This window comes from Taudactylus pleione, unplaced genomic scaffold, assembly GCF_031769625.1.
Source record: "Taudactylus pleione unplaced genomic scaffold, aTauple2 ptg000120l, whole genome shotgun sequence".
Lineage (NCBI taxonomy): Eukaryota > Metazoa > Chordata > Amphibia > Anura > Myobatrachidae > Taudactylus > Taudactylus pleione.
Window position 1 is genome coordinate 4,709,052 of NW_028284522.1, and position 72,089 is coordinate 4,781,140.

The window sequence follows — 72,089 nt, forward strand, 5'->3', positions numbered from 1 at the left end:
GCAGGCAGCACAACACGTGAGGCTGCTGCCGTATGGGGCACTCTTCCCTCACCAACTTTCTCCAACACATCAATTCCATGCTCGCAACTCCCAGCCAATCAGCACCGGGTTTGTGCCTTGAAATCAACACCTCTTTTCTCTACTTTCCATGAGAGCTGCCGGCAGCCGTTGATTGGTTGGAAGCTGGGAGATGGTGAGGCAGAGTAATAGTGCATTTTTATTTGCATCTATAGGTGCTCAGCTTGCAATACCCCCTGGAAATGGTCCATTTGCTTCAGAGTCAATGGCCAAATATATAATCACACTTACATGTTGGCCAAATGTTAAAATAAAAAATCCCCAGAAACCATAATAGTGCGTGGCTTAACCGGTTATATTTCACACATATTTTTTATTATCCAATTCTGTCATATTAACATATAATCTAGCCATTATCTAGCGAAGCATTTTCCGTATGTATGTTCTAGGTTCAAATTGACATAATGTTTGCCACGGGCTTACTAGTCTGTATCTAGTGTGCATATCAGACACTATCATGCCCAGCTATCATGAGTAATATGAGGGAATGTAATACTCACCAAGGATTGTAAAAAGATACAGCCAAGTGAACCACTTGCTGTCTGCCCCTGTAAAGGGACAAAATGAAGAACCTACCCACAGCAACTATATGAGTTGGCTATTCTTTATTGTGTGTTCCACCAACACTAATCCAGCTTAACAAAATCAGTACATGTTAATATTACACACTAACTTGAACTCTGGACAAAAACAAAAGCTATTCCATTGGGTGCAATGTGCTACACTATCAGAGCTATCTATTTAATCCCCCTGCAATATATGGTGACAATAAATCACAGTTATATAATAAAAAAAGTTCCTACAGCACATAATACAATAGGAAGGAAAAATAATAGAATACAATGGGAAGGAACACCATTAAGCTGCTTTTTAAAGGGACCTGTATTGTGGTGCAAGTGTGTCTACTGTGGTATAAGAAGCCAAAAATTATATGGGGTTTGATAAGTTTGAATCTTTTCAGATATAACCCTTACAATACTGGGACACAGAAGATGGCTCCAGTGGTGATAAATCCATCCTCAGCAGGCACTCCAATAATATTTTCCTTTTCCAGATAATTTTGTTTTTCTTCCAGCATCGGGTGTAGTACTCCTTCAGCACTGGGGCGTAGTATGGTGAACAGAATGTGCTGAGGGAAATTTTGTAAAGTACTATAGAATGTGACCAAAAGATACATTATTTCAGTTTTAAACTTTGAAGCTGAATAATTAACATGCAATCTGTTGTAAAACAAGTGCATTTAAAAACTGTCTCTCCTGGTGTTCTCGAAACCCTCTCAGTTGAATGAAGCTAATTGCCAAGTTAAGTTTCCAAACTCTTACATCTTCCTGGAAATGGGCCCATCTCCCCTTGTCCTACATTGGATGTTGTCATTTCATAAAAATTATCAGTTTTCTAAAGGTATACAACATACATATGCTGACACATTTGTGCAGTGGAGACTTGGATCTCTTGAAAAAGCCTTACAAAAATATATATGGGCAAACAAACGACCTCCTCAGATTGGTGAAAATAACTTACCCTGTATTAAAAATGATGTCTTTGCATCAAGTTATCGCTTCACCATGACCTGGATAGGTTGTGACAAAGTTTTTACCACTTTCTCTATGGAGCAGATGCTAAATCTTGATTACAATCTGGTGATGCTATCCAGATGCTATCTCACTCATTCAGCTACTTTCCCTCCCTTAGTTAAGGAAAATGTATCAATAGCTACAAGCTGAACGGTGTGGTGTTTGATCTGATCTAGTTGAAAAACGATCTAAATTCCACTCCTTGACTTTCTGGGGTAATCCTGATTTTCAATGTGAAAGATCTGCTCCATGTTTCCATTCCTGGCACCTTCAGGTTTTAATATATTTATATCAATTTCTATATGAAGACACTTTATAGCCACTTTCTCAGCTACAAGAGAAATACTCAGGACAGGTAATACCTTATTTAAAGGCCTATAGTTATATACTGAAAGCCTTATGCACTTGTAATGAGTAGGACAGATGGTGTAAACTGGATACTAAGGGCATAACTACCATAGGTACAGTGGGTGCAGCTGCTATGGGGACCACATCTTATGGGGGCTTGTCTGCCTGTCTATCCCATGTTTCTATGTGAGTTTTTGCCATTGGGCAGTACAGGGGGCCCTTATAAATGTTGCTATGCTATGTGGCCCACAAATGACTAGTTAAATCCCTGCTGGATATTGTCTTATGCTGCTTCCCTACAGGGCCATTTTCTACAAGTATTATATATTCTTTTTCTCACCTGACCTAACAGAACGTATAGACAGATCTTAAATGATTACAAAAGAGACAAGGGGCACCACAATTAGTGCATTATATGTGACAAATCTTAATTACCTCTTCTAAAGTGACTTATGCATATATATGTGTACCAGTGTGACTAAATATGTGCTCTTCACAAAAGATAATGGGTGATCCTTCTGTATGGCTCCTTGTAATAGACAGGCAGAACAAATAAACAATATACAGTAGTGTAGTATACTGGTGAAAACATAAACAAATGTATAATCAGTGTACCAAAAAGATGAATATGTGACCTTCACAATAAATGGTTTATTCTCCTAAATGATTCCTTGTGTTCCACATGTCTGAAATAAAAGGAAGAATGCAATATGGTGTAGTTTGTTTTCACTAGGGATGTGCAGGCTCGGATAGGTTTGAGTTTGCACGTTGAGTTCGGATTTTTCCCTCCAAAAAACGGAACTCAGATAGAGGCAAAACTTTTCTGTTTACTCACAGGCCAGGGGTTTACAGGAGGAGCCCAATAATACTTTGATTTGGGCCAAGCATCTCTGGTTACAGATTGGAATAACTCTCAAGAGGCTTATGCTGGGTAAACACTGACAGATATATTGGCCCCATCAATTGATCGGCCAATATATCTGCTGCCCGTCGGCCAGTGTGTACCTGCGATATGTCGGTGAACGTCGTCATTCACAGACATTTCGCATTGGCTGTGCTGCACAGCCGATAGACAGATATGTCTGCAGACATATCTGTCCATCGGCAGGTGTGTACGGGTGGTCTGCAGACTGCCCATACACACACAGCAGCAGCCGCGGGGAGGGGGGTGAGACACGCCCCCGCTCACCGGGACATGCCCCCAACACGCCTCCTGGCCGCCGGGACAAGCAGCCAGACACAGATGATGGCCGTTCAGTGTGTATGTACAATCATCATCTGCAGATATATCTTTATAGCGTGTACCCACCTTAAGTAGCATGGCCCATTATTTGTTTGTATACACATGCTGACTGAAAAGATAGCTCATGTTGCTGCAGTCTGAGCTATTGGGCCTCTTGCAACCACATCTGCTTTCTGACAGCAATGTGTAATGTGACTTTAGTTCTTTACTAGATTTAGGGGCCTATTTATCAAGCGTTTTTTCCATATTTTGGAAACTGCAGTTACGGCATAATTTTATGAATTGTTGCTATGTACTAATAGCCTAATACAGGAGATTTCACAAAAATTTCCTGCAGAAGAGTAATTATCACAGCAGATCGCAGTCCCCATTATTATCAATGGGGGCTAAGATCTGACCCCTATGTACCAGACTCCATAAAGCAAATCTTTTTGGAGTTTGGCCCTGTTAGTGTACACTATTTTCGGATGGTGTAAACCGCTTTTAGCTTATGGAGGCTTTACTCGCAGGAGAGAGCTCTACCAATCCCTCTCCTGTAACTTCCAGCTGGTTCCGGAAACTGACATTGTGTACTTGTGCAGTCCTAGATTCCCCCCGAGGAATTTTTGACAAATGTCTTTCACAGCTACCACTGACCTTGTGGGTTCAATTTAGTACATAGCAGGGATATTTTAATTCAAAGTGAAAATATCCACAGCAATACAGATTGCTAACAATCGCAGCAGTGCCACGATTATTAATACTTAGGAGTCTAAGGGCTCTATATACTACAATCTGCATTTTGTATGCAGATTGTAGTGTGATATTACCGACTAAATTTGCATTGCGAATTCAGCCAATATCACAGGAATGTACTAAAAATCCCTTGCAGGGACAGAGCTTGCGATAAATCTCTGTCCCTGTGAATCCCCTCTGCACACTTATCACGGTATTTTTGCCAAAAAAATCGTGGCAACTGCCCGCGCATGCACCGACCGGCCGACGCTAAGTCCCCCCCGGGTATTGCTAAGCCTTGCCCCTGCAATTTCGACCCCCCCCACGACCCTCCTCACTCACCTGCAGTGATCGGGGCTCCAGTGATGTTCTCCATGGCTCCAGTCAGCTGACATCCCATTCTGCACTGGGACCCGGTCACCTGATGACCGGGTCCCAGTGCAGGATGGGAGACCAGCTGACCAGAGGGAGGACATCTCCGGTCCCTGAACTTTTTTTTTTTTTTACTTTAGCAGTGTATCAGCATGTTGTCTGTTTAGACCAGACAGCTGATCACTGGGGTCGGCTCCAGGCTCTGCTCTGCATGTTAGAGCAGAGCAGGAGTCCGGTAACCAGGGGAGACCCTGGATAACACCACCTCCAGGTAACGTTATTATCACAGGGCTCCCCCCGGTATTTTTTTCACAATTTAATCTGATTTCTAAAAATAAGTGATAATTATAGCTTGGAGTAGAATTTTATGAATTTTATGAATTCTGCTCCAATTTTAACTAAAATAATGTGAAAAGGGTACGAAAACACCCCTTTTCACTTTATTTTAGTAAAAAAAATGCTAATAAATAGAGCCCTTAGTCAGTAATAATTTACAATATATCGTTCAGTTTCATTTTGTGCTGATCTAATTTAATTGTTACATGTTACTATGTATATCTGAAATGAGCTTTCAGACACTTCTAGTTATAACATTCCAAATGCTTTTTTTCCTCCATATTATTCCTTATACTTTTTCATAACTTCTTATTTAACCACAATTACTGTTATTTTTATTTTCCTGGAAATTGGGTTGCTGTACAGTATGTGCTTGAAACAATATATATTTACATTTCTTTAACATATTTCCCATATTTCCCATTTCTCAGTTTTTTTATTTAAGAGTTCAACTTTCCAGTCTCCAAGCTTCAAAGCTTCTCTGAGCTGAATTTAGACTGCAAGCTCCAATGGGGCAGGGACAGATGTGGATAATTAAATATTCTCTGGAACATTTTCTGAGTGATAAGGAATATGGTGGCAGTTGATCATTAAACAATAATAACAATAAACTTCACCCTATTAAAATTTATAGTCTCATTTAGAGTTTGGACCAAAGCAAATAAAAAGTCCAAATTTGCACCTGGCCAAAATACAATTGTGATGCAAGAGATTCAAAGCTATTTCTTAAAAAAAATTGCATGCAGGGATAACACACAAATGGCCTGATTTAAAGTTACTTCTTATTTTTAGCAAACTACGCATGCTGCAGATCCTGCATACGCACCTTAGAATAGTTACTGATGATTCAGAGTTGTAAGGATCTACGTCATAGCTCCATTTGCAGCTGAGTGGTTGTACCTGGGTGGTAACTGGCCCAAAATTGGGCATTTGAATAAGTGTGCAGCCATGGGCATGTAGATTGAATTGTGGAATATACAGAGAAGCGCGTATGCAGATATAGGGTCTGATTCAGAGACGGACGCTCTGAACAAGCGCTCGCTCTGAATCAGGGCATTTTTTTTTTGATCGGCCTCCTGGCCGCTCGCATAGCTGTGGGTGACCACCCACAGCTATTGCGAGCGGCCAGGTTGATGGTCGCGATGGTCAAGACCCTCGCGACCATCATGCTTGCAACGAGACCCTTGTGGTAGGGTCTTGTGGCCGCAAGCCCCAGAGAGCTTCTGGCTCTAATTGAGCTGGAAGCTGTCCAACTGACATCACTGGTGATGTCAGTGGGGCTGCCCCCAAACGGCAGCCCCCCCCCTGCCCGCCTACCAAATGGTAGCACCCGTCGCTAACCGGGTCTCACGCATGCGCACAACGGAGCCGGCTCCGTCGTGCGCATGCCCAGTGGGCAAGCATTGACCCGGTTGCGAGCGCTCAGTGCTTGTGACCGGGTCTGAATCAGACCCACAGTTCTTTGTAGCTCCATTACAAAACATTTAATTGAAACCGAAATCAAATGTTACCATGTTATGTACATAGTTATCTAAATATAACCTTACCTGTATATTAGATATAAAATATATTTAATTAACTGGTACCTAGCCCAACAGTGTGTAAAAAATCACTTCCTTCTGCTTAACTATCTTCCTCTCCAGCACAGCTGTACCTACCTCTTTGTATTTTAGACCATCCTTGCTTTACAGCCCATACCCGAGAGAAAAATTGCTCTAGGTCTCCAAACCCCCTGTAAAACTCTTTCCTACGCCAACTTCTCAGAAACTTATTGAGTTCCCTAAGCTCATACTGTCTTCTGGTAGAAGCATGTGGTACATGTGCTATTGCTTTATGGTTACAGCCTATTTGTATTATTATCACTGGGTCCTCCCCAGCTACTGCCTTATCCATGATGTGCTGAACATGAACACCTTGGAAGGAACAAAGGGCCTGATTCAGAGCCGCTCGTAAGCGGCCGCTCGTTCGCTCCGAGTGATGTTTGCCCAACTGCGCATGCATACGGATTGTTATACGCATGCGCGAACCAGTCAGTGTGGTCGAAATTCATGTGCGCGCAAAATAGCGAATGCCTGATACTTTGAGTGACAGAATGAGGCGTATGTGGGTGGTAACAGGGGAAGGTGCTTGAAAACGGGGAGTGGAGATCTGAATGCAGGCGTGCTTAAAGGTCAAAACGGACGTTTTATGGGTGTGCATAATTAAAACAGCAGCGTCATTGACCACGTCACTGGGTTATTTGATAGCCAGAACTGCTCGCAAGATTGTGGTATCAAAAACCAACCACAAGCGATGTACTCGATTAATCTAATAAATAGCGGACATGACGTAGGATGCGAGCGGCCAAGGGGTGTATTTATCCAAAAAACGACCGCAAGTTTTGTTTGCTCATTCAGACCTAGAGGCGTGAACAGACCGCAAAGGGGGAATGGTTCATTTGAATAGCCACCCCTATTTTCTGGACGAGCGAGCGCTAATTGCGTCCGGCTCTGAATCAGGCCCAAAGTGTTGTGCATTCACGATCTTGGTGCAAAATTACCTTCATTTCCAATAATTGAATAAACTACCACCAGCACCTGTCTACTCTACACAAGACTCCCGTCTCTATTTACACTGAAGCAGTACTTTCCTTGGAAGTGGAAGTATCCAGCTGCAGAGACTCTATTCCTGAAAACACATGCCTACTATCTGCCAATTTGGTATCATTTAATGTTGTGTCAGATCAGGACCATCCTTCCTGGTACTTGACCCTCTATCCATTCTTCAAACTGTGCAGCTACCTAATTCAGGATGCAGTTCTTCCATGTGTCCACCATAGCTGTACCTTTCCTCCTTAATCTACACTGCCACCTACTTGTACTTACTTCGTAAGCAGCAAACTCCACTACATGTTAACAATAGGGTATCCACTCAGAATGTCGACAGTCAGAATATCGACACCAGAATGTTAACAAGTTCCAAATGTCGACAGTCAGAACATCAACATGGATGTTATGTCGACATGTTAATGTCAACTTCCAGAAATGCCAACCTAATCATAATGTTGACATTGTGCATGTTGGTAGTCAAAATGTTGACATAGCATTTTAGTGCTTAATTGGTTAAGGGTTACGATTAGGTTTAGGGTTAGGACTAGGTTTAGGGTTAAGGTGCCCACACACATGGCGATCTGCACATGATGAGCCGATGTGTACGATTTCCCTTGAAACTCTCCCCGACAGCTCTGCACACGATCTCCACATGATTTGCCCACATTTAGGTGTCCAATCTTCAAACGATCTCTCCTGCATCCAGACTATCACAGTGCATCATGTCCTAGATTGTCTGATCTGCCCTACTGCACGGTAGATCTGACGATGCAATGTGCGACCAGCGGGCATGCGCATCGCATCGTGATCGTGAGTGGGGACTGACGATTTACTCAGGATTTGGCCATATTTAACACGATCTGTCGTCCCAATGTGTCGGAATCAGCCAGATCGGGTAATATATCGCTATGTGTGTCGCCAGCTTTAGTGTTAGGCTAAAATAGTGAAAAATGCTTTGTCAACCTTTTGACTGTTGACATGCACAAGGTTGACATAATGAACATGTCACTATTATGACCGTTTCCACTATTTCTGTAGGTGCATGTTACATGTCGCCATAACATCCATGTCAACATTCTGTCTGTTGACATTAAAAACACAAGCCAACACTCTGGTGTTGCCATTATGAATGATGACATACCATACCACACCCATCAATGGATGGTAGCATTGCCGATTGCTTCTAAGATCCAGAATCTGGGCTTCTATAGGAGTAATTTGCCAACATTTTACACAGCAGTATTCACCCATGAATGGATATCTATGTACTGTAACATACATTTTTCATTGGATGACATTTCCATTCATGTAAGGCATACTGACCATGACAGGGACACTCTAAATAATCTTCTGCACATTAGTCAACTAGAACATAGTGCAATGTATAGTACTACCACTGCAGTGTTAGAGTACCAACAGACTTCTTAAAACCACAAAGTATTATTTTTTAAAAACAGAAAACACTAAATAAAAGCCTAGAGATTCCACATTTTCCTGCTTCCCTATGTTGAACTATGTCATTTTGTTAAACTATGCACTTACAAGAACAGATGCATCTTTAAGACATCTGTCAGTAAACTGAGAATCCTTGTCCAGCTTTAATGCCGCACTGGTATTTTCCATTTCTATTTTACTCTTATATTTTATTCCTGATTGTAAATGTGTTCGGTGGTCACTGAAAGGCAAATGTGCTTTTTCTTCTTTTATCAATAATAGTACAATAAATAGTACAATAAGAGTACAGGTCTATAGCTCTTGCACTTTTCTCCTGTATACATCGAGAATGGCAGATAGAGCAGTAATGGTTTCCTAAAGTTATTTCATAGTATCTAACACCTTTAAGGAAGCAATGTGCAAAGGGCCTGATTCAGAGCCGCTCGTAAGCGGCCGCTCGTTCGCACTTCTGCGCATGCGTATGGGTCATAATGCACATGCGCCAACCAGTCATTGCGATCGGAAATCGAGCGCTCGCAAAATAGCGAGTGCCTGCTAATTTGAGTGACAGGATGAGGCGTTTGTGGGTGGTAACAGGGGAAGGTGCTTGAAAACGGGGAGTGGTGATCCGAACGCAGACGTGCCAAACGGTCAAAACTGGTGTTTTTAGGGTGTGCATAATTAACAAAGCAGCGCCATCGACCTCGTCACTTTGTTGTTTCTTAGCCTGAACTGTTCGCATGATTGCGGTAGGATAAACCTACCACAAGCACTGCGAGCAGTTCAGATGCCTTTCGATGTACTCGATTAATCAAATAAATAGCGGAGATGATGTAGGATGCGAGCGGCCAGGGGGCGTCTTTACAAAATAGCGAGCGCATGTTTCATTCGCTCGCTCAGACATAGAGGCGTCAACAGACCGCAAAGAGCGAGCGCTCAATTTAAATATCCGGCCCCTTTTTCTGAACGAGCGTCCGCAAATAGCGTCCGGCTCTGAATCAGGCCCAAAGTCCATGTCTTGTGTGCATCACAGTTTCCTGTTAAATAAATGGGTTCCATATAAAATATAATATCCAAGGTTTTTCGTTATCACTTCTGATTATTCTACTTATAGTTCTTTCATTTTATAAAGTGCCTTACACTGGCTAATCATTTCCATCATGTTTATTTTTCTTATTAAAGCAACATGTTTGGACACATTAGATCACATGACTGTGCATTATTTCCCAATAACCGCACACCTCCCAGCACAACCGCATGCCTGATCTACTTCCCACTGTCATCAAAACCTCATCACAAAGCTACAGCTGTATCACTCCACAAGTGTAAACAATAACATCTCTCAGATAAACTGCTAACAAAAAGCAGCACATCACTGATACACATTTTCTAATAGAAACAAATTCAACTGTTTTATTCACTTACACTGTTATCTAGTTAAATGTTTATTCATTTAAAATAAATCAAATTAAACAGCATATTCTGAACTATTTTTTCCTTCCTATTCTGTATCTGTTTCACCCTACATCATCTCCACATAGAACCACTTTATTACAACATAAGCCATTTTGTAAAATAAACATACCACTCTTGGGTGTGCAGTCGCATTCTGATATACACACACCTTGGGTGGTTGAACGCACTTGGCCTTCAGCCTCATGCATCACAACGCAAAGCAAAACTTGCATATATCAGAGCATGACCGCACACACACACAAACAAACATAAATATATATGTATGAGTGTGTAATATATACATAAATATATATATTACATAGTGCACACCCATACAGTATCTATTTTCTACAGATCAACCTTCACCTGTGCAGCCCTGCACAGTTGGCCACATGCCTGCTAGTGTTGCATGCCTGACAATAATAGGTGTTGTGATACTTAGAGGTGAATATACTAGTCTGATCGAGTTTGTTTTCTTTTTAAACTTGAATCTACTCAATTTGCATCGCCAACACTCAGGTGATTTTCCGGGTTTAAATGCGCAAATTTACTAAGAAGTGAGTTTAGCTGAAAGTGAGATGGCTGATGGTGAAGCAGATTGAGATTCCTCCCCCAGAGTATCAGGTTTTGCAGGAGATTACTCACCCGAGATTGCAGTGATTTCTCTCTGCAAAACTCTTCCGAGCAAGCAGCCTGCACATATCAGTGAGATATGTGAAGGCTGCTTGTGTGGTCTACCTGTTAAACAAGGGTTACATTTTTAAACAAAATGATGTAGGGTCCGCCTCCAAAAGCATAACCAGCCCCAGACTGCTCAGCCAGTCCTAGTTCCTAAAATAATGGGGAACAAAATGAGTAGGGGTCCCCTGTAATTTAGGAACCAGCACCTGGCTGCAGGGCCTGTGCTGGTTTTAAATATAGGGGTAAAACTTGCATAGGGGTCCCCCTATATTTAAAACCAGCACCGGACCCAAACCAACCGGGGTGTAATACCACAGCCAGGAGACCCTATCACCGGGACTCCAGGGCCAAAGCATTAACACCCTAAGTCTGTCAGCAGCCAATAAGCAGTTGCTAACGGTAGTGTGCCCGCTGATTGGCTCTGGCTCCTGACAGTTCCCAAGTGGGCTGGTCAGTGAGTCAGGAGCCAGAGCCAATCAGTGGGCACTCTACAGTTAGTGGACGCTGATTGGTTGCCGGCTCCTCACAGTTCACACTGATCAGTCTGGAGCCGGGTAGTGGTGTATGTGGTCACACACATACACCGTTCCAGTAAGTATATGGATAGGGTTCAATTTTTTTCTATTGCCAAGACCCCTGGATGCTACGGAGACCAGTGCAAGGATGGAGGTGAGTATAGGATCTTTATTCCAGGTACTCCAAATGGATTCTACTATAGAAGGGGACCGACCAGCTGGCTGCAGGTAAGTATGTGTGAGTGAGGTAGGTGTGTAATAAAGTTTTACTTTAGATGTTGTGTGTGTACTGTGTTTTTTAACTATTCATTTTACAGTGGAGGTATGGGTGCCGGCCACTTGCTGGCACTTGTAGTTCCACAAGTGTCAAAGGTCAGGCATGCTGGCACCTGTAGTTTCACTGTAAATTAGAATAGTTAAGAACTGTTTAACACATTATTACCCCCTGTACCCACTGCTCTGGGGGTGTGGGGAAGAGTCCTGGGCTTCACCGTAAGCCTGGGGTTTTGGGAGAGGGGGACCACTTTTTGGGGGATCCCCACCTGCCCTGAGATCCCTGGCTTGGGCAGACTGACTAGGGGTGTTAATGCTTTGGCCCTGGAGTCCTGGTGATAGGGTCTCCTGGCTGTGGCATTACATCCTGGCCAGTTTGAGTCTGGTGCTGGTTTTAAATATAGGGGGAACCCTATGCATTACCCCCCCCCCCCTATATTTAAAACCAGCACTGGCCCTTCAACCTGGTGCTGGTTCCTAAATTACAGGGGAACCCTACTTGTTTTGTTCCCTATAATTTTAAGTACCAGGACTGGCTGAGCAGTCCGGGGCTGGTTATGCTTTTGGGGGGGACCTACATCAAATTTTTTTTTTTATAAAAACACTTTAAATTAAGTACACAAATCTCAGTTCAGGAGGTGGAGTGAAACTTAAATTTATCAGGGAGTTTGCTACAATCTTACCCAAGATTGTAATCTCAATTCTTGGTAAATTCCTGAGTTGCATCTTTTTCATGAAAAGTACTTCAAAGTTTGCCCGATGGTGAGTTGTTTCGAGTTTGCAATCTTACCCGAGTTTTACGAGTGAGAAGAGAGAAATCTCTTCCAAACTCACAAGAATTTGTTGTTAGTAAATTTGCGAGATTAAAAACATGGCTAAACTCGCCCGAGATTGTCATCTCGACCAAACTCCAATTTTTGTAAATTTACCCCTTAGGCTGCACTGTGCATCAGTGCGACAGCCCGTGCACCAGTGTCCCGGTGTCTGGATACACATGGGGCTGTTTGTTTACATCATTAACTACGCCCACCAGTTATGGAACTAGAAAGTGGTGGGCGCAAGTGCAAGAATGTGCTTTGGGCTTCCCTATGCAGTGCACCCAGTAGTGGTCCCTCCTTTGCATTGTCCCCAGTAATAGTCCCCCATGTGCATTCCTCCCAGTAGTAGTCCCCCCTATGCAGTGCCCCCAGTAGTAGCCCCTACCTATGCATTACGCCCAGTTTTAGTCCCCCCCATTGCAGTTCCCCCAGTAGCAGTTCACCCCTATGCATTGCCCCCCAGTAGTAATCCCCCTATGCATTGCCCCCATAGTAGTCACCCATATGCATTGCCCCCAGTAGTAGTCCCTATACAGTGCCCCCAGTAGCAGCAAACCCCCCATACTGTGCCCCCCCTAGCGGTCCCCCCTATACAGTGCCCCTAATAGTGGCAACCCCCCTTTACAGCATCCCCAGTAGCACCCCCTTATGCTGTGCCAGTGTCAGTACTCATGCCCCCTTATACACACACACACACAAACACAAAAACAAAAAAACACAAATTACCTGAATCACTGCTCCTGCTGCAACTGCTACTGTGCTCTCCTCCTGGCCCGCTCTTCTGCACTATGGGAGAGACATCAGGATGTCTCACCCATCACCTGGAGCTCAAGAGTGAGCTCCAGCCAGCTCCCTCCATGGACAAAGCAGCCAATGAGAGTCTGTCTGACTCTCATTGGCTGCTATAACAAACACACAGCTGCTTCTGGCGGCTGTGTGTTTATTACTGTGTTTTGATAACCACACTCCTGCATGCTTCACTACACTTGTGGGGCTTGGGGGATACTAGTGGTGGGTGAAGCAGCGGCTATGGGCCCCTGCACCTTCACATTAAATCTGCTAAACTTGAGTGCTGTCTCTTGTTCCAAAAAAAGAGAGTGCCTATATTTATATTGTATGAACCAGGTACCACATCTTTGAAAAAAATATTCATAAGTGCTGTCTTGTCTCAAGTGTTTTATATATATATATATATATATATATATATACTGTATAATATATATATATATATATATATATATATATATTATGCTAAAAGGCATGAAAACAATATCCTGTATTTGACATGGGAATCTATAAACACCACTCAATTCAACATTTACATTAAGAGAGAGTGAAAGCATACACCCCATATGTACATACAGTTATCTGCCTGCCAAGATAGATAGATAGATAGATAGATAGATAGATAGATAGATAGATAGATAGATAGATAGATAGATAGATTGATAGATAGATTATAGCCGGGCCCATGAAAAGAAACCAGCTGAAATCTATCAGTAATTAGAAACCAATCCTGCCCCTTGTCAGTGCAAATTAATATAAGTTGGTTCAGTCCCAACTGATGGCTTATAAAAATGTGTCTCATTACCAAGGTGTCACACAAAAAACATCTCATGGGTAAAAGCAAAGAGCTCTATCAAGACCTTTGCAACCTTATTGTTGCAAAACATACTGCTGGCATTGGTTATAGAAGAATTTCTAAACTTCAGAATGTTCCCGTGAGCACTGTTTGGGCCATAATCCAGAAGTGGAAAGAACATAATTTCACCATAAACTGGCCAAGACCAGGTGCTCCTCGCAAGATTGCTGACAAAGGAGTGAAAATAATTATCAGAAGAGTTATCCAAGAGCCACAGACAACTTGTGGAGAGCTTCAGAAAGACTTGGAATTAGCAGGTACAGTTGTTTCAAAGAAGTAGTGGACTCAACCAGCATGGCCTGTATGCATGCTCACTACGCAAGACTCCATTGCTGAAGAAAAAGCATGTTGAAGCTCGTTTAAATTTTACTGCACAACATTTGGACGAGCCTGTGAAAGACTTGTAGAATATAGTCTGGTCAGATGAGATTAAAATTGAACTCTTTGGATTCCAGAATACACACCATGTTTGGAGGAGAAATGGCACTGCACATTACCCCAAAAGCACCATACCAACAGTGAAGTTTGGAGGTGGGAACATCATGGTGAGGGGCTGTTTTTCAGCATACGGTACTGACATACTTCATGTGATTAAAGGAAGGATGAATGGAAATATGTACCGAGACATTCTTGATAAAATCTCCTGCCATCTACCAGGATGCTGAAGATGAAACAAGGGTGGACATTTCAGCAAGACAATGATTCCAAACACACAGCCAAGGACACTCTCAATTGGTTTCAGAGAAAGAAAATAAAGCTGCTAGAGTGGCCCAGACAATCACCAGACTTGAATTCAATTGGAAATCTATGGAAAGAACTAAAGTTTAGAGTTCATAGAAGAGGCCCATGGAACCTTCAAGATTTAAAGACTGTGTGGAAGAATGGGCCAAAATCACACCAGAGCAATGTATGTGACTAGTTTCTCCATACAGGATGAACCTTGAAGCTGCCATTACAAACAAAGGCTATTGTACGAAGTATTAAATAAATTTCAGTAAGTGTGTTCAATATATTGTCCCTGTGTAATTCCACATTATTACACATAACTTAATTTATGGACATCTATGGTCTGATTTCTTTCCATGTGTGGATTGCATGGGTTGTTGCTGACATTTGGTGAAAATTTCATTACAATAGCCCCATTACAATTATATTTACTGAGAAAAATGTTGATGTGTTCAATACTTATTTTACCCGCTGTATACATGTATATACAGTATATATATATATATATATATATATATATATATATACAGTATATATATATATATATATATATAAATTCCATAGACAAAAAAACGAACAGTTTCACATGTCACATGATCTGAAATTTCACAAACCCTACTCAAAATTAAAACAGCAATGAAATTCCAATTTTTAAGGCTGATGCTTTAATGGACGTGTTCCTTGCGCAATACAGATATGGTAGGCCATCACACCCTATGGTTAACTGAAGATTCAGCACTCTTACAGAATGAGATTGCTGTCACTCACAAAATGGTGGAGCTGCTAATTCACAGAATTGTGTGCTCATTGAAATACACACATGCAGTGTATTTCAGATCATGTCTACGAAGCCTTAATGGGACATGTGAAACCATCAGGTACAAGAGCAGCAAACCGGGCCACCTGCAGGAGAGAAGACCAACAAAAATTGTATACTAGCGCTGGTGGCGGAGGAGACAGCACTGAACCCTGTGCCTCAGTTTTATTTATGACCCAAGCCTGCATCTGTCTGCCGTTAACGGCCGCTACATCTCCCAGGTCCTGCAGCCCACACCGCCGCTAATGGCCACACCGCCGCTGCTAACTCCTGCTACCTCCCCTGGTTCCTGAAGCCCGAACCGCCCCAGCTAATGCCCTCTAATTTGCCCGCGTCACGGCGGCAGCTAACGCCAGCTTCCTTCCCCTGAGTCCCACTGCCGCTACCACCCGCAAAGGACAGCCATCTTGGTGCTCCCAAGTGAAGCCACTTTGAGTACACCCCTCTGCTGGAGGCACCTACTGAGACTGCACAACAAGTTGAAGCTTCCTATCTGTATGATGGTGCATTTGTGAGCTAATAAAATGGTATACTAGCGCTGGTGGTGGAGGAGACAGCACTGAACCCTGTGCCTCAGTTTTATTTATGATCCAAGCATGCATCTGTCTGCCGTTAACGGCCGCTACATCTCCCAGGTCCTGCAGCCCACCCCGCCGCTAATGGCCACACCGCCGCTGCTCACTCCTGCTACCTCCCCTGGTTCCTGAAGCCCACACTGCCCCAGCTAATGCCCTCTAATTTGCCCGCGTCATGGCCGCAGCTAACGCCAGCTTCCTTCCCCCGAGTCCCACTGCCGCTACCACCCGCAAAGGACAGCCATCTTGGTGCTCCCAAGTGAAGCCACTTTGAGTACACCCCTCTGCTGGAGGCACCTACTGAGACTGCACAACAAGTTGAAGCTTCCTATCTGTATGATGGTGCATTTGTGAGCTAATAAAAAAAACAAAGTCTAAATTTGCCCTGTACCCTGACTTATGCCTTCCCAAAAATCGCCTATAGAGTAAGCAGAAAAGTGGTCCTAACTGAGAGTGTCAGAAAAAAACTGACAGTTGGAACTTAGGGCCTCATTCAGACCCACTCGCAAGCGGCTGTCCGCTCGCAAGTGGGTCGATGGTGTGCACTGCGCATGCGCACGACGGAGGGAGCTCCGTCGTGCGCATGCGCCAGACGCGACGAGCGAAGGACTTTCCTTCGCTCGTTGTGTCTGATCAAAGGGGGCATGCTGTATATGTTGATTGACAGCACGCCCCCTTTGGTGGGCATGCCGGGGGCGTGCCTGCCAGACGGAGGCATTCCCAAGGGAACCTAATTATCCTTGTAGTGGACAAAGTGGGACAAGAACTAAAGAAAGTTAAGAGTGAACTAGGGGCCTGATTCAGACCCACTCGCGAGCAGCTGTCCGCTCGCAAGTGGGTTGATGGTGTGCACTGAGCATGCGCACAACGGAGGGAGCTCCGTCGTGCGCATGCGCCAGACGCGATGAGCAAAGGACTTTCCTTCGCTCGTTGTGTCTGATCAAAGGGGGCGTGCTGTCGATGTTGATTGACAGCACGCCCCCTTTGGTGGGCGTGCCGGGGGCGTGCCTCCCAGATGGGGGCATTCCCAAGGGAACGCCTACCATCAGAAGCCGGCCCCACTGACATCACTAGTGATGTCAGTGGGAGTGATTTTGGCTCTGATAGAGCCAAAATCACTCCAGGGCTTGTGGTCGAAAAACCCGACCACAGGCTTCTGGTCGCACTGGTGATGGTCGCGATGGTCTTGGCCCACAGCTATACGAGCGTCCAGGAGGACGCTCCATTTTTATGGAGGACGGTCCTCATTCAGAGCGAGCGCTCTGCTCAGAGCGTCCGGTTCTGAATGAGGGCCTTAGATTACTCCCAAATCCTCAATTGTTTGCTCTGAAATTTGGCATACAGCACAGAGCGACAGTTCTACCCGACCATGCCAAATTTCAGCTTGGTACCTCCAATAGGTTTTGAGGTGTAGCCCCTTAAACACTATGCCTCTCTATATTGCATACAAACCCATCACTTTCACGTCCAAATTAAATAATTACATGACAGCTGATTTTCTTTATAAAAGAAGGTAACTTTCTTCCTATAGTGATGTCAGATAGGAATTGTCATTTCAGCCTTCTTGTGAAAATATTTACTAGAGACACAGGGCCTGATTCAGCAAGGAACACAAAGTAGAGAACGCACGCATTTTGGCCGATGTTTTTGCACTGTGCATGCACGAACCAGCCAGGGCGTTTTGGTTAGGGTATGCAGACTACACGCAGTGTGTACACAGACCCTTCTGATATTGATTGACAGGAAGTGCCATTTGTGGGTGGTGACGGGTGGTGGTCATGCGAACGCAGGTGTTACAACGCCGTTATAGGGGCGTGCATAATTAATGCAGTGCGGCAGCATACACAGCCAAACCATAAGCTCTATAAGCAAGTGGTTAATATCCTGCGGCTGGTCAGGTCGTGTGGGTCCGATGGTTCTCGATGTTACCGATGTTTACGCTATCTTGCATGCTGATCAGGCTGTGAGTAAAGGGAGATGGGCGGCTTAGTATAGGGCTGGGCATCTTCATCTTTGTGGTGCAGTCTCCGTGTGTATACATTGATTAGCATATTCTCATAGCTAATGGGTGCGTGCGTCTGCTAGCGTGCGTTCCTTGCTGAATCAGGCCCACAGACACATGCAGAGACACATAGAAATGAATGGATCACAGTTTAGAATTTCATAAAACTGAAACAAATCTTTTCTTCCTACCGCTAGTGTATTTAAACAGCAAAATATGCTCTATTACATTTATCTTCACTGCAACTTTAAGATTATGCATCCACATTACTTCATGTTTGACTAACGGATTTTGTTTCAGCTCAGCTAAAAATACTACGACTATCCAGCGATACAGATCTTTAAGAACGTTAAGTGTGGATGCTCAGTGGGGTGTTGTCTTCAAAAGCAAGTGGAAAATCCTGGAAGAACCGTGTTACTACAACAACTGTGAATAGTTAGGAATCAGTGGTTAAAAGACATAGTACAGGCCATGGGTGCCCTGCAGAGGCATCATTGCATTGTAGACACTGACTTACTATGTAATCACATACACATTCATAAGCTTCAGCCATAAGAATATTTAGCAAACCTTTAATACCTTTCAACAGCTAAATCCTTCACTATATACAGCTACCAGCAAAGGTAGCAAACACTAGCACTTAAGAGTAAGTTGCATTTGTTTTACCCTTTATTACGACTGTCTATCACAATAGTTTTTCTCTATCAGTCTAGAGATGTAATCCCCATGAAGTGCTGCTGCGATGCTTGGCTATGCACCTCACATCATACTTGTTGATTTTTCAAACAGAAGGTCTCTATGGGAGTTGGGCACATTGGATCATTAGGCCCCGCCCCCTAAAGCACAATGCTGCAAATCGCAGGAACATGAAGAGAGGGCAGGGCCAAGATGATGTGATTCTCTAAGAATCGTGTCATTGCACCCTACATCCTGCCCATTTCACTAGAAAGTTGGCAGTATGGGGTAGTGTAGCCTACATCTCCAGGAGTCTGTTGGGAGTCCCCAAATCTCATGAGTCCCCTGCATGTTCTGGGAGAATAGTCTGTGTCCCAGCACAATACACTACAGTAACATCTATCATTTCCTGCTCACCTCTACTGCCTGCAAGGTACTACCTCCCGATCGTTCCAGAGACTCTTTTTCTGCCATTGCTAATAATTATATCACTACCATGCAGTGTTTTGTAGAGAAGTCATTGGGGGTAGTTAGTTGAACAACAGCAACATATGCACATATAAACCACATGTATCAGTATAGCCTTGTGATTTTTGTTGCACTTAGTGGGAGAAATGATAATCTGAAGAATGGTCCTGACTCCTAACTGACACTGCTGTCTCTGGCAAACCAGAGCTGTAACTAGACATTTTGGTGCCCTGTGCCAGAAAGAGATTTGGTGCCCCCCCATCATACACAGGGACAGTGCGTGCTGCAAGTGAAGTGCACAGGACAATAAAAGGGTATGGTCTCATAGGGAAAGGGTGTGGCCACATTATAGTACCCCCAATTCACTTTACACCACACAGTAGTGCCCTTTATTTAAATTAAACTACATACCTGTAGTAGTGTCCCTTATATACTAAATTCTAAATTGTAGTAGTGCCCCTACACAGTAGTAATGCCCCTTACACATTATGCATATGGTACAAATTTCCCCCCATTACACCACACAATACAAATTTCCCCCCTCTCCATTATACATTATGCCCTACAGAACAACTCCCACCTTACACATTATGCCACACAGTACAACCAACCCCATCCCCATTACACATTATGCCACACAGTACAACCCCCCTCCCCCATTACACGTTATGCCACACAGTACAACCCCCTCCCCATTACAAATGACACACAGTACAACCCCCATTACACATTATGCCACACAATACAACCCCCATTACACATTATGCCACACAGTACAACCCCCCTCCCCACATTATGCCACACAGTACAACCCCCCTCCCCACATTATGCCACACAGTACAACCCCCTCTCCCCACATTATGCCACACAGTATAACTCCCCCTCCCCATTACACATTATGCCACACAATACAATTCCCCCCCTCTCCCTTACACATTATGCCAACAGTACATAGTTTCCCCTCCCCCAGTCTCTCAGCACTTACCTGCATCACTGTGGGAGCCAAGGAAAGCATCAGTCTCCGCCCACACCTGTGCCTCCTTCTTTGTCTGCACTGACTGGGCTCCTCAATGCTGGGCACTCTGGGGCTGGACTGGGAGAGACGTCACGTCATGATGTCTCTCCCAGTCCTTAAAGCCACTATTGCAGACTGGCGAGGGGCAGAGCTCAGGGGGCAGATGGGCAGCTGCAGTGCTGCCCGCTGTTATGTGTGTTTGTGTGATACTAGTGGTGTGCCCGGGCACAGTTACTGGCAACAGTAGCAAAGGGGTGATCGCGGGTGAAGCAGCAAGTTCCACCCACAGGGCATGTGCACTATGGGCCTGATTCAGACCCGCTCGCGAGCGCTGAGCGCTCGCAAGCTGGTCGATGTTGGCCCAGTGCGCATGCGCGTGACGGAGGTGGCTCCCTCGTGCGCATGCACGAGACCCGGATAGTGACGGGCAAGCCGTCGCTCCGGGTCTAGCTACAAAGGGGGCGTACTGTCGATGTTGAGTGACAGCACGCCCTCTTTGGTGGGCGTGCTGGGGGCATGGCTGCCCAGACGGAGGCGTTCCCATGGGAACGCCTAAAGTCTAGGGCCGGCCCCACTGACATCACAAGTGATGTCAGTGTGTGGACTTCTTGCTCTGTAAGAGCAAGAAGTCCACTGGAACTTGCGGCAATGAGACCCTACCACAAGGGTCTCGTCGCAAGTCCAATGGTCGCTATGGTCTTGACCATCACGACCATCATCCTGGCCGCTCAAACTAGCTGTGGGTGACCACCCAGGAGACCGCTCTAAAAATACAATAGGCAGGCACTGATTCAGAGCGAGCGCTCTGAAAGAGCGTCCGGCTCTGAATCAGGCCCTCTGTGTGGACGCACCGGCCGCAACACCCTAGTTACGGCCCTGTGGCAAACAGGCTGCTCTCAGAGCAGATGTAAGTGTAGCACCATCAAGGACAGATTTTGTTGGAGAACTCTCAAGCCTGCAAAAGGAGAAATGCTAATTAAATGCCAGTTATGGTATTTAAATTGAAAATTAGCTTTATTAGAATATGTCAAATAACAAAAGCATTTAATGATTTGCTCCCCTTTATTCAGAGCACTAAAACTATATATAACCTAATGATCTCATATCAAACCAAATTCTAGCTTTTCAGGTCCTTGTTGAACTCCAAATAGGCCTGTTCTTTACAGGTTACTATATCCTGGCTGTCTGCTGTATTTTTCAGACAAAGTGCTGACATTTCCAATTATCACAGAGTAGAAGTATCAGTTATTCTAGCTAGTGGCACATAGCATACTATGATACTACAGTACAGGAGCACCCTGATATTTACATTCATGAGGCTTCACTCTACTTGTTCCATAGGTTCCCCTTTGTTAGGCCTTAGAGAAGTGCACTCAGGGGCCCATGCAGTGTTGAATGCAGGTTGAACCCCCCATATATACAACTGGCCGTCATCATTATCAGTGCACACTTGCACCGGAATAGGTAAGGATGGCTGGCATATGAGATGCTGGCGATCAGAAGACTGACAGTGGCATCCCGATCTGCAAAATCTTGACAGGCACTGGTAAGTACACTTATCCTCCCTCATCCCCATCATCCCTAACCCTCCCCTGGTAGTGCCTAACCCTAACAGCCCCCCGATGGTGCCTAACCCTAACCTCCCATCCCCACACACTAAACCTAACTCTCCTGGGGTGGTGCCTAACCCTAACCACTCCCCTATTGTGCCTAACCCTAACCCCCCATTACCGCAGCCTAACCCTAACCCTCCTGGGGTGGTGACTAACCCTAACCTCCCACCTGTGGTCCCTAAATCTAACCCCCTCAATCCCCAGGCTAATGCTAAGCCTAAGCCACATACTTACCTTCGGTATGCTGGTGGTCGGGATGCCAATGTTGGTATCTTCATCCTCTTCGGCATAGCGGTGTCAGCATCTTGATCGCGTTCGGGATTCTGGCGTCGGTATATCAACGTCCGGCATCCCGACCGCCGGCATTCTAACTTCATCCCCTTGCACCAGCCCTAGCCTTGGTGTAAAAGATCCATTTTAAAGCTGGAATGCTTATGGGTAGTCACAACTCTGCATAGCCTGAAAGTCTATGAAGACACCCTTTTCAGTCCTCAACAAATGTACCTTACATGTAATTGCCAATTACCACCCAATTACTGTAAGTCCCTTCAGCCACAAGTGTGCAACTGAGTTGCATGAATCATCCATAATTCTGGAGCATGCATAATCCAAAACATGCAGAGTTTCATCTTCAAAACTGGCTGGCATTTAATTCTGCATCAGCTACTCAGTATACAGTATGGTTTTACTGTTCTGGTCACATTCACAGTTCCAGAAAATTAAGAATAGAGCTTTATATACATAGGTTTATCTATAATGGGTACAGGGAGTGCAATGCCCACTGACCACAGGGTTCAGGAAGGCCCACCCTGCACAGCCTGTACTCATAGACTATAGTTACCTATGGTGCCATTTTCCCAGAGGTCTGTCATGCACAGTAAAGAATCACTGGTAAAATAGTGCTGGCACCATGTTTCTGGAAAATTGTGCATCTCAGTAGACTCTGGCACATGCGAGAGAGATGGAGGGCAAGAATGGAGACTTCAAATAGGCTCTGTCTTCTCTTGAACCATCTCTGGCTTGGAATGAATGGTCAATACGGCAGTGAACTTTCTCTGTTCAAACTGTAACATGCTCCACAGCTAAATATGCTGGAACCTCTGCATTGTTCCTTTCCAGATGTTGTGGTTGCCATAACTCTCTTCTATATTCACATTTATACATACTTCAAAAGCCTACAAATCATACTGAATTATAAAATAAGATGACATGCATTTCATGCCAGTGATGCATGATTAAAATGCCCACTTTAATATAAGAATAAAAAAACATAAATTACCATTTACTTGTTAGTGCTGGTAAACAACAAAGAAAGCCAGTACCATTCTGGGGTGGACACTTCTACATTTACATGCCTGAATACAGTATTTACCTTTTATCAACATTTTTATATTTATATATTAAACCAAAAATATATTACACATTTCACTATCTGATCTTCATGTTTACTTATCATTTCTAAATGTGAGTCACATAAGGAAGGTTAAAAGGAGGGGAACTGCAGACTGAGGGGGCATACGTGATTGCTTTGCGATTACGTTCATACAAAGGATCCATTCACAAAGTTAGTGACAGGTAGTCAGCGTTTGGAGGTGGTAACGAGGGGGGTAGTCACAAAAATGCAGGCATGTCTGACCGTTTCAACGTCGTTTCATGGGCATTCCTAAATTAGCCATTGCGATTGCATTCTCAGCATGATAGCTCTCAGCGTGCAAGGAGAGCTGCTGTGTCCGTGGCTGGTCAGACCTGCCACAAAATTATGGTGGCTGCTCGATATGCATCGATGTTACCAATATTTACACAGGTAAGCAATGTCGTATACAGATCAGAAGGCAGTAGTGGATGTCCGTATGCACGGGTTATCGTTACAACCATTACCATATTTTTGCAGATGCGCTGCATACAAAATTGCAGCTGTGAACGCATTAGCATCCATCCCAGAATCAGGTCCTTGGTTCAGAACCCCTGGAACCCCACCCCCCCACCCCCGCTCCTAATGATTAATTAGGCACTTGGAAATGTAAAATTTGCTTAATTAGGCCAATAATAAAATGTAATATTGGGGTAATATTTTGGGTGATATCCTGCAAACTGCAGAATAAGGGGTTAAATAATGTGGGACAGGTATATGGGCTTGTTGTATTGATGAGAAAGGTGCTTTTAGGCTTCAAGGTGGAAGTTATAGGTGTTTTTTGCCTCATTTTTAAAAGTGGCTTATAATAAGAGATGTGCACCGACTTTCATCCATCATCATCATCATGTTTTGATTTTGTCAAATCCACCCTCAAGTGTTTTCGTTTTGAGTTTGGATATGGATTTATTTCAAAATTTATAAAAATAGCTAAAATCATGTAATTTGGGCCTGTTTTTGTTCCTACAGTATTATTAACACCTTGGGGGGGCCAAGGTGTATTAATGCTGTGTGCTGGGCTGCAAAGGGAGACTGCTCCTCTGCCTGTTGGGAGGGAATGATCATCCTTATCGTGCCCCCCCTGGATTTGCAATGGGCTGATGGGTCCACAGCGCTCCCCTCCCCAGCAAGCGCAAACATTCCCCCCCCGAAAGAAGCATGCTCACGCCACCGGCTGTTAGGCCGTGCCTCCCGCTGTTAGGCCACGGCCCCCTCCATCCAGGCCTGAGCCGGCTCTTGGCGGCATTGAGTAGTATGTAGCATTGCTGCATGAACTACAGCCCATACCCTCTCCATACACTCTCCTGTGTGAAAAGGCACCTGAAAGTGGAGGACTTACATGCAATCCAAAACACATAAGATCCACTTCTGAGATCTATGATCCGAACTTGCGAAATAATAACCCAAGCCGGAAACTCGGTTCAACTCAAAATCCCAAAGATCTGGTGTGTTCGGTTTTCAGCAAAACTGAATAGCTCATCTCTACTGTCTTATAATGTCACAAAAATCAGCTTCCAGGTATTTTATGCAGCCCAAATTAATCTAGAGCATTTCATTTGCTGAAAAACATTTGCATTCTATCATTCTTCATTGTTATTAAAAAAATGCAGAATTCAGTAATTTGACACCTATTAGCCCTAAATATTTTGCTTTTTGCCACTAATATGATTCTATATTATTATCGAATGTTAGTTTGCACTTTTTGGGGTACAGGGTGATTTCCCTGTTTTTCCACCCACATAATGCTAATATCATAGAAATCGGGAGTGCACATTGCTGCACTAAGTGAAATCACCACGCAATTGGTGCATTAATTCAAGCCATGATAAATTAAGATTCTTTCGCAGCTCATGCCCCTGAAACTGATATTGGCAAGCCTCCAGTATATTTCTATGGGTTTGTGCATGACACTACAAAGAACAACTAATGTACATGTTTGGGTATTTAGTTTTCGATTTATGGTGAGGTTATCAGAAGCATGTCCACATTTCTGCTTACCATACCATTAATCTGCATTCAGGACACACTGATCCTCCCTTACCTGACACCCCCCAATACTGTATATTGACATAAGTAAACATGGTACTTTTTGGAGTAAAGAATAATAATTACCAGCAAAATCTTGCACATGGTATACTCATTTCATGCACCCTGCCCATGCAATTATAATATATTACCCATAAGGTATCTGTTTTGCTTTGACAGCAATTCATATTGTTTAAATTCCTCTTACAATGTCCTGCTGATTGGCTGTTGTGTAATATGCTGACCATTTCTGAACCCTTGAACCCAGAGACATGGAAAGGGATTCTAACAGGCTGCCATCTGAACTATGTTAAGAGGCAAGGAATAGCTTTCTTTTAATGACACGCCTTTCTCCTTAACAGTTGGTGGGAGATTAAAATAATCTAGGTGGATAAAATACGTTAAAGTCGGTTTACACTCCGGCTAATAGAGAAAGAGGCCTGTGCTTTAGGTTTACATATGCACGTACTCCGCAACAAACCCCCCCAAATATCATGGTCTTATCTATTATATTTTTATGAATACCATCTCTACATGAAGCCTGCTCTTGACCCCCCTTAATGTACTGTCCACCCTGTTTAGTCATCAGGTGCTGACATTCTGAGTTACAGCCATATTAATTGCTTGATAAAAGCTATAATCCCTTCTCTTTGAAGCCCTAGGCTGATTTTTAGGCAGTACTTCAAAAGCTGCACACAAGAGAAGAGGCAAATTTCCTACCGCACAGAACATTAGAATTTGTCCTATCTTCATCACACACATTTGGGGGCACAACAAATAGTGTAGCACAGCACTGCTACAGGCATCCTTGTGCTATATTTAACATGTGATCTCATCTGGAGATGGTTATTCAGATTCAGGTAAGGTTTTTTCCTTTAGACATCTGCGATGCTTAGCTGAGATTCCACAACCTAAGCTTTCCTTATCAACTTAACTGTAAAACAATGTTTTATTTCCAATTCACAGCCTCAGAATCATCTACGTAAATATAATTTAAGAATCATTCTGTATGATTACTATATTATTTAATTTTTTTCTTTCTTGGTTCTTTACAAATACATAGCAATGCATTAAACATTAATATAACATAATTCCCGGGCTAGCTAAATGGGCAACTGTTGCAGATGGGAGAACAAAAAAACTGAGTCTGGAATGAAACAATCCTGACAGCTTCATATATTCAGCTTAGGTCATTTATTTATTTATTATTTATTTATTTTGCTGTCTACTGAAATTATTTTACTCGTTAGATGTTATCTGTTTATGTGCCATTCTATTTACTTTTGTGCTGTAAAGTTTCCCATAAGGGCTTTTGGCAAATATCCCTAGCACTAGGTGGCAAGCAAAGGTTAAACATATTTGAGATCAAAGGGATGTTTTTTGTACTTCCGCTGTCTCATTTGCCCTGAAATTCAATGCCATGTCAGGATTTGTTTAGATGCACTTAATTTACATTAATACAAGGCCAACATGCATCTTTCAGAAAGCAACAAGCTTGGCATGGAGTACAGTATTAGAAAGAAGTCTCCAGTCAAAAACACACTTTATATTTTTATTTATGTAATTTTCAATAGTCAATATGATGCCAAATTAAAAATACAATGGGTATAATTCAGTTACCACATTATACATGTTTTAGGTTGAAAACAGCTTAACCACATCTCACAGTTTTTTTTTTCATACAGTACAACAAATGTTTATTTAAAGTGGTACTCCCAATTGTACATTCCAGCTCGTATCCTCTTCTGGTAGAGGTTATGACTTATAATAGCTGAAATAAATATACGCAACCCCTGTGAATCCTTTGTCATCAATGTGCTTGTTAGCGTACTGTAAGGAACAGAAAGACTGCAAAAAGCACAAACATCTTGAGCGAATATAATGCCAAGCATTTGTCTTTAGGAAAATAATTTAACAAACCGCATTCAAAGGCCATATGAGATTTATTTCAGTAGACCCAACTGCAGAAATAAGAACCTAGAATTTATGTGCCAAGAATAGCACTGATCGTTTAGTAAGAGCTAATAAAAATATAAACACCAGGCTATCCAGCAAAGGGTTTTGTTAGGCATTGACTAAGGCTGGAGAATTTATAAGCAACAGCGCCCTCTACATGCAGCAAGTTTTACAATTAATAGAATCTGCAAAACCCAAATTGTTTGCATCTGTTTCACAGGTAAAATAAACACACATGGCTGTTGCAAAGCTGCTACTGCACTTTGAACTTATGTTACTCATCATTTGTAAGCTATGAACAACAAAACCTTTGTGTGTTTGGCAGTACATTAAAGACACAGAGAAAGTATAATAATGTTAGTAGATTTTAACTGTGCTGAGGATAACAGCTCTAATTTTCCTTCTGGCATCTCAAATTGTAACATAAACATTAAAAAAATAGGAAAAAGCATTTGCTTTAAAAAGAAACAATTTAACTCTAAGTGATAGATCCTCTAAATATAATTAGTATATATATATATATATATATATGTGTGTGTATATATATATATATATATTAGTATATTCACCTATTAAAAATTATGTAATAACGCATTTACATTTCAATACACTGTATTGAGTTTCTTAGAGGATGACAAATATGTAAAAATATTTTTAGAGCTATAAAATATGGCACAGATTTACAAATCTTACACATTTACAGATAATAAATGTTCTTTCTTTAATTTTATTGTACATATTAAATTACTTTTCGGAGGTCTGCTGTATGCAAGAGTTAATACTGCTGCTGCCCCACTTGTTCTTCAATTAACTGCCTAGCCACTACTTTTTAATGAATCCTGACCAATGGTTACTAGTTAAGCGTTTTACTGATAATTACAGTTTATCAATGCTCACTACATTTCAGAGTGCATTCAAAAAGAAACGAGAATCAATTTTAGCCCACTGCGTTGTTTCTAAATCCTGCTGAAGACCAGATAATGGGAATCTTAGATGTTTCACTTACACATATAATTGAAAGTTATATGAACGGGATAAAATGATCTTTTTCTTATATTCATTGGGTGAGTGCTGGGTCATAGCTAGGTATAACTGCAAACTTATTTTGGTCAGCAAAGTTACATGAAATAAAACAATTTTCCACCCAAACAATATTCTGTATTTTATTTTACATTTGGATACAGGATTTTTTAATGTCACTATTTGGCCCTATTTTCCCTTCTTTTTTAGTAGAACATTCTATTTCTTTTGAGATCAGTAAATTAGTATTATGATAACAACCTTCCATGGTCAGTAATAATATATTCTTAACTTCTCATGTATACATTTCTCTTATTTTCACATATTTATATTTATTTACATATATAATTGTGACTACCAGTTTTAACAAGTTTTCAAGTTTTATAAAAATGTGTATTAACATTTTTTTTTATCCTTTCCAGTGTTCTAAAAAACTATTTGAATAGAACAATTCATCATACCGCACCCCAGAGTCAGATAAATATTATTGTCATCTAATTCCCCTATTAATATCTGACAGAACATTAAAATCAATATTAACTTGTTAATGTTTGCTTCTTCTTGTCAATGGCACTGATAGTGTTAAACCATACATTGAAGTGTCAGGACAATACAGCCGCAGTTCCTTGTATCACTTTGTTCATCTGAAGAGCAAATTAAAGTAGTGAAAGACTAGTGAAAATCATTGTTTCTCTTGCTCCTTGCTTGTGACTGCTGTAATCATCAAGGCTGATTTACAAATGCACCCTTGAAGGTTTCTCAGCTACCTGCAGTGTAGAAGACTGTTACTTTGGCACTCACACTCATGCCTTTGTAATCACCACTCAAAAAACTGTACTTCCAATTCCCAGTCTCTTGATTGAACACCTCATTCTGTGCTAACAAGGTGTCCAAGGATTGGGAACGCAGGTTTTGCTCATTAAGAGTTGCTCTACTAGTTTTGGTCATTTGGTTACTCTGAAATTGCAGTTTAATTTTGAATAATTTTTTCTCAATTCAAAAAACGATGATAAAATCTGAGACAAGTCACATTTACATCTTGCAAAAGGGAATCATCAGTTACTATATGGGGTCATTGTACTGCAATACAAGTGACATATGGAATGTGTTTGCTGTATAGGAACAGCAGAGCAGTTTAAACCTCTTGTAGTCACTTTATTTAGAGCACTACAGGGTTATTATAAGAAAATCTGAATATTAATCATGTTTCATATTCCAATTTGTATGCAGAAAGGAAAGCTGTGATATGTACAGTATAATGGAATTAATTGTTATATATAGATTTATACAGTATAATGGAATTAATTGTTATATATAGATTTACCATATGTTTAGGATCACTAATTCAGCACCTCACACTTTAACACTTTAGATGTCTCAAATATTAAATATTATTATTATTATTATTATTATTATTATTATTATTATTACAATGAATTTCAATTGACAATTTTTGCATGGCTGTTAACTATTTAATCTTTGAGTTTTTAGACATTTAAAACAGTTCAGTAGTGACTTTTATAAATTGAGTTAATTTTGAAATGAACAGCTGAGATTTTCTTTCTAATGATAATATTAGAAGTGTATAAAACATCAGCATCAGATTAAACTAAGTGCCAAGGGTGTCAGTGTGTATTACAGACTACAATGATTTAATAATGTTTTGACTAATGCATTGAATTTATGTTATTGATTTATCCTTACTAGCTCTTGCAAAAAGTTAATGTTCTTCTCATAAACTGTCAAAACTGAACTACTGCGAGCTGTCCTGAATAACAGAAAATTCAATTAAACAAACTAGCAAGGTAATATCAATTCTTAATAAAAAAATTGTCCTGCAAATAAGTGTAACATAGTATTGTTTGAAATAATGGACTTAGGTTATTAATATGATTTTAGAATTAACTGTAAATTCTGCTGTTATAAAGAATATAATCTCTATTTTTCTATAATACATATATATTTAATTTGTGTGTCCAGCATGGTTACATCACAGATTCTTGAATGTGCATTTTTTAACTTTTTGATATTTTTATTGTATACTTGTTGATTAGCTTTAGTTAGTCATGTATTTTCTAGATCATGGGTATATAAGTCAAGGAGTATTTATATTTGAACCTTTCAGAATATCAAACCTTGACAGTTTGGTAATTCTCAAATTAATTTTCTTTTACATTTTGCTTTTTAGCTGTCACTACAGTCATAAATTATGTTATTTACGCATAAACAAAGCAATTATATGTTTAAATTAATTTGTTTTTAGCTTCTCTTTTATTACTACAAACATATAACTATGAAAAAAGTGCAAATTACTAGATAGTGAACAAAAAACACTTATAAGCTATAAATGACAGCTCTCAAATAACAATTTAAAATATATTTTACTACACAGAAATACTTATACTTCCAAATGTTTTTCCTATCTAAATGATAAAACTATAAACAGTATATAGTATATATACACAAGTATAACTAGTAGTAAATTCACATTAATATTCCAACATCTTAGTATGGTAAATAAGTAAACTAAGATATATAATTACGCAAACATATTCATATTTATATACATATATATTTACACATATAACTATATATATATATATATATATATATATGCAAGCACATGTTTTATATACACACACATTGTCACATTCTATCACAAATGACCTATAAAGGATATTCAGATCTCTATTAACCTTATAATGTATAATGCCCTTCCTGTAGAGAATGTTGTAACTTGTGACATGTAAATATCTATTAAAATACAATTAAATGTGTTTCATTGTGATTTAAAATGTGGCATTACAGCAGATTTAGGTCAATAAAATAATGTTACCTAATGCACAAGGTAATAAATAATATTAACATATATACAAAAAAAAGTTAAAAGGGAATCGCTTAATTAAAAAGAAAAAATAATTTCTAGCACATGTAAATGTGCCAATTCTGCATTAATGCTGTACTAGAAATATACTTCAGGTTATCAAAAATATACTTTATTACAAGATAGCGATGTACCTAGGTGCACATACCCTGTGAATATAATGAATTGCTCCTGGCAGGTGCATTGCACAATGCATTTTTTAGGGACATAAAAAGAAAAACGAAGTTGCTGATTACTGCACCACTGACCTCCAGCCATGCAACAACATTCTGTGTTTACAGCATAACATAATCTCAAATTGCTTTTTACATGAAACAATAGCAAAGACAAAAGATACTTGTTTTACAGCACTATGTGTGTTTACATTTTGATACTACCTGCACTTGCATAAAACAGCTAATGGCTTAATCACTAAATCTAACTTGTAAAGATGTGTAAAGAGAAATTTAGATTAGCAAGATTATAGAGAACTGTAGTATAATCTGCTTTGATTTGAAGACAACATAAAATTATGTTACAGGTGCTAAGCATCCAAATGTTTTTGCACCTAGTTAAATCTACTTTAGAATCAATATAATATTAAAACTTTGTTTCCTTCTTTAAAAAAAACCTCAGCAAATAAACAAGGCGGTAAATAGCTGCCATGCTGAAAAGTCTGCATTTCTGTATTATTTGGTTATTTTATGAGTTACTATAATGTATATGTACTAATTGGCTAATACAATCTAACTGATGGAACTTCTTCATCTCTATTGTGTTATTTTGTTATTTAGTAAACATTATATCGCAGCTAGATGATATCTGCACTTTATGTAATACTCCTTGACAACAGTATATACCAATTTATACACATAGGAGAATACAATCTGTATATTTGACATAGTTTAGCTTGAAATGTTTGTTTAAATATTATCTCATCCAAATGAAGGCAGAATATAAAAATATCACTTGGGTTTAAAATAAACTCATCTTTCACTCAACGCCATTCACCATTTCAGTACATAATACAGGCAGTTGTATGATTGTGCTACATTTTAGCTTAGAAAACTATGATTGGCAATCACCATGTTAAACCCTGAAAGTAGTTTATAAGACATGAGAATAATGTGAGCAGAAAAAAAAGGGTTTGGTGGGGTCCGCATTTAGGGACCGTTGGGATTTATTTGCTAACACTGCATTTAGGTAGACATTTGCACTAGACTATAGCAACCAGTCAGATAGTTGCTTCAATTGTCTAACATGCACTAGATAGATAAAATATAATTAATGATTGGTTAATAGTTCAGTGCAAATGTGTCCCTAATTTCCATGTTAGCAACTGAGCTTTAGTGTCTCCATTTATGCTACCAATGTGCAACCTTTATCATCCTTTATTAATTTCCTTTCCTGTATAATAAACAAAGAGTTTTTGAACACATACTAGAACACAAGAGGGAGGGAGAAAAACAAATAGAGAGAGAGAGAGAGAGAGAGAGAGAAAGAGAGGGAAAAGAGAGAGAGAGAGAGAGAGAGATTATTTTGTTATAATCTGCAAAACCTAATGAGGTGATTGTGGCTGAAACCATCTCTACTGTAGGTGCAGGTTTTTATCTCCACCCATGGCTGGGGAAACAATTATTTGTACAGTTATTCATCTGGTACTGCATTGTTGAACATGAGAAAGCATGGATTTTAGAATGGGATATTTAAAGTTTTTATCTTTCCCAGTATTCTACATTTAGGGTAAATTAGAAATAAAGTGGGCAGGTAAGCCATAAGCAGAATTTTGGTACTGCTTAAGGCTAAGGATACACATATATTGTCAATTTCAGCATGGTTTCCCTTTAGTAACCGTAGGCTGTGTTCACTACATTCTAAATGGTTGATCCAATCAGTCGCGAGCCCCACTATGTGCCATTGCAACTGTTTGGAAATACCAGCAATTGCACATCAACTCGCCCCATTATGCCCTAAACTTGTCAATATTGTATGCAGCCCTATGGGACAGTGAACAAAAATTTGCAAGACTGGGGCTCCTGTAAGTGCGGCATATGTGCCCACTTACTTGCAGGGTGGGCCGGCTTGTGGCTAATTGAATAGCCCACTAAGTGTAGCTTAAAAGGAGAACTGACCTTTAAGAGAGAACCTTGATTTCTGTGGTTAACATGTTCTCAGTATACACTGGTGCTGTTTAATAGCTGTGAGATTACTGCGCTGTAATATTTATGTTGGGACATAGGAACAACACATGAATAATTAACAGGACAAGTGTTATACTCACAGAACTTCAAACAAAGGGAGGGGGTGTGTGTTTGGATTTGTGCAGATGACAAGGACTGTGTGATATGTAGTGAGGGAGAAAAAAGGGGGGGTTCGGGAAAAAAGGGGGGGCACAATAAATGATGATTGATGAGCAATAGTCCTGGTAATTTATGGACAGTATGGATAGAGTCTATAGTCTTTGCGAGGTATATACTTGTCCTGTTAGTTCTTGGTGGTCGATTGCGGATTTTGTGTGATGGAGAGCTCCCTTTTGTTCAGCGTTAATGCAGTTTTAAATGGTGTCCGGCCGTCTGGACCTGTCGGCACTTATCCATCCTTGCCAGGTGGGATGATGGTCTCTCTGTGCCGCAGTCTTCCAGGTGGCTCCCTGCAGATGCTGTGCCGATGACTGTATCAGTGCTCTTAGGGCCTGATTCAGAGCTGAACGCTCTGACCAGAGCACTCGCTCTGAATCAGGGCCCTCCTACCTTTTTTTGGAGTGTCCTCATGGACGCTCGCATAGCTGTGGGTTACCACCCACAGCTATTGCGAGCGTCCATGATGATGGTCGCGATGGTCTTGACCATCACGACCATCGGGCTTGCGACGGAGACCCTGCAGTAGGGTCTCGCAACTGCAAGCCCTGGAGTGATTTTGGCTCTATCAGAGCCAAAATCACTCCCACTAACATCACTAGTGATGTCAGTGGGGTTGGCTTGAGATGGTAGGTGTTCCCATGGGAATGCCTCCGTCTGGCAGGCACGCCCCAGCATGCCCACCAAAGGGGGCGTGCTGTCAATCAACATCGACAGCACGCCCCCTTTGGTGCGAGACCCGGTGCGAAAGAGAGCCCGTTGCTCACCGGGTCTCGTGCATGCGCACGACGGAGCTCCCTCCGTTGTGCGCATGCGCAGTGGGGGAACATCGACCCACTTGCGAGCATACTGCAGCTCACGAGCGGGTCTGAATGACCCCCTTAGTTTGCAGGCGCTTTATCGCTGCAATCCAAGCTCTTTTCAGTGTGCCAGTCCTGTGCCATCTCCATGAACCTCCATCCTCCGTGTATCTTTTTTTTTCCTGACCTCCCCCCCTTTTTTCTCCCTCACTACATATCACACTGTCCTTGTAATCTGCACAAATCCAAACACACACCCCCTCCTTTTGTTTGAAGTTCTGTGAGTATAACACTTGTCCTGTTACGAGGTGTCTCACCAAAAATTAGCCGGCCGGGAGTAAAGTACATGCATTTGAGCACAATGTGCCTATAATGACCGCAAGGTGCATCAGTTTTTAATAAAATTTTGTGTTAAAACGTATATATTTTAATAAATACTGCATGACAAATTACTGATCACAAGTAGTTATTCCGCACACAGAAAAACATAACAAGGTTGAGTACATAGGTATGACAAAACTTCCAATATTACTTTATACTGAGGGTGGTTACCTCACATATCCGCAGCCGCCCCCGCCGCAATCGGAAATAGGTCTTTGAGCGCGTAGACACACAAAACATTTTCAAACACATGAATAATTAACCAGAATGATTGGAAATGTGTTAGATTGAAAGATGTAAGAAAATGTGGCATATACATATAAGCATGCAAATACAAGCCAATGTTGCTCAGAGGTCACATATCTGGGATACTACCGATTTATTACAAAAATTAAAAACCATCACCTGTCATCAAAACTATGGGTTTTTTACCCTTGATGTCCAAGCACTCTACACCAACATTCCTCATGAGGCAGGGATCTCTGCGGTCAGGTTATTAGATAATGATGTTAATACCTCTGAGGAACAACGTGATTTTCTGCTAAACTGTATTTGATTTATTTTGATGCATAATAATATTATTTTTGACTCCACCCACTACTTACAAATTCACAAAATGGTCTTGGGCACCAGATTCGCTCCGAGCTTCGACAATACCTACATGGGAGTATTTGAAGATCTATATATATGGGAGTGACCAGCCGGAGCGAGTCTGGTGTTCAATGGCCATTACATAGATGATCTTTTCTTTATTTGTGATGGAGATTTGGATTCAGCCACTCACTTTACTCATTTTGTGAACACTAACACTATGAATTTAAAATTCACTTCACATTTCAGTCACCTTTCTATTGATATTTTGGACATTACACTATCAGCTGTTGATGATAAAATCATCTCGTCTCTTTATATGAAAGATGTGGACTGCAACTCCTATCTGCATTACACTAGCGGCCACCATCGCCCTTGGGTTTAAAATATCCCAAAAGGTAAAATGGGTAGGATCAGGCGCAACTGTACCAGAGATGCTGATTTTGATGTACATGCGAAAAAAAAGAAGGATAATTTTCTAGATAGGGGCTATCCCTTGGGATTGATAGAAAGTGCAAAAATTCATGCTGAAATAACTCATAAATCTAAACTAATACAGAGAACTGAGTTACATACTAACAGTGGTATGGCTAGCTTGACAAGAAATTAGATTCCCCTTGGGAAAAAATAACTGAATTGATTAATGGATCTAGGAAAATAATCTAGGGAAATAAAAATAACTATAAAAAAAGATACCTCTTTATTGTTCGTTTCCCAATTTAACAACGAATCCAGACGGATCAGTTCCATAATCAATAGAAATTATAAAATTTTGAGTGTTATCCAAAACTCTCTAACATCATTGCACCTAAACCTAGTATAGTCTTTACAAAGAATAGAAACCTGAAAAGTTTCCTAGCCCCAAGTACTTTTAACAGCAATATAAACACACTTGGGAAAATTAATACTTGGATACCTAAGAAACCAAAGGGTTGCTATACTTTCAATCACACAAGATGCTTAACTTGTAGATATACAGTATTGTTAACAAAAGCAAACAAGTATCATCAGCTAAGACAGGTACTATTTTTGAAATTAACTCCTTCATTAGTTGTGAATCATCATATGTTATATATGTATTAAACTGTAACTGTCCTTTACAGTATGTGGGTCATACTACAAGTATTCTGAAAGAACGCTTTCATGAGCATAGATTGAATATCATGAGAGGCAAGGAGACACATAGGGTCTCCAGACACTTTTCTGAGGTTAATCAAAATAATCCTGATTGTCTTAAAGTTATGGGGATTGAGATAATAAAGAAAACTATAAGAGGGGTTGACAGATACAAGAAACTATGTGAATCTGATTCCAAATGGATTTTCAGACTCCAGTCACTATCTCCAGATGGTCTAAATGAAGCACTGGAGTTTTATGATTAGATGATTGGTTGGGGATGTGGGGTGGGTTGTCGCCGTTCCATATGTACTGTATGATCAATGGACTGGTCACCGCCCACCCCACATCCCCCTTTCTAGTCCTCTGGTACTCCATTGCTTTCATATCTGGTCATTTTCATTCTCTTTCTCTTCATCTAGATATGTAGTAATATATATTATTATTATATTACTATATTACATTATCATGTTATTGTATTATTATTATATTATATTGTTATATTATCATATCATATTATGCTATGTTATTATATTGCATTATATTATATGTTATTATATTATTATATTATTGCATCATTATATTATATATTATCCAGCCCATACCTTTTCATTTTTAATCCTCCTATGGTTTTATAATATTATTATTACTACAAAATCTCATTGTGATTATTGTTACTGTCAGTATTCCCTTTACCTGTTAGTTTTGCTACATGCTATAGCTCCAATTTTAGTTATTTGGTTACATGGTATTTCAGTTTTTTCCAGTGTTTGAGGATTTCATCATAACTGGTGATATCAATATATATTAAGATCTTTTTTCCTAAGTCTATATCATTGGACCCCTATGGGGTAGAATATCAATGTATTTTTATTGATAATGTGGTGGATTAAGTTGTCATACAATAAACATTCTATATGTAAATATTAATGTCATACATATGTATATAATTTTGATGTATCCTTTCTATAATTATTAATTATTTATCGATCATGATGTTATGAGCTAGTAAAAATAAAAATAATATGATTGGCTATGTAATGAAAAAAAATTTATTAATAATAATATCTAATATGTATTAAAACTTTAGAAATAAAATAAACTAAATTCAATAGCTCAAAAACCCTTTTTTTCTCTACTTAGTTGATAACTGGAGATGCCGTTAGAGTGTGTGTTTTTTTCATGCAGTGTGGTGTCTAAAATTACTAATTTATTTTATATCTGACATTTAACTAATAGTTATATTATTCACCATTGTGATCTATATGACTCTGTCATGTTTTTGTTGGGACATTAGGTTTAGAATATTTGTATTTTATTTAATCATTAATATTATATATGTTGGAACTAATTGGCTTTATATGAATGTGAGTTACCTATATTATATAAATATTTTGTGCTAAACTGATAAAGATATTTCTTTCTGTGGCCATAAGAATTAGTGAGGCTTCAGAACAAATGAAATCAATACATCTACTTCTGTTAAGACAGACCGCTAATGGTTAAAAACAATTGCCCAATTATCCAATGACTTTCATACTGATACTATTTATATGATCTAACAAGCAAAGAAAAGCATTCCAGCTTGAAAAAGGCTACAGTAGTAGCCGAAACGCGTTGCTACTCTCCCACCAAGCTATTGGAGATTCTCCTTATTTCAATCCACCTGCTGCTGTTCCATTGCAAGCCATCTCTTCATCCCCATTGTTGCTAGACTTGTCTATTCTGCAAAGTTATTGCTGAGATAGAGACTGGACATGCATGCATTTGAGTGAGTACACGTGGCCACTGGACCCTGCTAACATCTCATACTGCCGGCTACACAGACGGGAGCCACTTGTCCTCTCACTGCTACTCAGCAACTCCACAGACACACTGAACAGACAGAGACTAGCGCCAACCGCGGAGTGATTGTGTACCGCTGTAACACTGTCGGACACCAGCTGCAGGATTGCTACATTGAGCCGCCTATGGTTTAGTGTCCTGATTATCCAGGGACTCTGCTGATTCACATACAGGTACACCATCGGCCTTAGTCTAACCTAAACTAACAGTGTTATACTTTACGCCCTGAATTGCCCTGTACAGGACCAGCAATTATCACCCTGTAGGTCCTATACTGGACTGTGTGATCAGTTCTCATTATCTATATGGCTGAGATATGTTGTACTGTCCTTGATTTTGCTATACTTGAGCTGTATTTATCATTGTGATGGGTTCAATATACCAACATTGTCAATTAAATTTATGGGGAGAGCTGCCAGTAAGCTATAGTCTTTCTTATAAATATCAATAAAGATAAAACACACCATCGGATAAGAGTACCTACATGAGGTTTCTCTAGTAATACAATCTGGAACTGTTTTTTACAGACATTGGCCCTCATTCAGAGCCGGACGCTATTTGCGGTCGTTCGTTTAAAAACAAGGGGTGGCTATTCAAATGATCCGTACGCACATTGCAGTCTGTTCACACCTCTAAGTCTGAACGAACGAGCAAAACATACGCTCGTTTATTTGTTAAAAACGCCCCCTGGCCGCACGCATCCTACGTCATGTCCGCTATTTATTAGATTAATCGAGTACATCGACCAGCGTATGAACTGCTCGCTATTCTTGTGGTTGGTGTTTGCTACCACAAATTTGCGTGCAGTTCTGGCTATAAAATAACCCAGTGACGTGGTCAATGACGCTGCTGTTTTAAATATACACACCCATAAAACGCCCGTTTTGACCTTTAAGCACGCCTGCGTTCGGATCTCCACTCCCCATTTTCAAGCACCTTCCCCTGTTACCACCCACATACGCCTCATTCTGTCACTCAAAATAGCAGGCACTCGCTATATAGCGTACAAAGGATTTTCGGCCGCACTGACTGGTTCGCGCATGCGTACTAAAAAGCGTACGCATGCGCAGATGTGCAAACATCGCTCGGAACGAGCGTACTGCCGCTAACGAGCGGCTCTGAATGAGGGCCATTGTTCTATGTGTATCTGGTTATTGAGATACATTTTATTGGGGTCTTATCAACTCCTTCTGTTTAGGTTTTATATTAAATGTGATTATTATGTTTTTTCTTTTTAAATTTGTTATGAGATATTATTAGAGATACATGTGATTATTGTCTTGTATTTGCATGCTTATATGTATATGCCACATTTTCTTACATCTTTTCAATCTAATACATTTCCAATCATTCTGGTTAATAATTATTCATGTGTTGTTCCTATGTCCCAACATATATATTAGAGTGCAGTAATCTCATATCTTGTTTCTGCTAACGAGGTTGGCAATCACCTCTTTCATTTACTGCTGCACTGATATTTGACTCTCTGGCTTGTTTAGCACTAGGTTTTTTGTGTGTGTGTGCTGTTTAATAGCTGGTCTACCCTGCACTTGCACTTATCTGTGTGCATTTACAGCACTGTCATTTTATACTACATATATGGCACTGGATGGCACAAGACAGAAACTGCATTTTGTACCTATACCAAAGAATCTGATGGAGTTTCCCTCTATACAATTCTATTGCCAAGCCCTCATCATAGTACAGTATACTGCATATATTTGTTTCATCTGATTTTAATCTGCATCATAGTATAAAACAGGGAGTTCAGCCAATTTAAAGTAGAAACCATTGTGCGTGCCCACCAATCTAGTGGCGTAACTAGGGCAGGGCGAGCGGGGCACGTGCCCAGGGCGCCGAGGGACTGGTGGCACAGGGTTTTTTTTGGTGCCGCCTTCCACGGTACTGGCCTGTCCTGCTAACAAGGTTGGCAATCACCTCTCATTGGCAATCACCTCTCATTGGCTGCTGCTGCTGCACACACAACTCCACCAGTGCTGGCAGACAGGGCCGGATTAAGGTCTGTGGGGGACCCTGGGCAACAAACATGTGGGGGCCCCTATTAAATGTGACAAACTGGGGTATGCGCAATGGGGACCTTATGCAGAGCCCCCTGTAGTGTCAGTGCCCACAGTGGTAGTGCCCTGTATGCAGTGAACCCAGTAATAGTGCCCCTTATGCAGTGCCCCTATGCAATACTCCCATTAGTAGTGCCCCCTGTAGTAATGCCCTCTGTATAAATGCCCCCAGTAGTAATAACTCTGTAGTTGTGCCCCAAATAGTAATGCCCCCCAGTAGTAATTGGGCATGTGCCCAATAGTAATGCCCCCTGTATAAGTCCCCCAGTAGTAATACCCATGTAGTTGTGCCCCCAATAGTAATGCCCCCAGTAGTCATTCCCCCTTTAGTAGAGCCCTCTGTAGAAATGCCCCCAGTAGTAATGCCCCTCTATTAGTGCCCCAATACTAATGCTCACTCTCTAGTAGAGCCCCCAATAGTAATGCCCCCTGATTAATGCCCCCAGTAGTAATGCCTCCCCCTCCGAGTAATGCCTCCCACTTGAGTAATCCCCCCCAGTAATGCCCCCAGTAGTAATGCCCCCAGTAGTAATGCCTCCCCCCCAAGTAATGCCCCAGTAGTAATGCTCCCCCCTGAGTAATGCCCCCAGTAGTAATGCCCCCCACCAGTAATGCCCCCAGTATTAATGCCTCCCCCCTCCCCAAGTAATGCCCCAGGTGTAATGCTCCCCCCATAGTAACATCCCCTGTAGAAATGCCCCCCACCAGTAATGCCCCCAGTAGGCCGCTTGCACTAAAAAAAAAAAGCTCATACTTACCTTAAGCTAAGCCCCACGTCCGCTGTAGTCCACTAGGCTGCTCCTCTGCACTATGGCAGATACATCATGACATCTCTGCCATAGTGCACTGTGTGAGCCAGAAGCTGGAGCTCACGTGAGCTCAAGCCTCCGACTCCAGCTGCCACTGTGGGGAGGGAGCTGGATGCCCACAGGTTACAGCGGGCGCCGGGTAAATGGAGCCTCCCTGTGGCACCAGGGTTAGGTTGACCGGAGGAGGCGGAACTGGTTTCGTCTCCTCCGGTCCACTTTAACCCCGATGGGTTTGGGGGCCCTTAAACATGTGGGTCCACCTCTACTGGGAGTACTAACCAGGTGGACTACTACTATGGCACTCCATCAGGGACCACTACTGGGGAGACTACTACTGGGTGCACTATATAAAGGGCACTGCATAGAGGGGGACTACTACTAGGGGTACTATATAAAATGCACTGCATAGGGGGGGAATACTTCTGGGGGCACTATATAAAGGGCACTGCATGGGGGGGAACTACTACTGGGGGCACTATATAAAGGGCACTGCATAGGGGGACCACAACTGGGGGCACTGCATGGGGGGACTGCTACTGGAGGCACTATATAAGGGGCACTGCATAAGGGGGTCTACTACTGGGGGCACTATATAAGGGACATTACAGGAGGCACAAGGGACACTGCACTGGGGGCACTAAATAGGGAGGACCACTACATTGTTAAGTGACCCCATCCCTTAGGACCACGCCCATTTTTGGCCATTCGTCTTTGTTGCGTGCATATGGGGGGGCCTCCATTTTTAAATTTGCCCTCGGCTCCAAATACCCTAGTTACGCCACTGCACAATTCTATTCAGAATTTATATTATCCCACTAGCCTGTCACAACTACAGTACAATAAATGCAACCAAAATAAGTAACAGGCCAGGATTTCCAGATAGGCCACACAGGCCTGAGACTAGGGTAGAAGAAAGCATAGAAAAAAAAAATGGAAAACTGTGTAGCTCCAACATAGCTGGAGTGCCACAGGTTGCCTACTCCTGACATAAGGGGTCTATTCTATTCGGATCCCTCCCCCTGTGTCAGGCTCCTTCCTCTGGACGCTGAGGCTTTGTGTGCCTGCGTGAACTCTAGTTCATGTAGATGCACTAGCACTCCTTTCAGAGCAGTGAAAACATTTTGGTGAATCAGATGATTTTTGGATCAGCTGTCTCCGTGCCGGACCCCAATAATTTACATAATGAATAGACCCATGAAGAGAATTGTTAACTACTGTTCCTATTTGACAAAACACAACTTTGCTCTATAGATACAATTGTACTTAAAGAAAAGCTGATCTGTTCCAATAGAATAATAATAGAATAGAAAAGCTGATCTATTCCACAATGATAATAATAATAATAATAATAATAATAATAATAATAATAATAATAATAATAATAATAAATAATAATAATAATAAATAAGGTGAAATACACAAAAAGGATTCAAAATAATAAAGCAACATTTTAGTAATTATTGTAATTGGTCATGCACAAATTAAAATATTAAACTGGTTATTTGTACCTAACAGTAAATTGGTTATTTGTCTGCAAACAGTAAAGCAAAAACCTCTCGATTTGGTTAGGCAAGATTATGGAGATGAAGATTAACATCAATTAAAACGCAATCAAATCTTTTGGGCTTGGACATTGTAACTTTTACCAAACACAAGAAAGTATGTAGCTGTGGGCAAAGTAACTTCACATTCTGCATGCAGCACTACATCCAAACCAGTTCTTCTACTGTATTTGCAAATATCCCAAACCAATTCCAAGCTCCTCCCCAGCTCTCCTATTGTTCATGCTTCCTACGCTGCTTTTGCTGCCCCTTTGAATGTTGACTTAATTTAAAACAAGGGTCACAAAGGCTAAATAAATGCATTTTCATATCTGTCTGCAGAGCAATTGTTGTTGACACCTCCTACTGTGCAGGCTCTAGTAGGTAACCAAGAATGTCAGCCTTTTTGAATGTGATTACCACTTTTCAGGTACTGCAACAACTGACCAAATATCATGTAAAACAGTATCCATCAGTTGCTCATGACCACTCATTCTCCTGGTGGTATGAAAGGAGAAATGTCTTACATTACCTTTAGAGAGAATATTCATTTTGGACTCAGGAGACAAAAAATAACCCCCCCCTGCCCTCACCAACCGCTTCAAACAAACCGTACATTACTCATATACTGCATGGGCTAGTGAAGAAATCATTCAGCTACTTCTGGAATTATCTTGTATAGTCCAGAGAGAAAGATGTTAACTTTTTCATTTGATATCCCCAAAAGAACAGAGATACTGATATACCAGTGTGTTTGGTTATCTTAGCACTAAAATTAATTATCAACATTGTAAAATGTTTGTATAACTATTGTTATTATTTAAATTGCTTGTTATGGGAATTTTTTGTATAATAAATAATAGTTAATTTATTTATAAGATACCCAAAACAAGTCACCAACTCACAATATAGGTTCTGATTCAGAGATGGTAGCAATTTTTATGTTCTATTATTTGCTACTGTGCATGTGCAAAAGGTCAGAGAAATCCTTACTACACATGTGGCAACCCAAGTGTCTGATGGCGATCATAATTGTGTAAAGCATTGCTAACACTTCAGAAGGGGTTTGCGATCCTGGGCGTTTCAGGGGGGAGACTGCGAGGTAAGCTAAAGTGATCACAAAAAGGGGCTGTTTTATGGGCGTGTTAGAGGAGTGTCACAGGTATGTCTGGTAACGCTGATGCATTTCCAGTCACAAATCCATAGCTTCTAAGGCCATGTTTAATTTGAATTGAAGAGAGTAGCTAAAGAAGACCCTAAGTTACCGCTATTGCCCAAGGAGTCACAGTGCTTATACACACAGAGGGCTATTGCCCAAGGAGTCAGGGTGCTTATAGCCTTATACACACAGATGGCTATTGTTCAAGGAGTCATGGTGCTTATACACACAGTGGGCTATTGCCCAAGGAGTCATGGTGCTTATGCACACAACAGGCTATGGCCCAAGGAGTCATGATGCTTATACACACAGCGGACTGTTGCCCAAGCAATCACGGTGCTTATACACACAGGTGGCTATTGCCCAAGGAATCACGGTGCTAATACACACAGATGGATATTGCCCAAGGAGTCATGGTGCTTATACACACAGATGGCTATTTCCCAAGGAGTCACAGTGCTTATAAACACAGATGGCTACTGTCCAAGGAGTCACAGTGCTTGTATACACAGAGGGCTATTGCCCAAGGAGTCACAGTGCTTGTACACACAGATGGCTATTGCCCAATGAGTCTCAGAGCTTGTATACACAGAGGGCTACTGCTGCTAGAGAGTGTGATGATGTAACCCTGGTGAATAGCTATGATACTGGTGCACAGCTGTGATTCATCCAACTTAGCTTTTGTGTGTAATTGTGTTTTTTTTAGTGAACACATTTTCCAAATGCGTTCAAACATCACAAGCTCCCAGGTGTAGCCACCTTTGATATGTAATGCAGTCTGCACACAGGGCTGTGCAGAAAGAGACAGCACCAGTGTACTGTTGGGGGCATGGCCTAACCTGTGGCCACACCCCCACTAAAAAAATCATGCAAGGAGAGGAGCAAGGTGTGCTGGGCTGGGGAGAAAGTACACGCTCCCTCCACCCCTCTTGGCACCTCTGTCTGCACACTTACCCCAATATCACAGAGATGTTGGGTCTAACTCTGAGTTACAAGCAAGTCTCAATGCACATGGATTTTATCATCTTCTGCATACTGTTCATACAATAGAGAAATAAACTGGCCTCTGCATCAGGTATCCGCACACAGTCAGAGACCTCTAGGGCTTAAGGATTGACCAGACCACAATTTCCATGAAATGGGCATTTCTGGGCGGTGTCTATGCGATTGCACAGAACTCTTCTGCCTTGTGGGAGAGTCATTAAAATGTCCTGAGTATGTAGGCTGACTTCCTTGCTTGATCATAGCGAACAAATGTAGATGGGACATCTACTTCAGCTGGATCTTTTGCACCCAGCGTGGTGATGGTGTAAGCCTAGACACTAATGATAATGATCACTGAGGATGTAAGAACAATGGGTGGGACAGGCTTCCATATGCATTCACACTGATTTTTAGTATACAAAAACCAGATTCTCATATAAACTAGTAAATAGGCTGCCACAGCCATACAGAGAAGCAGCTGTAGATGTGTCTGATTCAGAATCTGTCCCTTTATTTGCAGGATAGATGGGTGACATCCCTTAGTCCCTTATACTTGAAGAGACATTGAGCACAGTAGGACATGTAGCAAGCTCCTTAAGATGCAAGTTACAGAGACTTGGCTGCATTACTTATTAAGCTTCTTAGGAGAAGTATGGTAATGGAGGCTTGGTTTAAAGATATGGGATAATGATGAGGACAACAGTAACACTGTCTAGCTAGGGGTAGGCAACATTTTTCTCCTTGGGTGCCAGACATTCAACACTGCAAGCAAAAAAACATTCCAAAGTGCCACCACCATTATCACATAATGTATAGATGTAATGGGTAGCTACAAAAATTTTAGTAGCTTCCCTGTCCTTCCTTTTTTAAAGCTAGTTTGCACAGGTTAGGTTGATAGTTTGCAGTCTGGAGATATAGACATGCTTCCAAATTGTGTCTGTTAGTTAACTGTGGTAGGGTTCACTCAACAGAGGCACAGGCTTTGCTGAGTATCCAGGCCATACTGAGGTTCTCCAGTTTGGAAAAGGTCTAATTGGGCAAATATGTCTCCTCTGTACAGGAAGGAGGTGGGGCAGGGGAAATGAAGCATGTGTGAGGGATTGACACCTATGGGGGCCACATAAAACATACTCCAGAGCCCCCTTATGGTACTAGGATTGCCTATACCTGGTCTAGCTGCTTTTAATTGGCTCTGTATTTAGCAAATCGCTGCCATTTACTTGGATTTCTTATTTGTCATTTCCATTTAGACCCCTGCAGGAAAGAAGACCCCCCTGGGATGTACAAATTGGCAAGCAACAAAAGTGGAACTGTTTGCATTTGGCTGCAATTTATATTGGAAATATGAGTTATGGGTTTTTTTTAAATAAAAAAGACTCTCAAGGGTCTATTCTCTGTTATGTACAACATGTTATTCTTTATTACATTACATATGAATTGGGTAATGCAGCTGTTACATTTATAAATAATAACACTGTCCTGATGCACAACAATGGCACATGTGATAAAGTCAAAGCCATTGTCCCCTCAATCTCATGATTAATGTAAGAAATAAATTAGACTAAACTGAACAGTATTAAAAGAGTAACAGATAAATTGCAGCCCAAATGGCAAGATATTTTCTTTATACCTAGCTGGAAAACAACACATTTTCATTGTACATCTTATTACCTTTATACACACAGAAAAAGAGCTCCACTTAGATTGTTCAGGGAGAAGTGTTGCTTTTACAAAAAATCAGACATTGAACTACTGTACAGAACATTCTCTCTCTCTCTCTTTAAATTTTGATATGAAATTATGATATTTCGAAGTACACACCCCATATGGTTTAGCAACTTTATAGTAATAGGATAATGTACATTGGCCCTCATTCAGAGCCGTACGCTCTGAGCAGAGCGCACGCTTTGAATGAGGGCCGGGCTCCATTTTCATGGAGCGTCCTCCTGGACGCTCGTATAGCTGTGGGTCACCACCCACAGGCTATACGAGCGTGCATTGTGATGGTCGCGATGGTCGAGACCATCGCGACCATCGAATTTGCGAGCCGGAGCCTGCGGTTGAGGTTTTCAACCGCAAGCTCCGGAGTGATTTTGGCTCTATCAGAGCCAAAATCACTCCCACTGACATCACTAGTGATGTCAGTGGGCCGGCTTCTGACGGGAGGCGTTCCCTTAGGAACGCCCCCGTCAGGGAGGCACGCCCCCGGCACGCCCACCAAAGGGGGCGTGCTGTCAATCAACATTGACAGCACGCCCCCTTTGATCGGACACAACGAGCGAAGGACTTTCCTTCGCTCGTCGCGTCTGGCGCATGCGCACGACGGAGCTCCCTCCGTCGTGCGCATGCTCAGTCCATAACATCGACCCACTTGGTCGGATTCAGACCCGACCGAGTGGGTCTGAATCAGGCCCATAGTGCTGAGACCTATAATCAGAATATGACACAGTATACTAATATAGGGTAAAGATCCAATGTTAATCACTTTATATGCAAATTCTATATGGTAAATTAAATTGGTATTTTCAATTTTGAAAACATGTACATTAATTTCCAATGCAGCCATATGTCTGGCTTTGTACATACCAAATAACCAAAGTTCAAGCAGTAAAGTGTAATAAGAAAATTAAGATATGTAAATAGTAATCACAGTTCCATAGTAAAGTGGAGAGTGCTACAAATTAATCAGAACATTTTGGAGAAAAAACTAAGAAATTCCAATATAGATATAAAAAATTAAGTAATTAAAACTTAAAAAGGTCTCATTTGAATGAATATCTAGGTTAGAGTGAAGATCTCTCTGCTATAATCAGTGTCTCAATATAATTCATAAACCGCAGAGTGCAAGTAATTAATGTATACTGGTACAGAGTACAGACACAATAATGAAAATTAAAAATTAAAGTGCTACAAAAATATGTAAAGTGAAGCTAACTTCTTATCTTAGACCACAGTTTATAACGTTCAACAGACATGAACATAGTAAAATCGTATTATAATTCAAATACTTGTTCATTTGGGATCTAAATTATGTGAACTAAACAAACATAAATTGTCCCACTGAGATGAGATGGGTTGCTCTCTGTGTTAGTACAACAGTTTTGTGACTGTATTATCTTAGTTGCTTAGTGTCCATAGTGACAGACTTGAATTTCAGCAGAGTATAGGAAAGTCCCTCATGACTATTTAGGTCCATCTTTAGAAAGATAATCTGTAACGAGTAGTACAGAGTGTCTGTTTATACAGACTAAGAGAGTTATGTTATCCAAACAATGTGACATTATGTAGGACATTCCTTCCCTTTAACTTTGCTGTCTCATGACATACAGTATACTGATAGGTGCACAATGTGTTCAAAAGTTTGTTCTTTCCTTTGAGGATGAAAATATAGATCTTTCTATATGGTGATATTATTGTGAGAATAAGGAAATTGAACACATAATCATGATTTATACAAAGCAAAGAATCATAACAAATTTGTGACCTAACATAAACTGCATGGAAGAAACAAGTGCATAATTAATGTAAAGTGTATGAATAATAAATATATATATATATATATATATATATTTATAGAACAAAAAGCCAGCACTCCAGTAACTGTTTAGCAGAAAGAAGTTGAACTGATATCTTCAGTGGCGTCACTGGGGTCGGTGACACATGGTTTACCCAACAGATCCCTCAAAAAGGGGCATGGTCTCATTGGGAAGGGGTGTGACCTCCTGGCACACCCCTGGTTTCATCATTTTCACTGTGTCAGCTCTGCCTTAGTTATCAGGAGCTGGGCACTGCACAATAACATCACAGTGGAGCACAGGGCTCCCGATATCTGAGGAGAAGCTGTGATTTTGCTGTTACCCCCTCGAGCATTGCACCTGGTGGGGTTGGCACCCCCTAATGACACCACTGGATATCTTCTTTATTTAATCTATATAATAAAACTAATTGGTGATAAAAATCATTCATTTGTTCTAGTGTCTCAGTATATTATGCAATATGGAAGAAGCTTATCTGCATATATCTATATAATATTCAAATGTGTCATGTCCTGAGATGGACATGTGCTTTCCCAGTTGGGGGGGGAGGGGCACACGCCTTCCCTTCATCCCCATTACCGGCTTCCACTTTGGGGCAGGGGAAAGTGAGAAGACTGTCGCTACTTGGGTAAGTGGGTGAGGTGGGACCAGGCTGAGGTGACCCATCATATGCTGGGTCCATTTTATTAGATATGACATATAGAAGGTGTGTCTGTATATTAAGACATATGGAAAAAGTGTCTATATATTATGACAAATTGCATGTGTATCTGTATATTATGACTGTATATTTATCTTGATCAATGCAAAAAATTTAATTACTGTGGTTTAAGAGAGAGGGCAATGCTGGGAATAACAGCTAGTTGACAATAAATCATGAAAGCAATAGCATCTGCCCTTAATTATAGCTTAACAAATACAGACATGTAACTTTAAACAGATATCCCCAGATACACTCCTTCATGGATCTGATAAATAATTATCACAGGTGTAACAACTAAAACATATTTATGGAAAAAATATTATATTGAATACATAAAAATCCAAAGACTACATCCATGATCCAAAACAATATCACCCTTCCCTTATGAAACAAATGGCATTAATTATCTTGACAATGATGCATGTTAGCGTTAGGGATATATATGACAGTGAGCTGACATTATGTATTCATAGTGAGCTTGTTGAATGCAGAAGATGTGGGCAGGTGTAAAGACCTGAGTTACTCTGATATGGGTTAAATCATTATTGCCAGATGACTGGGTTAGAGCAGCTCCAAGTGATTCCAACCAACAGTAGTCCAGGAGGGAAAAACCATGAACCACCAACAAGGTGTTAGGTGGCCAAGACTCATCCATGAGAGAGGTCAGTAAAGGCTTTGCCATCCAGTACCAACCAACAGAAAGGTTACTGTGACACAAATTGCAGAATATTTTAATAATAGTGATGTAATGACTCACAACATACATTGAATCAAACACTGCTACATAGCTGCAGGCCAGTCAGATTGCCCATGCTAAACCCTCACAATCGAAAGGGAAGAGCCAACATTGGCCATTCAGGTGTCGTAACTGGACCTTGGATTAATGGAAAAAGTCTTCTTGTCCGAGCAATCTCATTTTCTGGTGCATCATGTGGATGGACGTGCACATGTGAATTGTTTACCAAGGGAATAGATGACAGTAGGATGCACTGTGAGAAAAAAATGTGCAGGTGAAGGGAGTGTGGTGCTTTTGGCAATGTTCTTCTGGGAAACCCAGGGTCCATTCATTCTTGTGGATATTAATTTGATTTGTACCAACTACTTAAACATCTTTGTGGACCAAGTATATCCTTCCATGGCAATGGAATTATCAGATGTATGTGTCCTCTTTCAGCAGGGTATAGCACTCTGCCACACCGCACAAATTGTTCCAAAAAAGGTTTGAGGAACATGATGAAGTTGTTGAAAAGTTCATGAGAGTTCAAGTTATTACCCTGGCCTCCAAATTATCCATATATTTGTCCAATTAACCATCTGTGGTATGTGTTGGAACAACAAAGCTGAACCATGGCTGCTTCACTTCACAATTCACAGGAGTTAAAGATCTGCTGGTTACATCCTAGTAAGAAATATAACAGGACACCTTCAGAGATCTTGCAACTTCCATGCCTCTGCAGATCAGAATAGTTTTGGCACATGGAGGAGCAAGAATACATTAAACAAGTGGTCATAATGCTGTAGTAGGATAAATTATACAGTTGTGTAAATGAATATAAACAATGTTAATTATAAAAATTATTATAGAGCCCAAAACAATATTATTATTATTATTATTGTTACCAGTTATTTATATAGCGCACACATATTCCGCAGGGCTTTTACAGAGAATATTTGGCCACTCACATCAATCCCTGCCCCAGTGGAGCTTACAATCTATGTTCCCTATCACATGCACACATACATACACACTAGGGTTAATTTTTGTTGGGAGCCAATTCACCTACCAGTATATTTTTGGCGTGTGGGAGAAAACCCACGCAAGCACAGGGAGAATATACAAACTCCGCACAGGTAGGGCCATGGTGGGAATCGAGCCCATGACCTCAGTGCTGTGAGGCAGTAATGCTAACCATTACACCATCTGTCCTGCCTCAATAGTAAAATGGCATAAATACCTTTAAACATGGTTAAGCATAAAGGTGTGAGTCATAATTTAAACCTAGATCATCAAAATTTAAATTAATAACCTCCCATTCAATAGCACAATCTTATAAATTAATATAGACTATAATTAATTATAAAGGTTACAGTCATATTTTAGACCTTGTGAATATGGAGAATTGATATTTACTGTATATGAAATGGCTTACCTCCCACCCCAGTGACAAACCATATAAATTAATTGAAACCATATTAATCATACAGATTAAAGTCATAGTACATATTAAATATTAACCTTTTATATCAACCATACCATGGTATAAATTGTTATAAATCTAATTAATCATAAAGGTTTTAAGTATAATTAAGAACTTGTTAATCAAACAAATTAAAGCCACAATTAACCTCTATCTATGTATGTCATAATACAGCAAAATGTGCAATCGGAGCATGAAATGTTGTATTTAATCAGGCAATAGATTTGGAAATGTAGTGATTTGACCCACATCAATGTATGAATTGGAAGCAAAAAGATTAGATATGCTAAATTATGCAGTAATCACTGATCAGTTTGAGAGAATGCAACATTTTGGTAAATTACATAATACAAAGGTCCTGATTTTGAGACGGACAGATTTCTCTGCACAGATGCAAATGGAAAATTTGTGAATACAGCGCATGCGCGGGTGAGAAGTTACACATTTTTTACATATGTTTGTCCTATTCTGAGTCAGAGGGAACTTGGCCAGATCTGTATTTTTGTGAAATTGGGCATTTCGGAATGGGAACTGGATGGCAACAATACAATCGCAAGGAACAGCCCTGTCTTTTGGGAATATAATGATGATACATGTAAGGTTTATTGCAATTCAGAGTCGTGGAAGTCATACAGGGAAGGAAAACCTGTTTCTGACAGATCTCTGGCGCCTAGTGTCGGGCAAGTGCCAGTGCAGATACTAATGATGATGACGGTGGTGGCTGGTATAAAATCAATACAGACTACCGCATTAACCATATTGAAATTCTCATTAGCATAAGATAGTAAATTTGGCTTCCACAGCTGCTAACAAATACAGTCACTTTGTGTGTGACACAGAAATAGGTGCCAAAATGTTGTGATCGGTATAGAAGAGAGATAATTTTTGATGAATATGCCATCTTTTTATGCTGAGGTCCATAAAAGTCAGAAATCTCCACACGGACATCCAATTTTATAAAATAAATTTGTAATATCTGCGAAAACATTTCCTGGAACCTCAGTTTATTAATTAAAATATTATTATTATTATTATTATTATTATTATTATTATTATTATAATTAGTAGTAGTAGTAGTAGTAGTCATAGTAGTAGTAGTAGTAGCCTTTATTTATAAGGCACCACACATTTCAGCAATGCCATACAGAGTAAAGATATAAATCTGGGTAAACAGAATATCAGAATAACAAATATACATAATTACAAATGTTGGAATGTTACTAATATATACCAATTGGCTGATATAGTAAACCTATTTATTTATTTAATAGGACTAGTGTGCTTTAACCCAAACATTTCACTTCCATATTTTAGAAGTGGTAAAATGTTTTTTTTTATTAGAGATTGTATTAATTATTAATCAGGGGTTTATGTTGTTTTTTTTATTTACTAGTGGATTACATTATGTATGAACTCCCAAGAACAGATTATAATGCAACAACATGTTAAGAATATTCTCAATGCACTTACTGATCTCATCAACAATGGCAATATCACAAGCGAAGGTATTACAATAGCTCCCAATTCTGATCCAAGCCTTTAAATGCACTTGGTGTAGTTTACATGGGATAAAGGGTGGTAATTTAAATGTTTTACTGTTTAAAGAAAAGAGAAAATGGAAAATATCACAAATATTTAATTATTAAAAGAAACAACTAAAAAAACCTTTTTGCTTGGTGGCATAAAATAATCATGGTTTTATGAACTTATTCATATGAATTTTTTATGCACACTTTTGTCAAGGCTTGGGTTTGTTTTTTGCCTTAAGCAAGATCGCTGAGACTTGTTCTCAATAGCAGTGGTTCTCAAACTCGGTCCTCAGGACCCCACACAGTTCACGTGTTGCAGGTCACCCAGCAGGTGCACAGGTCTAATCATTACTCAATGACACATTTTAAAAGGTCCACAGGTGGAGCTAATTATTACACTTGATTCAGTGTGAAGACATGGAAAACACACACTGTTTGGGATCCATGAGGACCGAGTTTGAGAACCTGTGCCCTATAGGAACAACTGTAGGTTTCCATGTCTTACTCACTTCATCAGGTGTTTATCACAATTTCACTACCTTCTATAAATATAACAAATAATATAGGTTTGTTTTATCCTTCATGTGTGGTGTGTATTCATTGTGCATTGTGTATTCATTGTGCACATTATTACTTGGTTTGTGTTGGATCACAACTGTATTATAATTCTGTATTGATCATGAATGTATTTTGGGTTACCCTATTCTTACTATGATATCTCCATTCATGACTGGCTGTTAGACTCATACCTGCAAAATTAGGTACATGTCCATTTGACTGTCACTTATATGCCTCATTGGGCATATTATATACAGTAGGAGAGCATGCATGAGTTATTCCACAGGATAGTCCATATACACGTCCAGTAACATGATCCGTTTGTTGTACTTACCGTGGCTTGTTTGATCTTGCCTTGTCTTCTAAGTTTGTTGTAATATTGTGAATCTGGTTGTTTCCCATGGTTGATTTGATCTTGCCTTTTCTTCTGAAGGTGCCCACACACATACCGATGTCCTCACGATACGATTTTATGGCCAATTTCCTCTTGAACTTTCACGGGAGCTCCCTTGCCGTCGTGATCACGATTTGGAGTTAAAAATGTCCAATCTGACTAAAGATCTATCTTGCAGCCAATGCATTGTATCCCGGATTGGCTAATCTGCCCTACAGCACGGCATCGGCATCGTGCTCGTGAGTATAAACTCACAATTTGTACTTTTTTTACCCGATTCATTGTCACGATTCGTCGAAATTGGCCAAATCATGTAAAATGTCGCTATGTGTGTGGGCACCTTTAGTTTGTTGTAATATTGTGAATCTGGTTATTTCCCTTGGTTGATTTGATCTTGCCTTTACAGTCAGGGTTTATAATGTTCTTTTAACCTGAGTGGTAAACACCTATAACTCCTTGCAAAATCCCAGGGGGCAACAAATTCCATGACCATATCCAGGAAAAAGTGCTGCTATAGGTGAACAAAAGTGAAAAGCCAGGGTTACTTGGAACCACACATTTGATATTGCAAATACAGATTTCAATCTACTCAATATGCAGAGCAGCAGCTCCTGTCAAAAATGTCTGAGTCATCTGCTTTTTCACCTACAAAGGAAAGTACATTAACATGTTGTCCTGAAATGTACAGCAAACTGTGTTCCACTCATTGATCTGCGGCAATTATTTATAGTTTTATACCATATGCTTTTGTTCCTGGGACAAATTATATAGTTAATGAGATGGAGTGCAGGTGGGATACTCTCCTTAAGTGCAAAATGCTGCTTTTTTCTTTTTTTGCTTTCTTGAACACAGCCAGATCTATATACATGTGTTGTTTGGACAGTCACATGAGACAGCCACCATAACAAGAGCCCCAACATTTTATTCATTAACTATCCAAGAAATGCTGATTTAAGTGGGTCTTTTTCAGTATTTTCATTTGCATTGATTTGACATTATTATAGAACTATGCCAACACTAAATAGTATTTGATTGACATTTATATTTTAGTATTTTTAGTTAGTGATCTATGGCAAGACATATTTGTAGCACTTTACACTTTAATATTGACTATTAGATCAGTAGCTGTATACCTTATATACTGTATAATTCAGGGTGAAAGCAGAGCAAAATATACACCATGTGCTGGCCCTGCCCCCTGCACATGTGATGTCATGATGTCACAATGTCGAGCAGGGGCCATCGGGACCAAGGATAAGCCAAACACCTGCAGTGTTCACGGTGCACTTTAGACGACTCTGCAGTGGCTTGTAGTTGGCACTAAGGACAAGTTCAGTATCAAGAGCATCTTAGGGGCATTCCAGGTGGCCCCAGAGACATCTTGCCGCCGGGACCAGGGAGAAGCTGATAACCCAGATGGCAGCTTTCTAGGCTGCAGGGTGCTATTCCATTTTTGAACATCCAATGCTCATCAACACATTTGAAAATTTACATTAATCTTAATGGGAACACATTGTAAACAGAATACGAGCTGCCAAAAAGTACTTACATAAATGCTATTCATGTGTATGTTTTGATCAAGATGATAACTTGCTGCTTTGTCACAGGATGCAGAGGTTGCTGGAAAACAGTTAAGGAGTTAACAAAATGCATCTACATCATGCCCTGTTTTATTCATTCCACTCAATAAGCATAGGAGATGGGAAGCCATGTGCCTAGCCCATATGCCAAATTGAGCATCAAAATATGAGACGAGTGACAAAGGCAATTGATTTTTATTATGGAAAACCATATGATTTGGTAACATCTATCTGGTGCATGCTTCTTGTACCACCGTGCAAGCATTCAGTAATCAAACTTATGTAATATTTAGTTTTGTTATGCATGTGCATGCAGATGATATTCATCTTATATATTGATTTTTTTCATTAGCAGACCATTATATTAGAGAATTGGAATGAAACTAAATTTCTTAAATTGTTCTGCAAAGCTTTGTATATGAACACACACACACATTATATATATATATATATATATATATATATATATATATATATATATATATATATATATATTAGGGATGTGCAGGCTCGGTTCTACTCGGTTCCGTTCGGTTCTTTTTACCGAATCTTATTGGCTATCCAAAACTCGTGACAGCTGAAACCCAATAAGATCCGGTAAAAAGAACCGAACGGAACCGAGTAGAACCGAGCCTGCACATCCCTAATATATATATATATATATATATATATATATATAATTTAGCCTTATCATTGCAACAAATAGGAACAAATAATACTTGTTTATTTACTAAAAACCAGGCTGATGCATAAAAGTTCTGTTGGGCTCTAATATTTCCAAAGACTTTATAAAATCTATGTATGTGTCACAGTCTATATGTATACTATGTGTGGACATGTTTCTTGTAGATATAGTGTTCACTGAAAGATCACTCCTGCATAGATCTGCAGGCAATCAGCGGTATGTGGCTCTCCACCAAAGAAGATCCACACTCACACCTCTAATCAGACAATTGATGTTCCTAAAGCCTTGCATGAGGCTTCATGGATATGTAGTCATGTGGATATGTGTTAGATATTATTTTGAAAAATATATTATTATTATTAAGGTAGTCTGGCAGTTTGGAACATGAATCAACAAATGCCTCTGGCCATCCTGCTAATGCCTTTGGCAATGCGTATGATGAATTCAACTATTGCCTATGAAGGAGCTGCATAGAAAGAATCTGGACTATTGACTGATGGGCCACCTACATCAACATTCAAAGCAAAAATTCCATCTCTTAATGTCCAGGCTTCCAATCCATTGACAGGTCGCCCACAGAGACAAAACAAGGAAAGAACCATAAACACTGATGTCCATACAGCTACACTTATTAATATCATTGATGTTTTAAAATAAAACAGCAACAAAGCTACACTGAAAATCAAAGTGTTGCAGCAATACAGTCACCAGATGATGATGAGACTTCCTTGTTTGCAAAAGTATAATATGCAATGTATCTAATATATTCCATTATAATTTACTCAAGTTGAACATTTCATTATGGAAATCATCTGAGTGCTCCTTTTCCACATCCAACATATCCAGTGTACAAAACACAGTAAAGTTAGTTTCATACTTTAGATCCAATTCTACTAACAATTACGCTTATGATTGAAAGTCCACATGAACATATAGATTTATGCGTACACACTATGACAATTTACCATTCGATCTGTGATTATCATCTGCTGAAGTGGCTGAGACTGCAGGAGCAGCAGCAGAAGTATTGGACGGAACGGTCGGCAGTGAGTACACACTTCTAGGTATGTCTGACATTGTACCATTGCATCTGATGATTATTAGGCAATCCATAAAATCAGTTCTTCAGATGCAAGCTGTTTTGTTCTGATAAAACATGATCGTAGGTGTGTACACATTCTTAGGATATTTCACAAATGGGTCAGGATTCTGAAGATCTGTCCGACGATTGTACAGTATAGGTGTGTACCTAGCTTTAGTTCCATACCTTCAATTCATCCTTCTTATGGCCCTAAATTTTTACACTCGGTCAATAAAATAAACTGTCTTTAACCATTTGCCTGGCATGACCACATTTTTACACCACACCAGACAGTGCTTTATCTGATCTGGTCGCAATATTTTGGCCAGTCAGACAAACAGCGTGTGCGGCTGAAAGAAGAGAATCTTCCTGCAGCTGTTGCTTCCAGTCCCTCTGCTTGCCTGCACACAGTGTCTGCTGTGCTGCCGATCACTGCTGATTGGTCAGCACAACAGGACCCCCCACCCAGTGGCTGCAGAGACTAGCAGCCGCTGGGAAAAGGTAAATTAACCCCCCCTCACCCTGAAGCCACTGTGAAATGGAAAGTCACAATGGTCACGATGTTTCCTATGTTTCCGATGTTCCGATGGTAGTGTTCTGATGGTTCAAAAAACGATTTTTCACAATTATTACAAAAAAAGAAATATCTTTTTTTTTTTAGTGAAATCATTTTGTATAAGTTGAAATAGCTGTTCTTCACCTAATTCACTCATAAAAAAAAAAAAAAAAAATTCGGAGTGGTTTTTAGAAAACAAATTTGTCAGTTAAGTGGTTAACTGACGGAATTCACTGGATAATCCACTATGATAAGCAATTTAAGACAAATCACTTTTCAGAATAGTAATTTAGTCCCAATGTCATACTTATTCACTTAACCATACCATAAATTTGTTAACAAAAATGCAGATATTTTAGTAAACCTAAACAAATATATTTATTAATTAACTAACTGTGCTTTGTGTATATTGACTGAAGTAAAATGGAGGAACTATCTTTCTTCTGGTTCATGTGATATTCATGCCAGTTAGGTGCATGTGAAAATAAAACTCAGCTGCACTGTATCCCAACTCCCTCATTTTTACAATGCTAGGCCCATGGATAAACAGCCCTAGGGAGACTCCAGCAATGCTATGTGCAATTAAATCCTTACATCACCAAATTATTACCATCAACTGTAATATACATCTGCAACAATTTTTATTTATGTGTATATGCCTTGGCAAACTCTGAGCTCTTTTGAAATGTTGGACTTTTTTGGCATGCAAAGTGAAAATACTTAAATGACTTAATCAAGTTTGTATATTTCATATAAGAGTATCCTAAAGCTATTTCTCCAATCAATACTATGGATAATCAATCATCTATCTCTCCAAATGTTTATCGGAAGATGTAATATGTATCTTCAGGAGATACTCAGGCACAATACAGAAAAAGCTGTTGCAATTCTTTCCTATCTTGCCCAATACAAGAAAATAACATATAACATATACAGTACACAATAAACAAATTTCAGGATATTATCAAAGACCGCTCCCGATATCACAAAAATTTCCAGTAAATATTACTTAGTGTTGACCCAGAGTTCTTCTTCTTTCTTTAATCTCTTTCCTCGTGGTTTATCCACATAAAAAGGAAAAAGAAAAACCATACATGTGTAGACTCTTCAGGTTTCTTAATTTCGTGAAAAAGTGCACAGAACCACTACACCAAAATTATGATATTGTGATATACAAATCACAGTCTGTATCTTTTTAAGTGATTAGGTCGTGGGGTAACGTACCCTACTTACTTACACCTGTATATAACGGTATCTTTATCAATTGGATTCACCAGGGAAGACACAAAAGACATGTAGCAAAGAACCAAAACATATTTCCCAATATAATATAACTTACTCGCTCAACAAAGCTCTGAAGATAAGCTTATCGTGATATTTTATACAGGGGCTACGTACCCTACTCACTTAACAAATATGTAGATTGTTCCTATAAAGGTATCTTTCCAAGCCACTCTCAGTCCTCCAATCTTTGATAGAAACTTTGTTGATATGTAGCAAAAATACATTTATTCCACATGAAGTATAAAAACAACATTTGCTTTAAAAAGCCAAGAGGTCTCAAAAACAGTCCAGAAAACTTTTAACTTCCGACCAGCAGAGGTAAGAAAGTGCATGTAGATGGTAATAAATATAGCAGTCTGGATCAGCTATACTTTATAAAAACACTTAAAATCACCTAAAAACAGTTCAGGATTCTAAAAGATTTTTCAAACAAGGAATTGCACTTACTCCCACATAACATAAAACCAGTACATTTTATATGAACTAAATAACCCCATGGAAATTCCAACAATGTTATGCAGAATCAAAAACTATTTTTACAAATTGCTCTATATTTTATTTACTAGTTTTAAAAATAAAAAAATAGCCATAGTCAGATGACTAATTTCACTTTGCACATTATAGGCCTCATTTAAATTTGGATACAATTTCTGACTGAATGTAAGTAGTAAAAATATTACAGATGAGTGGTTTGGGTTTACTCAGTTTTGTTCAGATCTCAGAAACTGCATCATACTGGCTATCCGACTTTCACTTGTTTTGGAGAGCCAATAAGTTAAATCCGAACTAATTCAAACTTGTGCTTATTTCGCAAAAACAACAGAGTCAAAACTGAACCGCTCATCTTGAAAAATATATATAGAAATAAAAAAATGCATCTACACTGATATGTTGAGTATCTCAAAATGTGCTGACAAAAAAAAAAATAGGAGTTACACAAAGTGTACATCAGGCATACATGTGTGCAGGGGCGCTGTGAGCTGAGCCGGGCGCGGGGGAAGGTGGCTTGGCCTAATCACGTGAGGTGGGGCCACACTCCATTAGGTTAAAAAAAATATTTTTGCAGCTGCGCGGGGGCAAAATGCAATGGGAATCTTCTTTCCACTAATAGTCCAAATGGAAATGGCAATTAAGTCATTCAAAGAGACAGCTTCATCTTGTTATAATATAGTACTGATGCTAATGACTTAAGAACTATCAGGTGTAGAGGTCAATACACAAGAAGCCAATCAGAAGCAGTTTCATAGTGCTGCTGATGGTCATCATTGTCATCATTGCATGTCACTTTAAGCATATGCCCTCTATTACCAGCAATATATACCTACTAAAGGATGCTTCTATGTCTACTCATGTTGCACTTACATGAACTCACCCAGCTTAGGTTTAAATTTGAAAATGGAGCCCCCCCCATGTGCGCACGATGAAAAATGGGCATGGTCACAAGGGGCATGGCCACTGAAAAATGGGGTGTGTCAACATGACACACCCCTTTCTTGTCACTGGGATCATTTCTTTCTGTTTGCACCTTAATGCAGTGCCCCTTATACAGTCCCCCCTATGCAGTGCCTCTAGTAGTGTTCCCCCTTATGCAGGCCCCCAGTAGTACAGTAGTACCCCTTCTATAGTACCCCCAGTAAACAATTCCCCCAGTAGTGGTCCCTCTTATGCAGGGACCCTAGTAGTGCCCCTTACACAGTTACCCCTGTAGTAGTCCCCCTTATGCAGCCCACCATTAGTTCCCCTTATACAGTGCCCCCAGTAGTGATCTCCCATATGCAACCCCCCAGTAGTGATCCCCCATATGCAGTGCCCTTTATACAGTGCCCTCAGGAGTGATGCCCCCTTATTCAGGCCCACAGTAGTTATCCCCCCTATGCAATGCCCCCTGTAGTGGTTCTCCCTTTTCAGTGCCCCCTGTAGTGGTTCTCCCTTTTCAGTGCCCCCTGTAGTGGTTCCTCCTGTGCAGTGCCACCAGTAGTAAGCCCCTTATATAGTGCCCCAGTAGGAGTCCCCCTTGATCCAGTGCCCCCCATAGTAGTCAACCTTGATGCAGTGCCCCCTGTAGTAGTCCCCAGTAGTGGTCCCCCCAATGCAGTGCCCCCATAGTATCCCCCCCAGAAGCAGTACCCCCAGTAGTAGTCTCCTCCTTAGTAACAGTGCCCCCCCAGTAGTGGTCCCTCCCGAAGCAGTGCCCCCAGTAGTAGTCCCAACCTTAGTAATAGTCCCCCCCCGAAGTAGTGCCCCCAGTAGTAGTCCCAGTCCCCCCCGCGATAAATACACACTGACATTAGTCAATAAATAAAAGTAAAATACTTACCTGAATCCAAGCTCCGGCTCCCGCCGCCATCTGCACATCAATCCTCCTGGGCTGGCGCGCTCTGCATTATGGGAGAGACATTATGACATCTCTCCCATTTCCCACTGCAGGAGCCGGCTCTTTGTAGTGGGCGCTGTGGCTGCAGCAGTCAATGAGAGTCTATCTGATGCTCATTGGCTGCTGTTTAACACACACATCGCCACCAGCGCTGGCGGTGATGTTTGTACAGCAGCAGCAGCCACTGAGAGTCTGTCTGACCTCATTGGCTGCTGATTCACACACACATCGCTGCCACTCAGCGGTGATGTGTGTGCAGTAGCAGCAGCCAATGAGAGTCATCTGACTCTCATTGACACTGGTTAACACACACATCGCCGCTAGCGCTGGCGGCGATGTGTGTGTTAGCACAGTTTGAGCCCGCCCGCCTGCCACCCTCCTCCTGACGCTATTGGGCAAGCGCTCAGGGGGAGGGAAGGGGCTCAGCTGTGCAGCACAGGACCAGAGCTGGAAAGCTGTCCTGTGTAAATGTGTAGCGCTGACCGCACACACTGTGGTCGGCGCTACACTGGATAACTAGGGTGTGCCGGTACTGTGGCCAGAGGTGCCCCCCTGTGCCGCCAGTCCCATGGCGCCCAGGGCAAGTGCTCCGCTTGCCCTGCCATAGTTACGCCACTGTCAAGGTCACACAATAATATAGATGCAGCATTTTGAGTGTGCATGTGTATTATAGTATTAAGCAAACGATTGGCATATACCAAACTCTAAATGAGGCACATTAGGAATAAGAACATACTAATTTATGATTAACTTCTAGGGGCAGATTCAATATAATATTTGTTTATAGTACATTAGCGAATGCTGGAAACTAACAGAGAATAGGGTATATGCTTAATGCTACAGTGTTTAATAAGCAACTTGCAGAATCCATTTTTATAGTAGCATACACCAGTATCAAAGTGATACACTGTGTGAAGTCCCTCACCAATTTAAAACATACTCGCCAACTCTCAAGTCTTCTGTCTTGTCTTGTTGCGAGTGATGGGAACATAGAACTTCATGAACAATGCAAGTGCGATTAGTAGTGTGGGAGGACCTAGTTAGACTCACCAAAGGGAAATCATCAAGGTAATGAGCTATATCCTATGTTTTTCCAATGCACCAATTCAATAAGGAACTGAATGTCTCAAAATATGCACAACATACTAAGCAACGCACGGGCAGGCATCTTTCAACATAAAAATTGTCATCCAGCCAGAAACCCATAAATCTGAATGATTCAAGGTACATAGACTGCAGCCAGAAAGCCATACAACATCTATCTTTGCCAACAAAACCGCATCTCAAAAATTCTGCAAATACAAGGGTATCACCACAACTATTTTTCCATGACACCCATGTTAGCCATATATGGAGTCCTACTTAAGGATTCCAGATCCAGTTGTCTCCACCTGTGACCTCCAGTCAACCACAATTCTTAACCAAATGGGTGCCATTACAACAGATACAGAGGTGTAAAAAATAACACCTAAACCCAAGAACATTATTAAATGCAAATCAAATAAGAGGCTGTGAAGACATTCATACCACTCAATCAGTTGTGATAGGACTTGCACATGTCCTCACCACACCATCTTTGAGCATAGTAGTGAATAATTATTGTTTTGCCTTTGCTAGTTAAAGCAAATATGTCAACAGATATTCATCTTCTTATCTGCTCTGGAAAGTTAGCACAGATGCCCTGAAGCATTAACATGTTTGTGCAGTGAACTACATCACCACACCCAGTGCTGAAACCACTAACACAATTGAACAACACCCCGGTACCTTTGCCACTGTGTACAGTGGTGATCAAGGTAGCCAAGGAAATGACAAAAGTAGAATTAACATTTGCCAAAGGAGAAGTTGAAGTAGACCTAAGAGCAGAGAGCAAATGAGGGCCTGTGCCAACCATCTGCTACACTGGCACAACCTGCACCCCAGTGTTCCTACATTACCTGCAGCCTGTGAACTCCAAACCATTCCCACAGACCCAGTTAAACTGGCCACCAACAGGCCCAGCATCAGGTTGGTGGATCCTGTTATCATTCAACAAATCAGCCATTGCAGCTGTAAGCATCAAGGACTTCACAAAATGGCATCAAGAATTGGGGGTAAAGAAAAGTAAAAAGAAGAAGAAAAAGGAAAATACAATAAATAAAGCAAAGTAAAACTAGGTAAAGTAGAACAGAGAAAATAAAACAAAATGAAGAGAAAACACTTAACAGGTATTTACTGCAATAGTACAAAAACACCAGCACTCAACACAGAGATTTGTCCTGTTGAATTTTCAGCAGGCATGAGTAAGGATGGCCACTGACTGTCAATGGTTAACAACCATCAATGATTTGTCACCTATGGTCAATGGTTTTGCTATAGCTGGCAGAGATCTGATGGTTCTCCACCACAGAGGGCTGAGAGGCAGCAATTTTTTTCCTTTGGTGTAGAGGAATAGAGCCATCAATGTTAATCATTGGTGACACCATTAATGGTTAAACCACTGATGGCCATACCTAGGCAAGAGGCTTAAAATCTTCTAGAATCAGGATACTAATGTAAAATCCGACATGCAAGCACTTTCTTTATATTCTATGAACACCTTCTAGCAACACACCCTCTAAATCATTGGTTCTCATTTCCAATCCTCAAGTACCTACAGGTCATGTTTTGAGGTTTTCTTTAATCATGCACAATGGAGTTTAATCTATTTTGCTGGTTCAGAAACTATTCCACCTGTTTTCTCAGATGGAAATCCTCAAAACTTGATCACTGGACTAAACTATTAACTTATCCATGTAAACTAGCACATCCTTGGGGTTTAAACCCCTTGCCAGACATATAAAATGCCTTCTGTCACAGTACTCTGAGTTTAATATCAGAGGACCAACTCCAGAAGTTGTCCACAGTTCTGCAGATATCTCACAAAGCATTTAAAGCACCACAGTTGACATAAAGTGCCTAACCCTCGCCCGAACCCCACTACTTACCGTCAGTGTCAGGATTCCGGCAGTGGCATTCTGAGCACCGACATCTCATGAATACATATGAGAGCAAATGTATTTAAGCAGTGGCGGCTCTAGAGGTGGGTCTACAGCGCGGTCCAAAATTCAAATAGGGGAACCACACCAATTGCCAGTGATGTTTGTCAGCAGTTGGGATGACAGTTGGTGTGGCTCCCCTATTTGAATTTTGGACTGCACTTTTACCCCACCTATTTAGCTGCCACTGCATTTAAGAGTTTTGGGTTCATGCATTATTATTAGCTTTATTAATAATGTTTTAACTGCATTTAAGAAAGAATTTTAAGCGACAGCATGTACATAGTCAAACCTATAAAGCATACAGTAGCTTGCAGCTGAACACTACTTGCATGAGACAATAAGATATTTTGACATAGTATTTTCTTATTTTTTTCATAGTAATCTAAATTCTAAATAAAAATGTTTTCCACCCTTTCTTTCCAGACGCATGTACTGAAGCTATTAATACATGAATTAATCAGACCATTGAAAAAATATGCAGTAAAAGGACAATCAAGGAAATTTATGACCTTGATGGATGAGATGAAAAACTATAAAAAGACCTTCTAATGAAAGTGATTGGTAGAGCAAAATATGCATCTTTAATAATTTACTGCTATCTTTGTTTTGCTAATTTTATACAGCTCAAGCAAAATGTACATTTCATTTGCACCTGTATTGGATGTATTGTATATGCATTTCTACTAGTACAATAATTTGTATGTAAAAATTATATTTTTGTTTCAACTTATACGCTGAAAATTGGAAGAATCTGTGTCTGCACAGCAGGGTTCAAAAATAGTCAGATTGTTTATATTACTAATATAAATACTAGTAATACATTATATGTTCAATAAAAAAATATAAGGAAACAATCTTGATTATTGAAATTATGAAGATCAAGTAGGAGTATTGGTTATTATCATAAATGTAATTGTACTAATGCAAGATGACTTGAAATTGTAGATTTTTAAAGCAGTAACAGTGTAAAACAATGTGAACTCACTCTATGATAGGGCATATACACTGTGGAGACTTAGGCGATATTGGTTTGGACCCCTCTCCTCAGTCCATACCACTCTGTTGACTCTATTTGGAATGATCATTAAATACAGGTCACACTGTCAAGACACATCAAATACACATTGGTCATAATACATAGGTCAAATAAATTACATACTTGATATACATTGATCACTATAGACATGTCACCCTGATATGACACACCTGATACATATTGATGACAATATATAGGTCACACTGATATCACACACCTGATACATCTTGATATTTCAATACAGATAGCACCAATATCACTACACATTTGATACACACACACTAAACACAGGACACACTGATATTACACCAATCAAATCAGTATTACACACCTGGCATATCTCCTGCTTCCCCAAGCTTTTCTATCCCCATAACCCTTGCCCCACAGCTTTACTCATGAGCTACCCATTCCAGCAATCTTTCTCTCACATGCCTCCCTGATGACCATCAACCTTTCACTCATATTACCATAAACTCACCAGCTTTTCTCTCACAAGCCTCCAGCACACTAGCTTTTCTCTCACATGTCCCCATGCCCCTGATTCTATTCCTCATAGCCCATCTGCTTCTCAGTTTTTCTCATACATGACACCATGACCACCAGCTTTCTCACATGTTGCTTTGCCCAAACAGTTTTCCTCAAGTATATCCTCTATCATTAGATTATTCTCCACATTTTCCTTTTTTCACAAATGTACCACACATTATCCCTTCTTCTCACCTGATCTCTTTCAATAATTTCAATAGTTGGTAGCGAATGGATGGCAAACCTCCTAGGAGCTACTGGAGGCTTGCCTTCCAACCACCGCCAACTATTGAAATTATTGGCAGAGATCAGGTGAGAAGAGATAATGTGTGGCACATTTATCCCTTCTTCTCACCTTATCTCTGCAAACAATTTCAATAGTTGGCAGTGGTTGGAAGGCAAGCCTCCTAGGAGCTACTGAACCCTAGGTTCACAGCAGAAAGCATAATTCAGCACTACTGGGTGTGCTTTGCTTTTCTCTCACACTTCAAAGACATGCTGGTAGGTCAATGGGTTTCAGATGATATTGACCCTTTTGTAAGTTTCCATGTGGTAGAGAATATAGATGTGAAATATTTTTTTAAAACCATGACATAATATGTAGGTACTATATAAATATCTGTTAATATAGATGTGTCCTCACTTACTGGGTGTCCATACACCATATGGTGCGAGAAGCCCAACATGACTGAGATTCTCTGAGTCATATTTGTCTGTAAATATTTCATTTTAGTGGCATAGCCGGTGCAATTAAAAGCCACTTGCAGTGTACCTGAGACTTTAGCTTGCAACTTTAACCACACATGAATTGGCTTTAAACATGGAAAGCACAATGGAACTGGGCAGGAAAAAAAAATTGCACCTGCTCACATTGGAGCCCTCTCTCTCTCTCTCAAGTCACTATATACTGTATATATATATATATATAAGAACATATCGAGCGCACTCACCAGACTTGTAAATATAGTAAAGATTTATTAATAGAAAGCCAACATCAGTAGTCCATCGACGTTTCAGTCCTTGTTAGGACTTTTATCAAGATATCTTTATAAAAGTCCTAACAAGGACTGAAACGTCGATGGACTACTGATGTTGGCTTTCTATTAATAAATCTTTACTATATTTTCAAGTCTGGTGAGTGCGCTCGATATGTTCTTATACTTTTGGAGCGGCTGAGCCCGTTTGAGCTTGCGACCCCAGCAATACTGACAGCAAAACGTGAGTGTGGACCTATTTGTATCTATATATATATATATATATATATATATATATGTATATATATATATACAGTATATCTATATCTATATAAATTATATTGCCAATACTGTGTGCACTACCGTTAACAAAGTAGTGTAAAGTTGTGGTTGGGACAAAGTCCTACCTGAACACCCAAAATTAGTACTTGTCATGACCAGAGTTGTTGTATCTGGTGAGTTGCGGTCTCTGCCTGTGTGGGTGCTTTGGCGCGGTCCTACCGGTGGGGGTGCTGGTGCCTGGAATTTGGTGCAAGGTGCGATCGGATGTCTGAGGGGTACAAGCCATGTGGTGACAGGTAAGACTGGCAGTGCTACCATGCTGGGGATTGCTGGGCGCCGTATTCTTGGTTTTGGTCATGTGACCTGAATGGGCCAATCAGGTTGGAGCATCTTGTGTTTACACTCAGCAGCCTATCATGCACTTTCCCATGGTAATTAATCATGTTCAGCATGCCCTCTAGTTGCCAGTGCAACTTATACACAGCGCAAGCTGTGTGAGAGTTCTCTGTGCTCCTTAGCTCAGTGTGATTATTGCAGTCCCAACAATGCTCCGTTTCCTGCTCTGTCTCCATCACAGGCAGTTCCTTGATACCCGCATCTATCCTGCTATATCCCTTTACTCACCCCACGGTTTGTGTATCCTTCAGCACTCCGGACTCAGAAACCATTCCAGCACTTCAGACCTGTGTTCCTCAGTCACACCTTCATTGGACTTTTATTTTTTCTGTCTGACACCTGCTCCCAGCCTCATTAATTGGACTTTGTTTCCCTGCCAGACATTTGTTTTCAGCCTCACTTCACTTGGACTTGTTTATTTTCTGCCAGTTTATATATTTATTACCACTTCAAGAATAATAATACTCCTATTAAACCAGCTGCATTCCAATACTACAAACCCGTCCTGTTTCTTCTCCTGCATCCACCCCGGGTTCAAAAAATAATCCAGACCTGACAGTACTGACCCACCAGAATTAGACCAGTTGGCATATTGTCTCGCTCTCTGAATTAATGTTTAATCCTCAAAACTTAGTACATGAAAAATACAGAAACGCATATAGCATAATATTGTAATATTATAAAAATGTCCACCACTTTTGGTGCAAGATATGGTGAAGGTGTATAAGCACTTTTGATATCTAATGAAGTGTGCATAGAAATCTGTTATATCTCAGTATTTATTCTTACTACAGAATGGGTATTGTTGGGCTCACTAACTTCTACAATATGGATTCTCCTATATCATTCACAGGACTCTCCAAAAATCAGATCAGTGAATGCGTGTTTAAAAAACAAAAAAATATGTAGTGCATGTCTGCCAGTAAAATAGAAGGTAATTATTATAAAAAATATACTCACAAAGGTCAAATGATAAAATGCATATAATTAAAGAATCCCAGGATGGCTAAGCCTGCCAGATGTTTAAAACATGAAGCACATATATTGTACTGGAATGGAAGGTCCAAGGTATCTCTGTTCACAGTAGATGGTCGAAACTCTCTTCTTTAGATAGCGTCCTCATTTCAGTAATCTTTTCACAAAAGTAAACCTGTCTCTATAATGCTTTGCAAAACTAGGTACACCTATAGCATAGTTTTCTAAGAATGCTCTGACTTTAGCAAGCTCCTTGCTTCGGACTCTTATGCAAATAATGGCATTCTGTGTGTCCAACATTTTGAACTGCTCAGTGGATATTTTGGGGTATATTTATCACAATCCACATCTCAGAGGCGATGTGATAAATTCACCCAAATTCACATTGCAATATATGAATACAATACGAGAATGTATCAAATATTGTATGCAGGTACAGAGCTTGCGAGAAAGCTCTGTCCCTCCGAATCCAGTCTTCGCACTTCTCAAGGTCTTTTTTGCAAAAAAAAAAAACCCTGAAAGAGTGACTGCTCATGTGCCACCGGCTGCCCGCCCCATCAGCGACCCCCTGCGTGATCCTTCCCCTCTCTCCCACTAAGTTAATACCCGCACACCGCAGCAGCCAGGGATCTGTGTCCGGCTCCTTCTGTGGCCCCAGTCAGCTGATAGGTGCTGTAAGCTGAGATGTCAGCTGGGAGTTTCACAGCATCAGCTGACTGGGGTTATATGAGGTGGACACACAATTCCCTGGCTGCAGCAGCGTGCAGGTAATTTTTAGCTTCTTGTTTTCTTTTTAACGTTTTATTTTCTTCAGTAACCAGCTTGTGGTTTATTTAAACATATATGACTGTTTACAGGTGTCAGCTCTGAGATCTGTTCTGGCTGTCAAAATAGAGCTGGAGTAGGGGAAACGGGAGGGAAACCATAACAACACCATCTATAGACAGCGTTATTATCACAGGACTCCCTCTGCAATTATTTTACAATTACATTTTAGTAAATTTGGGCAGATCAAATTACCCATTACAAGTATGGGAAATGCGATCTGCTTACTAAAAAAAAATGCAAATTTAAGGGCTTGGAGGAGAATTTTGTGAATTCTCCTCCAAAATGTCTTTCATACATTTGATGATAAAAAAAATTATGTGAAAAGGGTGTGAAAACACCCATTTTCACATTATTTTAGTAAAAATAATGTTGCTAAATATACCCCTTTGTGCTTCATTAATGAACTCATGTATTTGCCCATATAAAAAATAGTATTGTTTTCTATTTTAACCAGTCCAAGATGGTTTACGAAAACACTTTCTGCTACAAATATTACTAAAATATGAACTCAACTCCTTCAGTTCTAGCTAAAACATCATTCAGATTACCTTATGGCAATGTTTGAGCTAACCAGAGTTTAATGCTACCAAGTTTTTACAATTTAAATGTCAACTATGTTTTGTAACTGTGGTGAATATCTAAGTATGTGTTAAAAAATATATGTATATTTTTCTTAATTATTCAGGAATTCTCTATGATGACTGCTGTCCGCTCTTTTATTTGGTTGCAATACTGTAAAGTAATCATTCAGGTGGTATTGATGTTTCCTTTAGTGATTTAGAGTGTGTCACTAATGGGATTTAAAACCACTTAAAAATGTGAGTGGGAAGCTTTCTTGTGTCATTCCTGTGTGAGTTAGGCTTGTGTCCTGTTATCTATGGCAACTTTTAATTACTCAGCCTATTTAAAACTCTCCTTTCTAAGTAGAACATTGTAAGTAAAAGAGATGTTTATTGTGTTTTTTAGATTTCTAAATGAAGAAGCCACCTCATATGAATATTGAAATAGGCTTAAAATGGAGCCTAGGGATTTATCTTGAGTGAAGTGTCCAAGATGCATATCAAATTGAATAGGTTTTAGAATGTAACAGAGAATAACACTACTCTCAGCTTTAATCTGGTTGTAGGTGGATTTACTTCACTCACTAGTTCTCCCCCTCCATTCAATAGAATACCCTAGAGCTGAATAAGATTATGATATATATTTTTTAATTAAACTAAATATTATTTTACTTTTAATTTGCTGTTTTGTTTCTGAAGATTAATTAAATAAAAGAGTTTAATATAAAAACTAAAACAATTCAAAACTACAAAAAACCTAACACCATATGATACTAAGTAATGAAATTAATTGAAAATAAATTGAACACTGTCCTTAAAAATAAATAATGTTTAGGTGTATATATATATATATATATATATATATATATACAAATAGATTGCAAAGCTTTACATCCTATTAAATCTAATTTTTATTGAATATTAAATACATAAAACTAAAGTTTAGTTTTATAATTTTTTCAGAAATACAAATTAAACAAATAGGTAATTAAATATTATCACAATACATTTTTAGGTGTCTTCTGCAAAGATAATAGAAAAGCTTATATTTTACAATTTTGTTGAAAAAAATATATAATATATATATTTTTTAAAATATGTTCAGAAAATGGAAACTCAATTTAGCATACAGTAGGTAATTATAATATAAAAATAAAAATAGCATTGGTTTAATTATTATCTGTTTTGATCTTTATAGCTGGTATAAACAATGCAGTTGCTGGTTTTCCCTAGTGCTACTGGAAGAATACTTGGAGCGCTGACATTTGTTAGTGTCTCAACACATGTTAAACAAATGATAGACAGTTATTAGATCTCCACAAGAAAAAATACTTGTTTCTAACTTATATAAGCCATGGGAAAAATTACTTGGTATTTTCCTTTGGCGACTGCTCATAATTTGAAAGAAAATTGATTAATCACACATTTAACTCAATGCAAGATCCTCTGCACTGTAATAAATTATGGCCATTAATCAATAACTACAAAGTAATTCCAGGAGTCTGGAGACATGCTGGTTTCTAATAGAAAACTTGCACCCAGGCCTTTCTGTCAGTGACCACTTCATCTGAGGTATTTTGCACCTGCCTCAATCCAATTAGATGACATAATTAATGAACCTCAGTGCATTTGATAATTTGTTATATAAAAGCAAAGTGTGTGTTGGTACGTCTATTAAATCGAAAATCCACAACAGTTTAAAAAATAACATTTTAAAAATACAGCTGAAATAGTCTCAAAAACATTTTTTTTGTCTATATATTGTTACAAAGTTTACATTTCAGGAAGTAAAGAAAAAATTATTTTTTATATTTTTTATTGGGCAGCTGTGCAGGAAGTAACAGAAGCAGTATTAAGCAGTTACAGCGTTTCCAAAGTTCCTGGGAAATTTAATAAAATATTTGCTGGTTAATTCTTATGTGTTACAGCATATTGTAGTCCCCTTTGCACCTGTTATAGTCTTAGTGATTGGAAGCTAGTGTTCGTGAAGATAAGAGATAATCAGAATACAGCTAATTCTGTCACTAGGAGACGCCATGAGCAGATTTTGTTTAGGGACTGAAAAACAATTAGCTGAGGATTATAGGACTAAAGGACCTTTCCTAGCTCTACCTGAA

The 72,089-nt window shown here is 40.2% G+C and overlaps 1 long non-coding RNA gene across 1 annotated transcript; it reads left to right on the top strand.

Annotated features, from left to right (window-relative positions):
- Positions 1-26,066: 26,066 nt before the first annotated feature.
- LOC148524195 (uncharacterized) lies at positions 26,067-46,224 on the top strand. The gene is made up of 3 exons (XR_015878373.1): positions 26,067-26,258; positions 30,082-30,179; positions 46,149-46,224. It is a non-coding gene; the product is annotated as an uncharacterized LOC148524195 (long non-coding RNA).
- The last annotated feature ends 25,865 nt before the right edge of the window (positions 46,225-72,089 follow it).